Here is a 72,089-nt window from a genome sequence, read left to right as displayed (position 1 = left end):
TGCGCTCCCTGGGCCTCCAATATCGGCTTCAATTCCCTGCCCGCCTGCGCGTGGTTTTCCAGGGCAAGACTCTGTTTTTCGACACTCCCAGATTGGCTTGGACTTGGCTCACCGAGGAGAGACCTCTGCGTCAGCCCGGAGGGGTATCGCCCACCAATGTGCCCCGGGTCCGGGGCGCAGCTGAGCCCCGAAAACAACGGCGTAAGAAGCGCACACACTCCCGGCAGAGACGGGGCGCGGCGATGGCTCGGACCCAGTCTGCGAGCCTCTCGGGCAGGACAGTGAGAGAGTCCTCCGCCTCCTCTGGAACATCAACTCAGGCGGCTGGGGGGTCCCGGCGTCGTCTGTCGCCTCGGCCAAGCGGGCCTCTTACCCCCCGCAACTTGCAGATTGACTAGTCCGATCTATCCCGCAGCCCTGCCATATGACTTCATATTTGTTTCCCGTATCTGCCGGGGAGGCGACGATCCTGCCCGATGGCGGGGGTGGGGGGGCTCAGCAGTCTCTCATGTTTCCCGTAATGACCTAGGATGCTTCATTGGAATCCGTGCCTCAGGAGGGGTCCACCACGCTCTTCATACCCGAGCGTTCACGTTTGGGGATCTGTGACTATTGGTTTTTAGTTAGGGCGACAGATGCTTCCGTTCTCGAAGTGTAGGGTGGGGGGTGGGGGTTGAGCATTTGTTGGTTGTTCCTCCATGGGGGATTGTTTTGTTTGGTTTGGGTTTGTTCTCCACTGAGCCGCTTAGGTAACACTGTGCATCGCATGTCAACACACTGCTCCATGCAGCCGCCCAGGCGCGCTACACCGCCGCTCGCACTGCGCCTCTTGTGCACCTCGCGCAGCCACCCATGCGCGCTCCACCGGCGCTTGCTTCCCCGCGCTGTCTGCTGGCTTCCCCTAGAGCGAGGGCCGTAACCCCGACGTCCCATGGCCGCTTCCCTCCCGGAGCGCTCCCCTCCCGTCGTTACCATGGATGACATAGCTCCCAAGGCTCAAATCTGCGTCTTGTCTTGGAACGTGAATGGCCTTCTGGATCGGCTCAAACGCACCGCCATCCTTAAATATGCCCAGCGCGCGGAGGCCGATGTGCTCCTGATTCAGGAAACTCACTTGCTTGGCGAGAATTGCCCCTTTCTGGCGCGCTATGGGTTTGATCGGGTGTGGCACTCCGGGTTCGCGCGCGGATCACGGGGGGTCGCAGTCATGCTGCGCCGCTCCCTCCCTTTTGTGTTTACCCGGGTGATCCATGACCCCCTTGGAGTGGGGATTGCCGTTTGCGGCACGCTTGAGGGTTGGCCGCTCAGTCTCATCTCCCTCTATGCGCCGGCTTCTGGGCTGACTCAGGCTTTATTGCGGGCCTCATCTCTGCTGGCGACTCTCCCGCCGGGTACCGTCGTTCTTGGGGGAGACTTCAATGCCGTCTTGGCCCCACACCTCGACTCGTCGGGCCCGGTTTCGGCGCCCCGTGCCGCGTGGGCGAAGCGGCTGGCGGGCTGGGCGGAGGCTCAGGGCTTATGCGATGCCTGGCGGACCTGGCACCCGCACACACGGCAGTACACTCATACCTCGGCCGCCCACCACACCCAGGCACGCATCGATGCGATTTTTGTCCCCTCCACTGATTGTGTGAGCATTCAGGACATCCGCATCCTTCCTAGGGGAATATACGATCAATCTACGGTCCTCCTCGGCCTGGGACACCCGCCTCGTGTGGCTCGACAGATGTGGCGCCTCAACGCTTGGTTCCTCCAGGACAAGACGCTCCGCAGGGAGGTGGGGTCCGCGTTGGCGCATTACTTCAGTGATAACGATGGTTCGGTCTCCTCAACGGGCACCCTTTGGGAGGCCTGCAAAGCCACCGTCAGGGGGGCGGCCAGAGCCCATGTGGTGAGATACCGTCAGAAGCAACTCCAGAGCCTCACTGCCTGTGAGGCCCGCGCACTGCGACTGGAGCGCTCTCTCTCTGAGTCCGGTGACCCGGTTGGGACCCGGCAACTGCGACTTCTGCGAGAAGAGATTAGGCAGCGGTCGCTTGACGCGGCTAAGCTCCTCTGGCAATCCTCGCTGGTGAGGGTATATGGGTGGGGCGACAAGAATGGGGCATTGCTGCATCGGCTGGCTACCTACCCCAGGGCATCGCGCATTATCCCGGCGGTGGCCGACTCGACCGGAGTGCTCCAGTCCTCCTCCGTGGCAATAGCGGAGGCTTTCGCGCAGTATTACTCACAGCTCTATCGGGCTAGGGGGTCGGACCTTTCCCTGGCCTCTTTACTTGCCACTCATGACCTGCGGCTCCCCCAGCTTAGGTCGGACGACTGGGAGAGTCTGGAGGTGCCCATTTCTCCCGAGGAGATTGGGGAAGCGATAGGGCGCACGGCCGCCGGGAAGACCCCGGGATCAGACGGCTTCCCCCAGGAGTTTTATGCCGCTTACAAAGAGCACCTGGTCCCGCGGTTGTGTGCCCTCTATGCTGAAGCAGTCACCAGGGGCTCCTTCCCTCCGGAGGCTGACATAGCCAGGATTGTGGTCCTGCCCAAGTCTACGCCGCCTCCTTGTGATCGGTCGGCCTATCGGCCGATCTCTCTTATCAACACTGACATCAAGCTTTATGCAGCGGTCCTGGCCCAGAGGCTCCGGCCCTTTTTGTCGTCCTTGGTGCATCCGGACCAGTGCGGCTTTATGCCGGACCGGGGCACTCGTCACTGCCTTCGTCGCCTTCACGTGGCCCTGGCCCATCGCCAGCGCATATCTCCCTACCTTGCCCTCCTGCTCGCCGACTTCGAGAAAGCGTTCGATTCGGTTGGGTGGTCCTACTTGTTCGACGTCCTGGCCCATATGGGGTTCGGTCCCAAGTTTGTTGGAATGGTACGGGTCCTTTACGCGCACCCCCGCACCAGAGTGCTGGTCAATGGGGCACTGTTGAGACCATTTCGGATCGGCCGAGGAACGTGGCAGGGATGTCCGCTTTCGCCTCTCCTTTTTGCACTTGCAATGGAGCCCCTCGCTGCCTTGATCCGAGCGGACCCTCTCCTTCGGGGCTGGGAATGGCCGGGTCTCGAGCCGGACAGAATAGCCCTCTACGCGGATGATGTCCTGCTGTACCTTAGTGACCCGGCGCGCTCGGGGCCGCGCGCACTCCAAATCTTGGGCCGCTTTGGCCGCGCGTCTGGCCTCTACCTAAACCCGCGTAAATCGGTCCTTGTGCCCCTGCACCCCTCCCGGGAGTGCTTTGATTGGCAGGGGACTATTCCCCTTCGCCGGTTGTCTTTCAGGTACCTGGGCATCTGGGTTTCTCTTCTCCCGGAATTGAGCTGGGCTCTTAATGTGACCCCCCTGGTCAAGAAAGCCAAGACGGACCTGGCGCGATGGCAAGCGCTCCCGCTCAATCCCCTGGGGCGGGTGGCGCTATACAAAATGATGATCCTCCCCCGGTTCCTTTATGTATTGCAGAATGTCCCTGTTTCCTTCCCGCGGCCTTGGTTTCGCGAGCTAGATGGGTTGGTGACCAGATTTCTTTGGGGTGGCCGGAGACCGCGGCTGGCCTTGTCGGTCTGTCGCCTGCCTACCTTTGATGGAGGGCTAGGCATGACCAATCTCTACCTCTACTACCTGGCCGCCCGCCTTCTGGTCGTTCATGATTGGTTCGGGGGGGGGATGGTCTGACCCGGCCTATAGAGTGTAGTTAGATGCCCTGGGTTTCTCCCGTCTACAAGACCGCCTGTATGGTGCCCCCATCCCCACCTCCTGTCCCGACATCACCAAGGCGGTCTTCCTGGCTTGGAGAGCGGCACTCCGCCATACCCGGTGGACCGGGTGGCTGACCCGCGCCACCCCCCTATGGCATGGGACATGGATGCGGGAGGTTGCGGACCTGGAGGCGGGAGGTTGCGGACCTGGAGGGTTTTAAGTCCTGGGAATCTACTCGGCATCTCCCAACTGGGGGACGTCTGGCGGGGGGGGTCGCATGTGCTCATTTTTGGAATTACAGGCACGCTTCTCCCTCCACTCGTCTCAATTTTACAGATACCTCCAGCTGCGACATGCCATACGCACCTACACCCCACTAGATATTAGACTGCCAGATCACAGTCCACCGGAGGCTCAGGTCCTGTTGGGTAACCTGGGAGGGGGGGGGGGATCTCCAGGATACACCGTTCCCTTGTCAATAATACCCCCACGCCCCGGGAGGGCTTGAGGGAGACCTGGGAGGAGTGGGTGGGTCCCCTGGACGAAGTCGACTGGCGAGATGCCCTTATGGCCCCCAGGCTGGTGACGGCCTCTGCTAAACTGAGGATTATTCAAATTTATTACCTCCACACTGCCTATCTTACACCGGCCCGCGTGTACCGAGCGGGCCTATCGGTCGACGCAGCTTGCCCCCGTTGCAGCTCTGCCCCGGCGGACTTTATGCATATGGTATGGTCTTGCCCGGACTTGGGAGGCTACTGGAGTGGAATAGAAGCGGACCTCACGGAAGTTTTGGGATGGGCGGTGCCACATAACCCTCGACACAGCCTACTGGGTATCACAGATGGCCTAGACGGCACACGCGCAGAGAAGTTATTTCTTATGACGGCACTCATGGTGGCGAAGCGAGACATTGAAGCGGCCTGGAAGAACCCACAGCCGCCTAGCTTGGCCAAATGGAGTGCTGGGGTGGACTGGTGCGCGGCACAGGAGCGGGCTCTCTACCAGGCGAGGGGCTGTCTTAAGAAGTATCGTAGGGTTTGGGGGAAATGGCTGGGTAATGTATTGTGAATATGCTGTTGGGGGGGGCGGGGGGAGAGTTTGGGGGGTGGGTGGGGAGGTGGAGTAGTCCTGAGCTGTGTGGATGTATGCCGGTGGTTCGACAGGCTCATTGTTTTCTGTTGTGTCATTTAAAGCAATACAAATTTGTTTATCAAAAAAAAAAAAAGAATTATTTACATGTGACACCTGTTCGACATACTATGAATATTTATTTAAAGGTTTTATATGGCTCATGAGCTGATACCATTCTCACCAGAAGTAATACTAAAGTCATCCATTTGGATGCCAAATAAACCCCTATACATAATAAACTTGCAGACAAACAGCCATTAGGAATATGTGAACTCAAAAGTGTACAGCCATCACTGCAATAATACCTTTCATGAAATCAGTGGCGATCATTAGAGCGATTTATATATATTGCTCCCCCAGTGGATGATATAAAAAAGGGATCAATTGTTGAAGCAGTTTTCCTTTTCCTTAACATCTCAGGTCTGATCATGGTGAAATATTGCTCAAACCACTGCATTTAAAGAGAAACTAATATGAATTCATTTTGAAAATGCATCTGTATTCACAATCTGTTATATTGTAAAGGTCAGTACAAACTATACTGTGTATACACTAAATGAATGCCACTCAAATAAGCAGTTTTAAAGCAAACATGTACAGGGATGTGAAGATTGTATCTAACATAGAAGTGCTGGCTATGTGACTATCTTGTTATAAACAGTTTCCTCTTCACTGAATACCTGTTCTTCACAACTTAAAAAATATTATGCTATCTGCTGAGGTGCAGTCTTGTGTTCTTTGACTGCAACAATTGCAAAGTAGATTCCCTCCTCATCGTGGTATGATCTTCGCTCTTCCCATTCCTTAACCTGCAAAACTGTGAGATAATAATTATAATTACATAGGGGCTGATTACGATGGCGGAGAAACCGGCTGCTGGTTTCCCCGCCATCGTGAAGCACTTCTCTGCCTGCCATATTACGATGGCGGGCAGTGTGCTGGCTGACCCAAAGTCTTATTAAGGGTCTTATTTAGAATTTGGCAGAAAAAAAGACATCAAAACACAGGTACCTAACCATCATCTGCATCCCAAGTCCCATAGGCCATAAGGACCTTATTGTAAATGGGATAGAACATCCATCACATTTGTGATTGAGTGAGCATTCCTCCAAACTCTGAAAAAGGCCTAAATCTTTTTTGAGAATTTGTTTAAGCAATCCAGGGGGGGCACCTGTCCTCTCTGGTCTCTGGTTGACAGAGAGTAGTCATACTTAAGTTCACATTTGTTCATAATCGTTTCTAATGCCACAAACAAAATAACATATCTATACATGTCACCTGCAAGAACTGTCTCTAGCACTGGCTTAACATTGTGTTTCTTTTTTGAAGTGCGTAGCAATCTACCAGGGGTTTCGATTGTAGAGTGGCATAAACGTGGACTAATGGTGGCATCCATGCAGTATGGATCCTTATTATTTGTAAAAAATAATAAGTGATTCATCTCATTCTTATGGAGTTCTTTTATCTTGTTTAGTACTTCATCCACAGAAATTATATGGCTGTGAAAATCGCACACCACCTCTCCTTTATGAAAAATACGGTTCGTTTTGACCGTCATTGTACCTTCTACATCAATGACAGAGACTCCACTCCACCGCTGGTGATGCACACACTACTGATTGTGCTTATCAACACACTACTGATTGTGCTTATCAACCATTTGTGATTTGGCTTCCAGCTGTGAATAACATCTTATACTTCTGGGGCATTCTTCATCCATGTCATTTTTGAGAAAAACTTCAGCACCAGCTTTTCTGTTGGTTACCTTCATGGAAAATGTTCTGTGATTTAAACAAACAAAACAAATTGAATAATGCTCTTTAAAATGTATATTTGTCAATACATTTCAGCAAAACTGAATGTTCACTTAATCATGGTTTTCTCCTTTCTCATAAGTTGCTGCCTAATATGCCACTTATCATACACCTGCCGTTCATGAATTCCAGCGAGTGCAGTTTGATCTTTTTTGTTTGGTGGATTCCCATTCTGTGTTCCTGGGAATTTGTTTTCAATGTGCATAAGCATGTCATGCCCATTTTCTGCAGAACCTTTGGGAATAGACTTCTTGTTCTGACGTGCCCTTTAAATATAAAACAAAATATTGAAATTATGGAACTAACAGATCACAGTAGTGCTGTGTGATAAAAAGGGAATTATTTTGATAGAGATCATCCACAGGTTTGGTTATTTTAGATTTGCAAAATGCAGGAAACCCTTTAAATGTTGGTAGCTGAATTCTGAAACAACATCTTACAGAATATATGTGTAAATTAAAGACAAAAAAGTAAAACATGATCGACAGAGTTTTCATACATGTTTGACATAGAAAATTATATATGAAAAACAAAAGAGAACATATTACATTGCATACCTTTGATGTTGCTCAAAAACAATGATTGTTTTCTCACCGTGGTATTTTCCCGGCAAGCTTATTTAGCAGTTTTGCTGCAGCACAGACGTTGTCCATTCTCATCATGCAGTAATGCTTTTTTGCAGTTGTTGTGGAATGTGCCATATAATCAGCAACAAGGCTCTTTTCTGCATCAGAGCAGTCTCTTTTCTTGCTGTCTCATGTACACGTCTCGCTTGCTGGCTTGTGATTGATGGGACATTGTATCTGTAAGAATTATTTACATGTGACACCTGTTCGACATACTATGAATATTTATTTAAAGGTTTATATGGCTCATGAGCTGATACCATTCTCACCAGAAGTAATACTAAAGTCATCCATTTGGATGCCAAATAAACCCCTGTACATAATAAACTTGTAGACAAACAGCCATTAGGAATATGTGAACTCAAGTGTACAGTCATCACTGCAATAATACCTTTCATGAAATCGGTGGAGATCAGTAGAGCGATTTATATATTGCTCCCCCAGTGGATGATATAAAAAATGGATCAATTGTTGAAGCAGTCTTACTTTTCCTTAACATCTCAGGTCTGATCATGGTGAAATATTGCTCAAACCACTGCAGGTAAAGAGAAACTAATATGAATTCATATTGAAAATGCATCTGTATTCACAATCGGTTATATGTTAAAGGTCAATACAAACTATACTGTCTATACACTAAATGAATTCCACTCAAATAAGCAGTTTTAAAGCAAACATGTACAGGGATGTGAAGATTGTATCTAACATAGTAGTGCTGGCTATGTGACTATCTTGTTATAAATAGTTTCCTCTTCACTGAATACCTGTTCTTCACAACTTATAAAATATTATGCTATCTGCTGAGCTGCAGTCTTGTGTTCTTTGACTGCAACAATTGCAAAGTAGATTCCCTCCTCATCGTGGTATGATCTTCGCTCTTCCCATTCTTTAACCTGCAAAACTGTGAGATATTCATTATAATTACATAGGGGCTGATTACTATGGCGGAGAAACCGGCTGCTGGTTTCCCCGCCATCTTGAAGCACTTCTCTGCCTGCCATATTACGATGGCGGGCAGTGTGCTGGCTGACCCACAGTCTTATTAAGGGTCTTATTTAGAATTTGGCGGAAAAAAGGACATCAAAACACGGTTGCCTAACCATCACCTGTATCCTAAGTCCCATAGGCCATAAGGACCTTGTTGTAAATGGGATCGAACATCCATCACATTTGTGATTGAGTGAGCATTCCTCCAAACTCTGAAAAAGGCCTAAATTTTTTTTGAGAATTTGTTTAAGCAATCCAGGGGGGCACCTGTCCTCTCTGGGCTCTGGTTGACAGAGAGTAGTCATACTTAAGTTCACATGTGTTCATAATCATTTCCAATGCCACAAACAAAATAACATATCTACACATGTCACCTGCAAGAACTGTCTCTAGCACTGGCTTAACATTGTGTTTCTTTTTTGAAGTGCGTAGCAATCTACCAGGAGGTCCGATTGTAGAGTGGCATAAACGTGGACTAATAGTGGCATCCATGCAGTATGGATCCTTATTATTTGTAAAAAATAATAAATGATTCATCTCATTCTTATGGAGTTCTTTTATCTTGTTTAATGCTTCATCCACAGAAATTCTATGACCGTGAAAATCGCACACCACCTCTCCTTTATGAAAAATACGGTTCGTTATGACCGTCATTGTACCTTCTACATCAATGTAGGAGACTCCGCTCCACCGCTGGTGATGCACACACTACTGATTGTGCTTATCAACCATTTGTGATATGGCTTCTGCCATTGTCTTCCAGCTGTGAATAACATCTTATACTTCTGGGGCATTCTTCACCCATGTAATTTTTAAGAAAAACTTCAGCACCAGCTGTTCTGTTGGTTACCTTCATGGAAAATGTTCTGTGATTTAAAAAAACAAAACAAATTGAATAATGTTCTCTCAAATGTATATTTGTCAATGCATTTCAGCAAATCTGAATGTTCACTTAATCATGGTTTTCTCCTTTCTCATAAGCTGCTGCCTAATATGCCACTTATCATACACCTGCCGTTCATGAATTCCAGCGAGTGCAGTTTGATCTTTTTTGTTTGGTGGATTCCCATTCTGTGTTACTGGGAATTTGTTTTCAATGTGCATAAGCATGTCATGCCCATTTTCTGCAGAACCTTTGGGAATAGACTTCTTGTTCTGATGTGCCCTTTAAATATAAAACAAAATATTGAAATTATGGAACTAACAGATCACAGTAGTGCTGTGTGATAAAAAGGGAATTATTTTGATAGAGATCATCCACAGGTTTGGTTATTTTAGATTTGCAAAATGCAGGAAACCCTTTAAATGTTGGTAGCTGAACATAGAAAATTGTATATGAAAAACAAAAGAGAACATATTACATTGCATACCTTTGATGTTGCTCATTAGGGAGGGCTGTAAAATGCACTGCAGGCTTTTGTTTCAAATCTCTGTAAATGAAAACAAACAATATTAATGACTTATGATTGTTTGAAATAAAGGTCTAAATATAAGAATTATTGTTAATTAAAGTATAATGATGTGTATTGCAACTAGGTTTTCTAGAAGTCAGAGAGCAAAAACAATGATTTGTTTTCTCACCGTGGTATTTTTCCTGTAAGCTTATTTAGCAGTTTTGCTGCAGCACAGATGTTGTCCATTCTCATCATGCAGTAACGCTTTTTAGCAGTTGTTGTGGAATGTGCCATATGAATGAATGAATTAATGAATGTGGGTTTTATAGAGCGCGTAGTAACCCGGAAGCATCCCAGCGCTAAAAAAACAAGACAGCCGATTCAGAGGTGGTAACCATGGAGAAAGGGGATCAGGGGAAGAGGTGGATTTTCAAGAGTTTTCTGAAGCAGAGATGACAGGATTCGCTCCTGAGTTTGGGAGGTAGGGCGTTCCACAGTCTAGCAGTGTTCACCGAGAATCGCCGACCTCCTGTGCGTGCCTTTTTTACTCTGTGCACTGTGATAAGATGCTCATGATCCGAGCGGAGAGGCCTATTGGCTTTGTAGGGCGTGACTAGGTTTTTGAGGATGGGGGGGCCCTTGTCCTGCAGAAGTTTGTGTGCCAGACAGAGGGATTTGAATTTTATCCTTTCTCTTATTGGGAGCCAGTGCAGGAGTTTCAAAGCTGGTTTGGCAGATGTTCTAGCCGGGGTGTTCGTGAGAAGCCGGGCTGCGGCGTTCTGAATTTGTTGTAGTTTGTTAAGGGTGGATTCGGGTGCTCCCAGGAAGATGGCGTTGTTATGATCCAGTCTGGAGAGGATCAGTCCTTGGATGAGCAACTTCCGGGAGGCTTGCGGGAGAAGGGGCAGAATTTTACGGATTGATCTGAGAAGGCCGAAGCAAATACCCGCATTTTTTTTAGCTTGAGTTTTAAAGGACAGGTCCTTTTCCATCCAGATCCCTAGACTCTTGATCTCCTCTTTGGGAGAGGGGGGCTCTCCCAGGCATGTGGGCCAGATGTTCAGGGGAAGGGTGGACCCTTTATGCCCAAGGAGCATGACCTCCGTCTTGGACCCATTGAGTTTTAGGGCTGATTCACTCATCCAGATGAAGATTTCAGAAAGGCAGGTGTGAAGATTGGACGGTCCTTGGTCAGGTTGGGATAGTGAGACGACCAATTGGGTGTCGTCGGCCTAGCTAATGATTTTTACTCCAAACGGGGCGACCACCTCCTCCAGTGGGGACATGTAGACATTAAATAAAGTTGGGCTAAGGGAGGAGCCCTGCGGTACTCCGCACTGGAGGGGAATCGCCGTGGAGCGGATGTTACTCTCCCAGACCTGGAAGGTACGGTTGTTTAGGAATGACGTGAGCTATGACAAAGCAGTTCCTACCACCCCAATGTCATTAAGTCGCTGGATGAGGACCTGGTGGTTAACAGTGTCGAAGGCCGCACTGAGGTCCAGGAGGATCACTGCCACTGATCCTCCTGCATCCAGAATGCATCTGGCCTCCTCCACCACAGCTAGGAGGGCGGTGTCCGTGCCCTGTCCAGGGCGAAATCCAGTCTGAGATTTCCGGAGAAGGTTGTTAGTCTCCAAGAAATGGGAGAGTTTTTTGTTAACTAATTTTTCCGTAATCTTGCTGATTCCGGGGAGAAGGGAGATTGGCCTGTAGTTGGCCAGGTCCGAAGGATCTAGGAGCAGTTTTTTGAGAAGGGGTTTAACGACGGCAGCCTTCCAGCCGGGAGGGACCGTTCCCTGACACATAGAGGAATTAATGAGGTCAGTTAGGGGAGTGGCGATTGTGGATGCCACCGTTTTTAGGATGCGAATGGGAACCGGATCGCTGGGAGAACCACTTTTTACCGTGGCCAGCGTTTTGAGAACTTCTTCTACTGTTACCGGACCAAATGTGTCCAGGAGAGTGTCTAGTTTGGCCGGCTGAGGATTTGAGTCTGTTCCAGACTTGTGTAGACCGTTAGCGTCTGTTCTTGGGATGACTTGAGGCAGTGTAGCGAGGATGTTGTGAATTTTTTCATCAAAATATTTTGCCAGTTTATGGCATTTGTCCACAGAGGTGTCAAGAACTGGGGGAGGGTCAGGCACTTTGAGCAGCTCTTTCATAATGATGAAGGTTTCTCTAGCGGAGCTGGAGGACTTTTTGATTCTCTCATCAAAGAATTGGCTTTTGGTGTTACGCAAGGCAGTTTTATAAGTTCTCATGGAGGAGCGAAATGCGTCTTTTCTGGATTTAGTTCCGTCTTCCCTCCAGGAGCGCTCCAGTTTTTTGCATTCTTTCCGTAGTAGTTTTAGTTCTGGGGTGTACCAAGAGGCAGGGTTGGCTCTTTTGGCTAGTTTCAGGGTGCTTTTTTTAGGAAGAAGAGAATCGAGTGAGTGGGTGAGCCAGATTTTGAATTGCGTATCAGCGGTTGCTGGATCTAGTGCCGGGGGGGAAAAGACTGCGTAAGCCTGGCGGACCAGTCTTCAGTCGAGAGTTTAGACCAGGGTCTATCCGTGACCCGAGTTTTGAGGGGTTGAGGTGGCGGGGCGCTGGATTGCCAAGAGATGGGGACCAGGAAGTGGTCTGTCCACGGGAGTGGGAGGGGGGGTGTGGTTTTAAGGTCGTTGATGTTGGTGAAAATAGGATCAAGAAGGTGACCTTTGTCATGCGTAGCCTCTGAGTTCACTAGTCTTAAATCGTATGAAGTGAGGTCAAGTAGGAGATCAGACACTGTCAAATCCTGGGGGTCTCGAAAGTTGAGATTGAGATCTCCCAAGATTATGAAGTTGGGGGATCAAGTTGCCATTGAAGTGACGGTTTCTATAAGGGCGCTGGAGAACTTGGTCGGGACCCCAGGTGGGCGGTATATGAGTAAGCCGGATAGGGAGACTGTGGGTGAGATTTGTAAAGCGAAATGGCAGCTCTCGCAGTCTTCGATGGTCCCATTTTTTGCTCTGCAAACGAACTGCTCCCTATATATTATTGCAAGGCCACCTCCTCTGCCGTGGGGTCTGTTCTGAGAATAGATTAGGTAGCCTTGGGGAAGGGTGCTGACTATGTCGGATTCTGAGTTGGGGGTTAGCCATGTTTCCGTAAGGAACAGAATGTCAATCGTATGGTCCTGTATAAGGAGGTTTATCTCTAGGGAATGTTTCGGGAGAGACCTGCAGTTCAGGAGGGCCAGTTGCAGGGCATGACGTCCCACCGTGGTGTGGGCTGGGTTACATAGATCGCAGTTGATAAAGGTTTTCTCCCCTTTATAAGTGTAGATACAGTTTGCGTTTTTCATGGGATTGAGTGAGAGGAGGTTTCCTTGGGTGTAGCTATAGCGATCGCTGGTGGGTTTGGGCATAGAGTCTGGGCCTAGGGCCGGCTGGGCCCGGACGGGCACAGACGGGCCTACCTTTGGCACGCCATCGGCGTGCTGCCGGCGCGCCCACTGCGCGCGTCCGCTGCGCGTCCGGTTGAGGCACATTTTGTATAGGTTGGAGGGGGCGTGGCCTCTGAAGGTGGGAGTGGCCTCACTTCCCTCTAATGGCAGGCACAAGATTTCCCAATGCGCCGCGGCAGCGTTCAAGTCGGCTGCGCGGTGCGAGTTTGGTGATGAAGGAGGGGGGGGGGGGAGTGCTCAAGATCAGGTGAGTTCACACAATTAAAACAGTTTAAAATTTCTGTGCTAAGGTTATTTTCAGCGAGTGTCTCCCGGCTTCCGCCTCAGGAGCTGTCAAGGCTAATGCATGCAGAGGAGCGGCGCGACTTATATAGCGAGGGAGGGAGGGGGCGTGGCCTCTGAAGGTGGGCGTGGCCTCACTTCCCTCTAATGGCGGCTACAAGATTTCCCAAACCGCCGCGGCAGCGTTCAATATAATCAGCAACAAGGCTCTTTTCTGCATCAGAGCAGTCTCTTTTTCTTGCTGTCTCATGTACACGTCTCGCTTGCTGGCTTGCGATCGATGGGACATTGTATCTGTAAGGGTTATTTACATGTGACACCTGTTCGACATACTATGAATATTTATTTAAAGGTTTTATATGGCTCATGAGCTGATACCATTCTCACCAGAAGTAATACTAAAGTCATCCATTTGGATGCCAAATAAACCCTTGTACATAATAAACTTGTAGACAAACAGCCATTAGGAATATGTGAACTCAAAAGTGTACAGCAATCACTGCAATAATAGCTTTCATGAAATCGGTGGAGATCATTAGAGCGATTTATATATTGCTCCCCCAGTGGATGATATAAAAAATGGATCAATTGTTGAAGCAGTCTTCCTTTTCCTTAACATCTCAGGTCTGAGCATGGTGAAATATTGCTCAAACCACTGCAGGTAAAGAGAAACTAATATGAATTCATATTGAAAATGCATCTGTATTCACACTCTGATATATTTTAAAGGTCAATACAAACTATACTGTCTATACACTAAATGAATGCCACTCACATAAGCAGTTTTAAAGCAAACATGTACAGGGATGTGAAGATTGTATCTAACATAGTAGTGCTGACTATGTGACTATCTTGTTGTAAACAGTTTCCTCTTCACTGAATACCTGTTCTTCACAACTTAAAAAAAATTATGCAATCTGCTGAGCTGCAGTCTTGTGTTCTTTGACTGCAACAATTGCAAAGGAGATTCCCTCCTCATCGTGGTATGATCTTCGCTCTTCCAATTCTTTAACCTGCAAAACTGTGAGATATTCATTATAATTACAGGGGCTGATTACGATGGCGGGGAAACCGGCTGCTGGTTTCCCCGCCATCGTGAAGCACTTCTCTGCCTGCCATATTATGATGGCGGGCAGTGTGCTGGCTGACCCAAAGTCTTATTAAGGGTCATATTTAGAATTTGGCGGAAAAAAGGACATCGAAACACGGTTGCCTAACCATCATCTGTATCCTAAGTCCCATAGGCCATAAGGACCTTGTTGTAAATGGGATAGAACATCCATCACATTTGTGATTGAGTGAGCATTCCTCCAAACTCTGAAAAAGGCCTAAATCTATTTCGAGAATTTGTTTAAGCAATCCAGGGGGGCACCTGTCCTCTCTGGGCTCTGGTTGACAGAGAGTAGTCATACTTAAGTTCAGATTTCTTCATAATCATTTCCAATGCCACAAACAAAATAACATATCTACACATGTCACCTGCAAGAACTGTCTCTAGCACTGGCTTAACATTGTGTTTCTTTTTTGAAGTAAGTAGCAATCTACCAGGAGTTTCGATTGTAGAGTGGCATAAACGTGGACTAATGGAGGCATCCATGCAGTATGGATCCTTATTATTTGTAAAAAATAATAAGTGATTCATCTCATTCTTATGGAGTTCTTTTATCTTGTTTAGTACTTACCCAACAGAAATTATATGGTCGTGAAAATCGCACACCACCTCTCCTTTATGAAAAATACGGTTCGTTATGACCGTCATTGTACCTTCTACATCAATGACAGAGACTCCACTCCACCGCTGGTGATGCACACACTACTGATTGTGCTTATCAACCATTTGTGATATGGCTTCTGCCATTGGCTTCCAGCTGTGAATAACATCTTATACTTCTGGGGCATTCTTCATCCATGTCATTTTTGAGAAAAACTTCAGCACCAGGTTTTCTGTTGGTTACCTTCATGGAAAATGTTCTGTTATTTAAACAAACAAAACAAATTGAATAATGCTCTCTCAAATGTATACTTGTCAATACATTTCAGCAAATCTGAATGTTCACTTAATCATGCTTTTCTCCTTTCTCATAAGCTGCTGCCTAATATGCCACTTATCATACACCTGCCGTTCATGAATTCCAGCGAGTGCAGTTTGATCTTTTTTGTTTGGTGGATTCCCATTCTGTGTTACTGGGAATTTGTTTTCAATGTGCATAAGCATGTCATGCCCATTTTCTGCAGAACCTTTGGGAATAGACTTCCTGTTCTGATGTGCCCTTTAAATATAAAACAAAATATTGAAATTATGGCACTAACAGATCACAGTAGAGCTGTGTGATAAAAAGGGAATGATTTTGATAGAGATCATTCACAGGTTTGGTTATTTTAGATTTGCAAAATGCAGGAAACCCTTTTAAATGTTGGTAGCTGAATTCTGAAACAACATCTTACAAATGATATGTGTAAATTAAAGAAAAAAAGGTAAAACATGATCTACAGAGTTTTCATACATTTTTGACATAGAGAATTATATATGAAAAACAAAAGAGAACATATTAGATTGCATACCTTTGATGTTGCTCATTAGGGAGGGCTGCAAAATGCACAGCAGGCTTTTGTTTCAAGTCTCTGTAAATGAAAACAAACAATATTAATGACTTATGATTGTTTGAAATAAAGGTCTAAACATAACAATTATTGTTAATTAAAGTATAATGATATGTGTATTGCAACTAGGTTTTCTAGAAGTCGGAGAGAGCAAAAACAATGATTGTTTTCTCACCGTGGTATTTTCCCGGTAAGCTTATTTAGCAGTTTTGCTGCAGCACAGATGTTGTCCATTCTCATCATGCAGTAATGCTCTTTAGCAGTTGTTGTGGAATGTGCCATATAATCAGCAACAAGGCTCTTTTCTGCATCAGAGCAGTCTCTTTTTCTTGCTGTCTCATGTGCACGTCTCGCTTGCTGGCTTGTGATCGAAGGGACATTGTATCTGTAAGAAATATTTACATGTGACACCTGTTCGACATACTATGAATATTTATTTAAAGGTTTTATATGGCTCATGAGCTGATACCATTCTCACCAGAAGTAATACTAAAGTCATCCATTTGGATGCCAAATAAACCCCTATACATAATAAACTTGTAGACAAACAGCCATTAGGAATATGTGAACTCAAAAGTGTACAGCCATCACTGCAATAATACATTTCATGAAATCAGTGGAGATCATTAGAGCGATTTATATATTGCTCCCCCAGTGGATGATATAAAAAATGGATCAATTGTTGAAGCAGTTTTCCTTTTCCTTAACATCTCAGGTCTAATCATGGTGAAATATTGCTCAAACCACTACATTTAAAGAGAAACTAATATGAATTCATATTGAAAATGCATCTGTATTCACAAGCGGTTATATTTTAAAGGTCAATACAAACTATACTGTCTATACACTAAATAAATGCCACTCACATAAGCAGTTTTAAAGCAAACCTGTACAGGGATGTGAAGATTGTATCTAACATAGTAGTGCTGGCTATGTGACTATCTTGTTATAAACAGTTTCCTCTTCACTGAATACCTGTTCTTCACAACTTAAAAAATATTATGCAATCTGCTGAGCTGCAGTCTTGTGTTCTTTGACTGCAACAATTGCAAAGGAGATTCCCTCCTCATCGTGGTATGATCTTCGCTCTTCCAATTCTTTAACCTGCAAAACTGTGAGATATTCATTAGAATTACATAGGGGCTGATTACGATGGCGGAGAAACCGGCTGCTGGTTTCCCCGCCATCGTGAAGCACTTCTCTGCCTGCCATATAACGATGGCGGGCAGTGTGCTGGCTGACCCAAAGTCTTATTAAGGGTCTTATTTAGAATTTGGCGGAAAAAAGGACATCAAAACACGGTTGCCTAACCATCATCTGTATCCTAAGTCCCATAGGCCATAAGGACCTTGTTGTAAATGGGATAGAACATCCATCACATTTGTGATTGAGTGAGCATTCCTCCAAACTCTGAAAAAGGCCTAAATCTATTTTGAGAATTTGTTTAAGCAATCCAGGGGGGCACCTGTCCTCTCTGGGCTCTGGTTGACAGAGAGTAGTCATACTTAAGTTCACATTTGTTCATAATTGTTTCCAATGCCACAAATAAAATAACATATCTACACATGTCACCTGCAAGAACTGTCTCTAGCACTGGCTTAACATTGTGTTTCTTTTTTGAAGTGCGTAGCAATCTACCAGGAGTTTTGATTTAGAGTGGCATAAACGTGGACTAATGGTGGCATCCATGCAGTATGGATCCTTATTATTTGTAAAAAATAATAAGTGATTTATCTCATTCTTATGGAGTTCTTTTATCCTGTTTAGTACTTCATCCACAGAAATTATATGGCCGTGAAAATCGCAAACCACCTCTCCTTTATGAAAAATACGGTTCGTTATGACCGTCATTGTACCTTCTACATCAATGACAGAGACTCCACTCCACCGCTGGTGATGCACACACTACTGATTGTGCTTATCAACACACTACTGATTGTGCTTATCAACCATTTGTGATATGGCTTCTGCCATTGGCTTCCAGCTGTGAATAACATCTTATACTTCTGGGGCATTCTTCATCCTTGTCCTTTTTGAGAAAAACTTCAGGACCAGCTTTTCTGTTGGGTACCTTCATGGAAAATGTTCTGTGATTTAAACAAACAAAACAATTTGAATATGCTCTCTAAAATGAATATTTGTCAATACATTTCAGCAAATCTGAATATTCACTTAATCATGGTTTTCTCCTTTCTCATAACCTGCTGCCTAATATGCCACTTATCATACACCTGCCGTTCATGAATTCCAGCGAGTGCAGTTTGATCTTTTTTGTTTGGTGGATTCCCATTCTGTGTTACTGGGAATTTGTTTTCAATGTGCATAAGCATGTCATGCCCATTTTCTGCAGAACCTTTGGGAATAGACTTCTTGTTCTGATGTGCCCTTTAAATATAAAACAAAATATTGAAATTATGGCACTAACAGATCACAGTAGTGCTGTGTGATAAAAAGGGAATTATTTTGATGTGAAGATTGTATCTAACATAGTAGTGCTGGCTATGTGACTATCTTGTTATAACCAGTTTCCTCTTCACTGAATACCTGTTCTTCATGACTTAAAAAAAATTATGCAATCTGCTGAGCTGCAGTCTTGTGTTCTTTGACTGCAACAATTGCAAAGTAGATTCCCTCCTCATCGTGGTATGATCTTCGCTCTTCCCATTCTTTAACCTGCAAAATTGTGAGATATTTATTATAATTACATAGGGGCTGATTAGGATGGCGGAGAAACCGGCTGACGGTTTCTCCACCATCCTGAAGCACTTCTCAGCCTGCCATATTACGATGGCGGGCAGCGTGCTGGCGGACCCAAAGTCTGCCCTCCATGGGTCCACCACAGGCAATCGTTACGATTGCCTGGCAGACCCACCAAGCATGTCTAAAATGGTGGCGGTGCCTAGCAGGCACCGTCCGCCAGATTAGGATGCTGCATCCCCGCCAGCATGTGTATGGTGGTTCAACCGCCATTCACAGGCTGCCAACGATGTACTTTGTGGGCACGTAGCCGGCCTCTCTTTGGCAGGGGCACTCAAGTTTTGTACTGGGGTGCCTGCCACATAGTGCAGGGAAATGCAAAACTTGCATTTTTACCATTGCGGCCTGTGCTACAGCCAGCAGCACCCTCCGCAATAGCAAAAATGCACAATGTGACCGCCACAGTGGCGGTCACATTGTAATTCCATGTGCGGGACCTCCGCCATATAGTCGGGCCGTCCCAAGCACCGGGACGATAGCGGACGGACTTTAGCCATCGTAATCAGCCCCATAGTAAGTGTCAGAGAGGAATTGTGATTCTGCATTTAAAGGAAATGTTATTGTTTATTTTTATCTGACGGCTATTGTACTTAACAAATCATAAACTGTTACCTTCTGTGTGTCACTTCTTTAGAAATGCCTCTACTTATTTTTTCTGCATATCCTTCATTACGCAGAGAAAATGTTGAATGGCTGTATATAGGTCATTTTCACGCTCTCGAATCTGTAGCAACAATAAGATAATGGACGAAACGCTTTTGATTTTTCATATAGTTTACAAATGTCTGCTGGGCCAAGCCTGTTGATTTTAGGAGATTGGAAAACTCACGTGTCCGAGGGTTGTCCTTAATGAAATTCGTCGTTGGTGCTTCAGGATTGTAGAAAAATAAGAATTTTGCTACATTTTCCAGCTTCAATGAAAACAAATACAGATAACTGTTATTAAATAATTTGCTGAAAATTTTGATTAGCAGTAGTGGCAGTAAAAACTGCTTTAGTAGTAAAAGCCTTTTTGCTTTACCTCTTGCTTGAAGTTGCAGGTGGAGGGATCCTCTTTCAAATGGTTGCGGAAGCCAACGATGAGTTTACAATCCAAAGAATGCTTCCTTGTAGAGTCCAATGTCATTAACCTTCTTGCGTATGGATGTCTGCCATGATTTTCCCCTTGGATTGTTGAATTGAATGGTGAAATGTTTTAGAAGACAAACAGTTTGACAATAAATAGTTAACCGAGATGCATGTGATGAAACGGATTGTGGTTATTTAAACTTACGGTTGATATAATTCAGATTCTTTATAATCTCCTTCTTCTTCTTCCTCTTCTCTTTGAAGTTCAGTATCCATTTCTTCTTCTGATGTCACAGGAAGTCTGAAAAGGAAGGGTTATTTGAGCCTTAAAAATGGAGTGGACAAATACAAGAGGTAATAAAAACATAGGTTTCCTTACGAGGTTGCAACAATATGCATGGATAGAAAAGAGACCCTCCCAAGAATTCAAATCATCTGTTAGGGAAATAGAGGAAATATAACAATTGATAATGTTTAAAGAGTTAACAATTATAGCAAACTAACAATAATGACCAAAACATTGTTTACTTACACAACAACTGGATCAACAGGCTTTCCAAAAATGTAACAACCATTTGTTTTCAACATTTTGATAACCGTTTTCAGGACCTCTTCAATGATAAGAAGCTTGAGATTATCATAATTGTAGATCCTTCCCTTCGCAAGATGGTCAATCATGGATGATATCGCTTTTTTGACTGTTATAATCTCTTCAGGAGTGCTTCCCTTCATGCAGACTCTGGACAAGTGGAGTGGCAACGGTACACTGCTTTTGAAACATTTCATGCAAACAAGAGGAATGCGATTAACTTTGCTAGGAAGAAAAAATAAAGTTGCACATATAGGATTATTGAAATCCATATGTCTGTCAAACATTTAATTGTTGACAGGCAGGTTGAACTTTGGATGTGATCTGGCTCTCTGATGGCTATGTTAATGTAAGCATCAAGTATGACCTTATCCTAATCCTTCAGCTCAGGGTGTTCAGGGTGTAACATGACAGGCAGTTTGCACCTAGCTGAAGGAAAAGTAGGCCCATTTAGATCAAGCAGCAACCTGCAAACACACTGCTTGTACATGTAAAGCAAATATTGCCTTAAACAGCTAAAAGTTGTATCAAGTCCAGAAAATATGACATAGGCATGGAAGCTGACTATCTTAGCTATATGCCAAATGTATGAAAATTGGTGGACTGGTCCTGTGAAGCCATACATATATAAGTTCAAGTATTGATTTAACCCACTTAAAAATCAGCCAAAAGGCATGACAATTGGCACAGGTGGTATAGTTATTTTGTGATTTATCCTCTGGTCAGAGTGTCAGCTCCTCCTACCAGCTGCGAGCTCCCAGCTCAGGTTGTGCATATGGGAGCAATGTCAATCCTCATTAGGGTCAGCTCTTCCCACTAGCTGCCATCTCCCATCTCAGTCTGGGCAAATGGGAGGCATTTCACACCTCCCTAGTATCAACTCCTCTCACTAGCTGCCAGCTCCCAGCTCTGGTTGTGTGCCTGGGAGCAAAGTTTCGATTGTAGAGTGGCATAAACGTGGACTTAATGGCGGCATCCATGCAGTATGGATCCTTATTATTTGTAAAAAATAAGTGATTCATCTCATTCTTATGGAGTTCTTTTATCTTGTTTAGTACTTACCCAACAGAAATTATATGGCCGTGAAAATCGCACACCAACTCTCCTTTATGAAAAATACGGTTTGTTATGACCGTCATTGTACCTTCTACATCAATGACAGAGACTCCACTCCACCGCTGGTGATGCACACACTACTGATTGTGCTTATCAACCATTTGTGATATGGCTTCTGCCATTGGCTTCCAGCTGTGAATAACATCTTATACTTCTGGGGCATTCTTCATCCATGTCATTTTTGAGAAAAACTTCAGCACCAGCTTTTCTGTTGGTTACCTTCATGGAAAATGTTCTGTGATTTAAACAAACAAAACAAATTGAATAATGCTCTCTAAAATGTATATTTGTCAATACATTTCAGCAAATCTGAATGTTCACTTAATCATGGTTTTCTCCTTTCTCATAAGTTGCTGCCTAATATGCCACTTATCATACACCTGCCGTTCATGAATTCCACCGAGTGCAGTTTGATCTTTTTTGTTTGGTGGATTCCCATTCTGTGTTCCTGGGAATTTGTTTTCAATGTGCATAAGCATGTCATGCCTATTTTCTGCAGAACCTTTGGGAATAGACTTCTTGTTCAGATATGCCCTTTAAATATAAAACAAAATATTGAAATGACGCCACTAACAGATCACAGTAGAGCTGTGTGATAAAAAGGGAATGATTTTGATAGAGATCATTCACAGGTTTGGTTATTTTAGATTTGCAAAATGCAGGAAACCCTTTTAAATGTTGGTAGCTGAATTCTGAAACAACATCTTACAAATGATGTGTAAATTAAAGAAAAAAAGGTAAAACATGATCTACAGAGTTTTCATACATTTTTGACATAGAGAATTATATATGAAAAACAAAAGAGAACATATTAGATTGCATACCTTTGATGTTGCTCATTAGGGAGGGCTGCAAAATGCACAGCAGGCTTTTGTTTCAAGTCTCTGTAAATGAAAACAAACAATATTAATGACTTATGATTGTTTGAAATAAAGGTCTAAACATAACAATTATTGTTAATTAAAGTATAATGATATGTGTATTGCAACTAGGTTTTCTAGAAGTCGGAGAGAGCAAAAACAATGATTGTTTTCTCACCGTGGTATTTTCCCGGTAAGCTTATTTAGCAGTTTTGCTGCAGCACAGATGTTGTCCATTCTCATCATGCAGTAATGCTCTTTAGCAGCTGTTGTGGAATGTGCTATATAATCAGCAACAAGGCTCTTTTCTGCATCAGAGCAGTCTCTTTTTCTTGCTGTCTCATGTGCACGTCTCGCTTGCTGGCTTGTGATCGAAGGGACATTGTATCTGTAAGAAATATTTACATGTGACACCTGTTCGACATACTATGAATATTTATTTAAAGGTTTTATATGGCTCATGAGCTGATACCATTCTCACCAGAAGTAATACTAAAGTCATCCATTTGGATGCCAAATAAACCCCTATACATAATAAACTTGTAGACAAACAGCCATTAGGAATATGTGAACTCAAAAGTGTACAGCCATCACTGCAATAATACATTTCATGAAATCAGTGGAGATCATTAGAGCGATTTATATATTGCTCCCCCAGTGGATGATATAAAAAATGGATCAATTGTTGAAGCAGTTTTCCTTTCCCTTAACATCTCAGGTCTAATCATGGTGAAATATTGCTCAAACCACTACATTTAAAGAGAAACTAATATGAATTCATATTGAAAATGCATCTGTATTCACAAGCGGTTATATTTTAAAGGTCAATACAAACTATACTGTCTATACACTAAATAAATGCCACTCACATAAGCAGTTTTAAAGCAAACCTGTACAGGGATGTGAAGATTGTATCTAACATAGTAGTGCTGGCTATGTGACTATCTTGTTATAAACAGTTTCCTCTTCACTGAATACCTGTTCTTCACAACTTAAAAAATATTATGCAATCTGCTGAGCTGCAGTCTTGTGTTCTTTGACTGCAACAATTGCAAAGGAGATTCCCTCCTCATCGTGGTATGATCTTCGCTCTTCCAATTCTTTAACCTGCAAAACTGTGAGATATTCATTAGAATTACATAGGGGCTGATTACGATGGCGGAGAAACTGGCTGCTGGTTTCCCCGCCATCGTGAAGCACTTCTCTGCCTGCCATATAACGATGGCGGGCAGTGTGCTGGCTGACCCAAAGTCTTATTAAGGGTCTTATTTAGAATTTGGCGGAAAAAAGGACATCAAAACACGGTTGCCTAACCATCATCTGTATCCTAAGTCCCATAGGCCATAAGGACCTTGTTGTAAATGGGATAGAACATCCATCACATTTGTGATTGAGTGAGCATTCCTCCAAACTCTGAAAAAGGCCTAAATCTATTTTGAGAATTTGTTTAAGCAATCCAGGGGGGCACCTGTCCTCTCTGGGCTCTGGTTGACAGAGAGTAGTCATACTTAAGTTCACATTTGTTCATAATTGTTTCCAATGCCACAAATAAAATAACATATCTACACATGTCACCTGCAAGAACTGTCTCTAGCACTGGCTTAACATTGTGTTTCTTTTTTGAAGTGCGTAGCAATCTACCAGGAGTTTTGATTTAGAGTGGCATAAACGTGGACTAATGGTGGCATCCATGCAGTATGGATCCTTATTATTTGTAAAAAATAATAAGTGATTTATCTCATTCTTATGGAGTTCTTTTATCCTGTTTAGTACTTCATCCACAGAAATTATATGGCCGTGAAAATCGCAAACCACCTCTCCTTTATGAAAAATACGGTTCGTTATGACCGTCATTGTACCTTCTACATCAATGACAGAGACTCCACTCCACCGCTGGTGATGCACACACTACTGATTGTGCTTATCAACACACTACTGATTGTGCTTATCAACCATTTGTGATATGGCTTCTGCCATTGGCTTCCAGCTGTGAATAACATCTTATACTTCTGGGGCATTCTTCATCCTTGTCCTTTTTGAGAAAAACTTCAGGACCAGCTTTTCTGTTGGGTACCTTCATGGAAAATGTTCTGTGATTTAAACAAACAAAACAATTTGAATATGCTCTCTAAAATGAATATTTGTCAATACATTTCAGCAAATCTGAATATTCACTTAATCATGGTTTTCTCCTTTCTCATAACCTGCTGCCTAATATGCCACTTATCATACACCTGCCGTTCATGAATTCCAGCGAGTGCAGTTTGATCTTTTTTGTTTGGTGGATTCCCATTCTGTGTTACTGGGAATTTGTTTTCAATGTGCATAAGCATGTCATGCCCATTTTCTGCAGAACCTTTGGGAATAGACTTCTTGTTCTGATGTGCCCTTTAAATATAAAACAAAATATTGAAATTATGGCACTAACAGATCACAGTAGTGCTGTGTGATAAAAAGGGAATTATTTTGATGTGAAGATTGTATCTAACATAGTAGTGCTGGCTATGTGACTATCTTGTTATAACCAGTTTCCTCTTCACTGAATACCTGTTCTTCATGACTTAAAAAAAATTATGCAATCTGCTGAGCTGCAGTCTTGTGTTCTTTGACTGCAACAATTGCAAAGTAGATTCCCTCCTCATCGTGGTATGATCTTCGCTCTTCCCATTCTTTAACCTGCAAAATTGTGAGATATTTATTATAATTACATAGGGGCTGATTAGGATGGCGGAGAAACCGGCTGACGGTTTCTCCACCATCCTGAAGCACTTCTCAGCCTGCCATATTACGATGGCGGGCAGCGTGCTGGCGGACCCAAAGTCTGCCCTCCATGGGTCCACCACAGGCAATCGTTACGATTGCCTGGCAGACCCACCAAGCATGTCTAAAATGGTGGCGGTGCCTAGCAGGCACCGTCCGCCAGATTAGGATGCTGCATCCCCGCCAGCATGTGTATGGTGGTTCAACCGCCATTCACAGGCTGCCAACGATGTACTTTGTGGGCACGTAGCCGGCCTCTCTTTGGCAGGGGCACTCAAGTTTTGTACTGGGGTGCCTGCCACATAGTGCAGGGAAATGCAAAACTTGCATTTTTACCATTGCGGCCTGTGCTACAGCCAGCAGCACCCTCCGCAATAGCAAAAATGCACAATGTGACCGCCACAGTGGCGGTCACATTGTAATTCCATGTGCGGGACCTCCGCCATATAGTCGGGCCGTCCCAAGCACCGGGACGATAGCGGACGGACTTTAGCCATCGTAATCAGCCCCATAGTAAGTGTCAGAGAGGAATTGTGATTCTGCATTTAAAGGAAATGTTATTGTTTATTTTTATCTGACGGCTATTGTACTTAACAAATCATAAACTGTTACCTTCTGTGTGTCACTTCTTTAGAAATGCCTCTACTTATTTTTTCTGCATATCCTTCATTACGCAGAGAAAATGTTGAATGGCTGTATATAGGTCATTTTCACGCTCTCGAATCTGTAGCAACAATAAGATAATGGACGAAACGCTTTTGATTTTTCATATAGTTTACAAATGTCTGCTGGGCCAAGCCTGTTGATTTTAGGAGATTGGAAAACTCACGTGTCCGAGGGTTGTCCTTAATGAAATTCGTCGTTGGTGCTTCAGGATTGTAGAAAAATAAGAATTTTGCTACATTTTCCAGCTTCAATGAAAACAAATACAGATAACTGTTATTAAATAATTTGCTGAAAATTTTGATTAGCAGTAGTGGCAGTAAAAACTGCTTTAGTAGTAAAAGCCTTTTTGCTTTACCTCTTGCTTGAAGTTGCAGGTGGAGGGATCCTCTTTCAAATGGTTGCGGAAGCCAACGATGAGTTTACAATCCAAAGAATGCTTCCTTGTAGAGTCCAATGTCATTAACCTTCTTGCGTATGGATGTCTGCCATGATTTTCCCCTTGGATTGTTGAATTGAATGGTGAAATGTTTTAGAAGACAAACAGTTTGACAATAAATAGTTAACCGAGATGCATTTGATGAAACGGATTGTGGTTATTTAAACTTACGGTTGATATAATTCAGATTCTTTATAATCTCCTTCTTCTTCTTCCTCTTCTCTTTGAAGTTCAGTATCCATTTCTTCTTCTGATGTCACAGGAAGTCTGAAAAGGAAGGGTTATTTGAGCCTTAAAAATGGAGTGGACAAATACAAGAGGTAATAAAAACATAGGTTTCCTTACGAGGTTGCAACAATATGCATGGATAGAAAAGAGACCCTCCCAAGAATTAAAATCATCTGTTAGGGAAATAGAGGAAATATAACAATTGATAATGTTTAAAGAGTTAACAATTATAGCAAACTAACAATAATGACCAAAACATTGTTTACTTACACAACAACTGGATCAACAGGCTTTCCAAAAATGTAACAACCATTTGTTTTCAACATTTTGATAACCGTTTTCAGGACCTCTTCAATGATAAGAAGCTTGAGATTATCATAATTGTAGATCCTTCCCTTCGCAAGATGGTCAATCATGGATGATATCGCTTTTTTGACTGTTATAATCTCTTCAGGAGTGCTTCCCTTCATGCAGACTCTGGACAAGTGGAGTGGCAACGGTACACTGCTTTTGAAACATTTCATGCAAACAAGAGGAATGCGATTAACTTTGCTAGGAAGAAAAAATAAAGTTGCACATATAGGATTATTGAAATCCATATGTCTGTCAAACATTTAATTGTTGACAGGCAGGTTGAACTTTGGATGTGATCTGGCTCTCTGATGGCTATGTTAATGTAAGCATCAAGTATGACCTTATCCTAATCCTTCAGCTCAGGGTGTTCAGGGTGTAACATGACAGGCAGTTTGCACCTAGCTGAAGGAAAAGTAGGCCCATTTAGATCAAGCAGCAACCTGCAAACACACTGCTTGTACATGTAAAGCAAATATTGCCTTAAACAGCTAAAAGTTGTATCAAGTCCAGAAAATATGACATAGGCATGGAAGCTGACTATCTTAGCTATATGCCAAATGTATGAAAATTGGTGGACTGGTCCTGTGAAGCCATACATATATAAGTTCAAGTATTGATTTAACCCACTTAAAAATCAGCCAAAAGGCATGACAATTGGCACAGGTGGTATAGTTATTTTGTGATTTATCCTCTGGTCAGAGTGTCAGCTCCTCCTACCAGCTGCGAGCTCCCAGCTCAGGTTGTGCATATGGGAGCAATGTCAATCCTCATTAGGGTCAGCTCTTCCCACTAGCTGCCATCTCCCATCTCAGTCTGGGCAAATGGGAGGCATTTCACACCTCCCTAGTATCAACTCCTCTCACTAGCTGCCAGCTCCCAGCTCTGGTTGTGTGCCTGGGAGCAAAGTTTCGATTGTAGAGTGGCATAAACGTGGACTTAATGGCGGCATCCATGCAGTATGGATCCTTATTATTTGTAAAAAATAAGTGATTCATCTCATTCTTATGGAGTTCTTTTATCTTGTTCAGTACTTACCCAACAGAAATTATATGGCCGTGAAAATCGCACACCACCTCTCCTTTATGAAAAATACGGTTTGTTATGACCGTCATTGTACCTTCTACATCAATGACAGAGACTCCACTCCACCGCTGGTGATGCACACACTACTGATTGTGCTTATCAACCATTTGTGATATGGCTTCTGCCATTGGCTTCCAGCTGTGAATAACATCTTATACTTCTGGGGCATTCTTCATCCATGTCATTTTTGAGAAAAACTTCAGCACCAGCTTTTCTGTTGGTTACCTTCATGGAAAATGTTCTGTGATTTAAACAAACAAAACAAATTGAATAATGCTCTCTAAAATGTATATTTGTCAATACATTTCAGCAAATCTGAATGTTCACTTAATCATGGTTTTCTCCTTTCTCATAAGTTGCTGCCTAATATGCCACTTATCATACACCTGCCGTTCATGAATTCCACCGAGTGCAGTTTGATCTTTTTTGTTTGGTGGATTCCCATTCTGTGTTCCTGGGAATTTGTTTTCAATGTGCATAAGCATGTCATGCCTATTTTCTGCAGAACCTTTGGGAATAGACTTCTTGTTCAGATATGCCCTTTAAATATAAAACAAAATATTGAAATGACGCCACTAACAGATCACAGTAGAGCTGTGTGATAAAAAGGGAATGATTTTGATAGAGATCATTCACAGGTTTGGTTATTTTAGATTTGCAAAATGCAGGAAACCCTTTTAAATGTTGGTAGCTGAATTCTGAAACAACATCTTACAAATGATATGTGTAAATTAAAGAAAAAAAGGTAAAACATGATCTACAGAGTTTTCATACATTTTTGACATAGAGAATTATATATGAAAAACAAAAGAGAACATATTAGATTGCATACCTTTGATGTTGCTCATTAGGGAGGGCTGCAAAATGCACAGCAGGCTTTTGTTTCAAGTCTCTGTAAATGAAAACAAACAATATTAATGACTTATGATTGTTTGAAATAAAGGTCTAAACATAACAATTATTGTTAATTAAAGTATAATGATATGTGTATTGCAACTAGGTTTTCTAGAAGTCGGAGAGAGCAAAAACAATGATTGTTTTCTCACCGTGGTATTTTCCCGGTAAGCTTATTTAGCAGTTTTGCTGCAGCACAGATGTTGTCCATTCTCATCATGCAGTAATGCTCTTTAGCAGCTGTTGTGGAATGTGCTATATAATCAGCAACAAGGCTCTTTTCTGCATCAGAGCAGTCTCTTTTTCTTCCTGTCTCATGTGCACGTCTCGCTTGCTGGCTTGTGATCGAAGGGACATTGTATCTGTAAGAAATATTTACATGTGACACCTGTTCGACATACTATGAATATTTATTTAAAGGTTTTATATGGCTCATGAGCTGATACCATTCTCACCAGAAGTAATACTAAAGTCATCCATTTGGATGCCAAATAAACCCCTATACATAATAAACTTGTAGACAAACAGCCATTAGGAATATGTGAACTCAAAAGTGTACAGCCATCACTGCAATAATACATTTCATGAAATCAGTGGAGATCATTAGAGCGATTTATATATTGCTCCCCCAGTGGATGATATAAAAAATGGATCAATTGTTGAAGCAGTTTTCCTTTTCCTTAACATCTCAGGTCTAATCATGGTGAAATATTGCTCAAACCACTACATTTAAAGAGAAACTAATATGAATTCATATTGAAAATGCATCTGTATTCACAAGCGGTTATATTTTAAAGGTCAATACAAACTATACTGTCTATACACTAAATAAATGCCACTCACATAAGCAGTTTTAAAGCAAACCTGTACAGGGATGTGAAGATTGTATCTAACATAGTAGTGCTGGCTATGTGACTATCTTGTTATAAACAGTTTCCTCTTCACTGAATACCTGTTCTTCACAACTTAAAAAATATTATGCAATCTGCTGAGCTGCAGTCTTGTGTTCTTTGACTGCAACAATTGCAAAGGAGATTCCCTCCTCATCGTGGTATGATCTTCGCTCTTCCAATTCTTTAACCTGCAAAACTGTGAGATATTCATTAGAATTACATAGGGGCTGATTACGATGGCGGAGAAACCGGCTGCTGGTTTCCCCGCCATCGTGAAGCACTTCTCTGCCTGCCATATAACGATGGCGGGCAGTGTGCTGGCTGACCCAAAGTCTTATTAAGGGTCTTATTTAGAATTTGGCGGAAAAAAGGACATCAAAACACGGTTGCCTAACCATCATCTGTATCCTAAGTCCCATAGGCCATAAGGACCTTGTTGTAAATGGGATAGAACATCCATCACATTTGTGATTGAGTGAGCATTCCTCCAAACTCTGAAAAAGGCCTAAATCTATTTTGAGAATTTGTTTAAGCAATCCAGGGGGGCACCTGTCCTCTCTGGGCTCTGGTTGACAGAGAGTAGTCATACTTAAGTTCACATTTGTTCATAATTGTTTCCAATGCCACAAATAAAATAACATATCTACACATGTCACCTGCAAGAACTGTCTCTAGCACTGGCTTAACATTGTGTTTCTTTTTTGAAGTGCGTAGCAATCTACCAGGAGTTTTGATTTAGAGTGGCATAAACGTGGACTAATGGTGGCATCCATGCAGTATGGATCCTTATTATTTGTAAAAAATAAGTGATTTATCTCATTCTTATGGAGTTCTTTTATCTTGTTTAGTACTTCATCCACAGAAATTATATGGCCGTGAAAATCGCAAACCACCTCTCCTTTATGAAAAATACGGTTCGTTATGACCGTCATTGTACCTTCTACATCAATGACAGAGACTCCACTCCACCGCTGGTGATGCAGACACTACTGATTGTGCTTATCAACACACTATTGATTGTGCTTATCAACCATTTGTGATGTGGCTTCTGCCATTGGCTTCCAGCTGTGAATAACATATTATACTTCTGGGGCATTCTTCATCCATGTCATTTTTGAGAAAAACTTCAGCACCAGCTTTTCTGTTGGTTACCTTCATGGAAAATGTTCTGTGATTTAAAAAAAAACAAATTGAATAATGCTCTCTAAAATGTATATTTGTCAATACATTTCAGGAAAACTGAATGTTCACTTAATCATGGTTTTCTCCTTTCTCATAAGTTGCTGCCTAATATGCCACTTATCATACACCTGCCGTTCATGAATTCCAGCGAGTGCAGTTTGATCTTTTTTGTTTGGTGGATTCCCATTCTGTGTTCCTGGGAATTTGTTTTCAATGGGCATAAGCATGTCATGCCCATTTTCTGCAGAACCTTTGGGAATAGACTTCTTGTTCTGATATGCCCTTTAAATATAAAACAAAATATTGAAATTATGGCACTAACAGATCACAGTATTGCTGTGTGATAAAAAGGTAATGATTTTGATAGAGATCATTCACAGGTTTGGTTATTTTAAATTTGCAAAATGCAGGAAACCCTTTAAATATTGGTAGCTGAATTCTGAAACAACATCTTACACATTATATGTGTAAATTAAAGAAAAAAAAGAAAAACATGATCTACAGGGTTTTCGTACACTTTTGACATAGAGAATTACATATGAAAAACAAAAGAGAACATATTACATTGCAAACCTTTGATGTTGCTCATTAGGGAGGGCTACAAAATGCACAGCAGGCTTTTGTTTCAAGTTTCTGTAAATGAAAACAAACAATATTAATGACTTATGATTGTTTGAAATAAAGGTCTAAATATAACAATTATTGTTAATTAAAGTATAATGATATGTGTATTGCAACTAGGTTTTCTAGAAGTCAGAGAGAGCAAAAACAATGTTTATTTTCTCACCGTGGTATTTTCCCGGTAAGCTTATTTAGCAGTTTTGCTGCAGCACAGATGTTGTCCATTCTCATCATGCAGTAATGCTTTTTAGCAGTTGTTGTGGAATGTGCCATATAATCAGCAACAAGGCTCTTTTCTACATCAGAGCAGTCTCTTTTTCTTGCTGTTTCATGTACACGTCTCGCTTGCTGGCTTGTGATCGAAGGGACATTGTATCTGTAAGAATTATTTACATGTGACACCTGTTCGACATACTATGAATATTTATTTAAAGGTTTTATATGGCTCATGAGCTGACACCATTCTCACCAGAAGTAATACTAAAGTCATCCATTTGGATGCCAAATAAACCCCTATACATAATAAACTTGTAGACAAACAGCCATTAGGAATATGTGAACTGAGGGCTGCAAAATGCACAGTAGGCTTTTGTTTCAAGTCTCTGTAAATGAAAACAAACAATATTAATGACTTATGATTGTTTCAAATAAAGGTCTAAATATAACAATTATTGTTAATTAAATTATAATGATATGTGTATTGCAACTAGGTTTTCTAGAAGTCAGAGAGAGCAACAACAATGATTGTTTTCCCACCGTGGTATTTTGCCGCTAAGGTTATTTAGCAGTTTTGCTGCAGCACGGATGTTGTCCATTCTCATCATGCAGTAATGCTTTTTAGCAGTTGTTGTGGAATGTGCCATATAATCAGCAACAAGTCTCTTTTCTGCATCAGAGCAGTCTCTTTTTCAATCGTTACGCTTGCCTGGCAGACCCACTAAGCGGTACAAAAGGGGGTGGTGATGGACGGAGCATCAGAACCAATCAAACACTCACACCCAGTCAACAGATCTGGGTTTGATTCATCACCGTTCTTTAGCCCACTCTGCCACCCCAGTTCAGACATGGCCATATGCAAATCAGTCTGACCCTGTGCCTCATGGGAACAGTCCAGTCCGAACTGCCAAGCCATGCCTTCCCTGGACCGGAAACAAGCTTCCTAGGACCATTTTCTGGCATTTCAGCCGTCTTCAGCCAGGCTTGCTTGAATCGAGTGACAAAGTGAGCAAGGTACTCATGTCTGAGCATACCCTGCCAACTTATGGCGAACAAAGCGGTACAAAAGGGGGTGGTGATGGACGGAGCATCAGAACCAATCAAGCACTCACACCCAGTCAACAGATCTGGGTTGGATCCATCACCGTTCTTTAGCCTACTCTGCCACCCCAGTTCAGACATGGCCATATGCAAATCAGTCTGACCCTGTGCCTCATGGGAACAGTCCAGCCCGAACTGCCAAGCCATGCCTTCCCTGGACCGGAAACAAGCTTCCTAGGACCGGTTTCTGGCATTTCAGCCGTCTTCAGCCAGGCTTGCTTGAATCCAGTGGCAAAGTGAGCAAGGGACTCACGTCTGAGCATACCCTGCCAACTTATGTCGAACAAAGCGGTACAAGCATGTCTAAAATGGTGGCGGTGCCTAGCAGGCACCGTCAGCCAGATTAGGATGCTGCATCCCCACCAGCCTGTGTTTGGTGGTTCAACCTGCATTCACAGGCTGGTGGGGATATACTTTGGGGGAACGTAGCGGCCCCCCTTTGGCAGGGGCACTCAAGTTTTGTACTGGGGTGCCTGCCGTGTAGTGCACGGAAATGCAAAACTTGCATTTTTACCATTGCGGCGGGTGCTACAGCCAGCAGAACTTTCCGCAATGGTAAAAATGCACAATGTGACCGCCACAGTGGCGTCGCATTGTAATTCCATGTGCGGGACCACCGCCATATAGTCGGGCGGTCCCAAGCCCAGGGATGATAGCGGACGGACTAAAGTCCACCGCCATCATAATCAGCCCCATAGTAAGTGTCAGAGAGGAATTGTGATTCTGCAATTAAAGGAAATGTTAGTGTTTATTTTTATCTGACGGCTATTGTACTTAACAAATCATAAACTGTTACCTTCTGTGTGTCACTTCTTTAGAAATGCCTCTACTTATTTTTTCTGCATATCCTTCATTACGCAGAGAAAATGTTGAGTGGCTGTATATAGGTCATTTTCAGGCTCTCGAGTCTGTAGCAACAATAAGATAATGGAAAAAATGGTTTCGATTTTTCATATAGTTTACAACTGTCTGCTGGGCCAAGCCTGTTGATTTTAGGGGATTGGAAAACTCACGTGTCCGAGGGATGTCCTTGATGAATTTCGTCTTTGGTGCTTCAGGATTGTAGAAAAATAAGAATCTTGCTACTTTTTCCAGCTTCAATGAAAACAAATACTGATAACTGTTATTAAATAATTTGCTGAAAATTTTGACTAACAGTAGTAGCATTAAAAACAGCTATAGTAGTAAGAGCCTTTTTGCATTACCTCTTGCATGAAGTTGCAGGCGGAGAGATCCTCTTTCAAATAGTTGCGGAAGCCAACTATGAGTTTACAATCCAAAGAATGCTTCCTTGTAGAGTCCAATGTCATTAACCTTCTTGCGTATGGATGTCTGCCATGATTTTCCTCTTGGTTTGTTGAATTGAATGGTGAAATGTTTTAGAAAACAAACAGTTTAACAATAAATAGTTAACCGAGATGAATGTAATGCAAACAGATTGTGGCTATTTAAACTTACGGTTGATATAATTCAGATTCTTTATAATCTCCTTCTTCTTCTTCCTCTTCTCTTTGAAGTTCAGTATCCATTTCTTCTTCTGATGTCACAGGAAGTCTGAAAAGGAAGGGTTATTTGAGCCATAAAAATGAAGTGGACAAATACAAGAGGTAATAAAACATAGGTTTCCTTATAAGGTTGCAACAATATGCATGGATAGAATAGAGACCCTCCCAAGAATTAAAATCATCTGTTAGGGAAATAGAGGAAATATAACAATTGATAATGTTTAAAGAGTTAACAATTATAGTAAACTAACAATAATGACCAAAACATTGTTTACTTACACAACAACTGGATCAACAGGCTTTCCAACATTTTGATAATAGTTTTCAGGGCCTCTTCAATGATAAGAAGCTTGAGATTCTCATAATTATAGATCCTTCCCTTCCCAAGATGGTCAGTCATGGAAATTATATCTTTTTTGACTGTTATAATCTCTTCAGGAGTGCTTCCCTTCATGCAGACTCTGGACAAGTGGAGTGGCAACGGTACACTGCTTTTGAAACATTTCATGCAAACAAGAGGAATGCGATTAACTTTGCTAGGAAGAAAAAATAAAGTTGCACATATAGGATTATTGAAATCCATATGTCTGTCAAACATTTAATTGTTGACAGGCAGGTTGAAATTTGGATGTGATCTGGCTCTCTGATGGCTATGTTAATGTAAGCATCAAGTATGACCTTATCCTAATCCTTCAGCTCAGGGTGTTCAGGGTGTAACATGACAAGCAGTTTGCACCTAGCTGAAGGAAAAGTAGGCCCATTTAGATCAAGCAGCAACCTGCAAACACACTGCTTGTACATGTAAAGCAAATATTGCCTTAAACAGCTAAAAGTTGTATCAAGTCCAGAAAATATGACATAGGCATGGAAGCTGACTTATGGAGTTCTTTTATCTTGTTTAGTACTTCATCCACAGAAATTATATGGCCGTGAAAATCACACACCACCTCTCCTTTATGAAAAATACGGTTCGTTATGACCGTCATGGTACCTTCTACATCAATGACAGAGACTCCACTCCACCGCTGGTGATGCACACACTACTGATTGTGCTTATCAACCATTTGTGATATGGCTTCTGCCATTGGCTTGCAGCTGTGAATAACATCTTGTACTTCTTGTGCATTCTTCATCCATGTAATTTTTGAGAAAAACTTCAGCACCAGCTTTTCTGTTGGTTACCTTCATGGAAAATGTTCTGTGATTTAAACAAACAAAACAAATTGAATAATGCTCTCTAAAATGTATATTTGTCAATACATTTCTGCAAAACGGAATGTTCACTTAATCATGGTTTTCTCCTTTCTCATAAGTTGCTGCCTAATATGCCACTTATCATACACCTGCCGTTCATGAATTCCAGCGAGTGCAGTTTGATCTTTTTTGTTTGGTGGATTCCCATTCTGTGTTACTGGGAATTTGTTTTCAATGTGCATAAGCATGTCATGCCCATTTTCTGCAGAACCTTTGGGAATAGACTTCTTGTTCTGATGTGCCCTTTAAATATAAAACAAAATATTGAAATTATGGCACTAACAGATCACAGTAGTGCTGTGTGATAAAAAGGTAATGATTTTGATAGAGATCATTCACAGGTTTGGTTATTTTAAATTTGCAAAATGCAGGTAACCCTTTAAATCTTGGTAGCTGAATTCTGAAACAACAACTTACAGATTATATGTGTAAATTAATGAAAAAAAAAGAAAAACATGATCTACAGGGTTTTCGTACATTTTTGACATAGAGAATTACATATGAAAAACAAAAGAGAACATATTACATTGCATACCTTTGATGTTGTTCATTAGGGAGGGCTACATAATGCACAACAGGCTTTTGTTTCAAGTTTCTGTAAATGAAAACAAACAATATTAATGCCATGATTGTTTGAAATAAAGGTCTAAATATAACAATTATTGTTAATTAAAGTATAATGATGTGTGTATTGCAACTAGGTTTTCTAGAAGTCAGAGAGAGCAAAAACAATGATTGTTTTCTCACCGTGGTATTTTCCCGGTAAGCTTATTTAGCAGTTTTGCTGCAGCACAGATGTTGTCCATTCTCATCATGCAGTAATGCTTTTTAGCAGTTGTTGTGGAATGTGCCATATAATCAGCAACAAGGCTCTTTTCTACATCAGAGCAGTCTCTTTTTCTTGCTGTTTCATGTACACGTCTCGCTTGCTGGCTTGTGATCGAAGGGACATTGTATCTGTAAGAATTATTTACATGTGACACCTGTTCGACATACTATGAATATTTATTTAAAGGTTTTATATGGCTCATGAGCTGATACCATTCTCACCAGAAGTAATACTAAAGTCATCCATTTGAAAGCCAAATAAACCCCTATACATAATAAACTTGTAGACAAACAGCCATTAGGAATATGTGAACTGAGGGCTGCAAAATGCACAGTAGGCTTTTGTTTCAAGTCTCTGTAAATGAAAACAAACAATATTAATGACTTATGATTGTTTCAAATAAAGGTCTAAATATAACAATTATTGTTAATTAAATTATAATGATGTGTATTGCAACTAGGTTTTCTAGAAGTCAGAGAGAGCAACAACAATGATTGTTTTCCCACCGTGGTATTTTCCCGGTAAGGTTATTTAGCAGTTTTGCTGCAGCACGGATGTTGTCCATTCTCATCATGCAGTAATGCTTTTTAGCAGTTGTTGTGGAATGTGCCATATAATCAGCAACAAGGCTCTTTTCTGTATCAGAGCAGTCTCTTTTTCAATCGTTACGCTTGCCTGGCAGACCCACTAAGCGGTACAAAAGGGGGTGGTGATGGACGGAGCATCAGAACCAATCAAACACTCACACCCAGTCAACAGATCTGGGTTTGATCCATCACCGTTCTTTAGCCCACTCTGCCACCCCAGTTCAGACATGGCCATATGCAAATCAGTCTGACCCTGTGCCTCATGGGAACAGTCCAGCCCGAACTGCCAAGCCATGCCTTCCCTGGACGGGAAACAAGCTTCCTAGGACCATTTTCTGGCATTTCAGCCGTCTTCAGCCAGGCTTGCTTGAATCGAGTGACAAAGTGAGCAAGGTACTCACGTCTGAGCATACCCTGCCAACTTATGGCGAACAAAGCGGTACAAAAGGGGGTGGTGATGGACGGAGCATCAGAACCAATCAAGCACTCACACCCAGTCAACAGATCTGGGTTGGATCCATCACCGTTCTTTAGCCTACTCTGCCACCCCAGTTTAGACATGGCCATATGCAAATCAGTCTGACCCTGTGCCTCATGGGAACAGTCCAGCCCGAACTGCCAAGCCATGCCTTCCCTGGACCGGAAACAAGCTTCCTAGGACCGGTTTCTGGCATTTCAGCCAGGCTTGCTTGAATCCAGTGACAAAGTGAGCAAGGGACAAACGTCTGAGCATACCCTGCCAACTTATGGCGAACAAATCGGTACAAAAGGGGGTGGTGATGGACGGAGCATCAGAACCAATCAAACACTCACACCCAGTCAACAGATCTGGGTTTGATCCATCACCGTTCTTTAGCCCACTCTGCAACCCCAGTTCAGACATGGCCATATGCAAATAGGTCTGACCCTGTGGCTCATGGGAACAGTCCAGCCCGAACTGCCAAGCCATGCCTTCCCTGGACGGTAAACAAGCTTCCTAGGACCGGTTTCTGGCATTTCAGCCGTCTTCAGCCAGGCTTGCTTGAATCCAGTGGCAAAGTGAGCAAGGGACTCACGTCTGAGAATACCCTGCCAACTTAAGCGGTACAAATGGAGGTGGTGACGGACGGAGCATCAGAACCAATCAAACACTCACACCCAGTCAAACGATCTGGGTGTGATCCATCACGGTTCTTTAGCCCACTCTGCCACCCCAGTTGAGACATGGCCATATGCAAATCAGTCTGACCCTGTGCCTCATGAGAGCAATAAAGCCCTAACTGCCAAGCCATGCCTTCCCTGGACCGGAAACAAACTTCCTAGGACCGGTTTCTGGCATTTCAGCCGTCTTCAGCCAGGCTTGCTTGAATCTAGTGGCAAAGTGAGCAAGGGACTCACGTCTGAGCATACCCTGCCAACTTATGGCGAACAAAGCGGTACAAAAGGGGGTGGTGATGGACGGAGCATCAGAACCAATCAAACACTCACACCCAGTAAACAGATCTGGGTTTGATCCATCACCGTTCTTTAGCCCACTTTGCCACCCCAGTTCAGACATGGCCATATGCAAATCAGTCTGACCCTGTGCCTCATGGGAACAGTCCAGCCCGAACTCCCAAGCCATGCCTTCCCTGGACCGGAAACAAGCTTCCTAGGACCGGTTTCTGGCATTTCAGCCGTCTTCAGCCAGGCTTGCTTGAATCCATTGGCAAAGTGAGCAAGGGACTCACGTCTGAGCATACCCTGCCAACTTATGTCGAGCAAAGCGGTACAAGCATGTCTAAAATGGTGGCGGTGCCTAGCAGGCACCGTCAGCCAGATTAGGATGCTGCATCCCCACCAGCCTGTGTTTGGTGGTTCAACCTGCATTCACAGGCTGGTGGGGATGTACTTTGGGGGAACGTAGCGGCCCCCCTTTGGCAGGGGCACTCAAGTTTTGTACTGGGGTGCCTGCCGTGTAGTGCACGGAAATGCAAAACTTGCATTTTTACCATTGCGGCGGGTGCTACAGCCAGCAGCACTTTCCGCAATGGTAAAAATGCACAATGTGACCGCCACAGTGGCGTCGCATTGTAATTCCATGTGCGGGACCACCGCCATATAGTCGGGCGGTCCCAAGCCCCGGGATGATAGCGGACGGACTAAAGTCCACCGCCATCATAATCAGCCCCATAGTAAGTGTCAGAGAGGAATTGTGATTCTGCAATTAAAGGAAATGTTAGTGTTTATTTTTATCTGACGGCTATTGTACTTAACAAATCATAAACTGTTACCTTCTGTGTGCCACTTCTGTAGAAATGCCTCTACTTATTTTTTCTGCATATCCTTCATTACGCAGAGAAAATGTTGAGTGGCTGTATATAGGTCATTTTCAGGCTCTCGAGTCTGTAGCAACAATCAGATAATGGAAAAAATGCTTTCGATTTTTCATATAGTTTACAACTGTCTGCTGGGCCAAGCCTATTGATTTTAGGGGATTCGAAAACTCACGTGTCCGAGGGATGTCCTTGATGAATTTCGTCTTTGGTGCTTCAGGATTGTAGAAAAATAAGAATCTTGCTACATTTTCCAGCTTCAATGAAAACAAATACAGATAACTGTTATTAAATAATTTGCTGAAAATTTTCACTAACAGTAGTAGCATTAAAAACAGCTATAGTAGTAAGAGCCTTTTTGCATTACCTCTTGCTTGAAGTTGCAGGCGGAGAAATCCTCTTTCAAATAGTTGCGGAAGCCAACTATGAGTTTACAATCCAAAGAATGCTTCCTTGTAGAGTCCAATGTCATTAACCTTCTTGCGTATGGATGTCTGCCATGATTTTCCTCTTGGTTTGTTGAATTGAATGGTGAAATGTTTTAGAAAACAAACAGTTTAACAATAAATAGTTAACCGAGATGAATGTAATGCAAACAGATTGTGGCTATTTAAACTTACGGTTGATATAATTCAGATTCTTCATAATCTCCTTCTTCTTCTTCCTCTTCTCTTTGAAGTTCAGTATCCATTTCTTCTTCTGGTGTCACAGGAAGTCTGAAAAGGAAGGGTTATTTGAGCCATAAAAATGAAGTGGACAAATACAAGAGGTAATAAAACATAGGTTTCCTTATAAGGTTGCAACAATATGCATGGATAGAATAGAGACCCTCCCAAGAATTAAAATCATCTGTTAGGGAAATAGAGGAAATATAACAATTGATAATGTTTAAAGAGTTAACAATTATAGTAAACTAACAATAATGACCAAAACATTGTTTACTTACACAACAACTGGATCAACAGGCTTTCCAACATTTTGATAATAGTTTTCAGGGCCTCTTCAATGATAAGAAGCTTGAGATTCTCATAATTATAGATCCTTCCCTTCCCAAGATGGTCAGTCATGGAAATCATATCTTTTTTGACTGTTATAATCTCTTCAGGAGTGCTTCCCTTCCTGCAGACTCTGGACAAGTGGAGTGGCAGCGGTACACTGCTTTTGAAACATTTCATGCAAACAAGAGGAATGCGATTAACTTTACTAGGAAGAAAAAATAAAGTTGCACATTTAGGATTATTGAAATCCATATGTCTGTCAAACATTTAATTGTTGACAGGCAGGTTGAAATTTGGATGTGATCTGGCTCTCTGATGGCTATGTTAATGTAAGCATCAAGTATGACCTTATCCTAATCCTTCAGCTCAGGGTGTTCAGGGTGTAACATGACAGGCAGTTTGCACCTAGCTGAAGGAAAAGTAGGCCCATTTAGATCAAGCAGCAACCTGCAAACACACTGCTTGTACATGTAAAGCAAATATTGCCTTAAACAGCTAAAAGTTGTATCAAGTCCAGAAAATATGACATAGGCATGGAAGCTGACTTATGGAGTTCTTTTATCTTGTTTAGTACTTCATCCACAGAAATTATATGGCCGTGAAAATCACACACCACCTCTCCTTTATGAAAAATACGGTTCGTTATAACCGTAATTGTACCTTCTACATCAATGACAGACTCCACTCCACCGCTGGTGATGCACACACTACTGATTGTGCTTATCAACACACTACTGATTGTGCTTAGCAACCATTTGTGATATGGCTTCTGCCATTGGCTTCCAGCTGTGAATAACATCTTATACTTCTGGGGCATTCTTCATCCATGTCATTTTTGAGAAAAACTTCAGCACCAGCTTTTCTGTTGGTTACCTTCATGGAAAATGTTCTGTGATTTAAACAAACAAAACAAATTGAATAATGCTCTCTAAAATGTATATTTGTCAATACATTTCTGCAAAACGTAATGTTCACTTAATCATGGTTTTCTCCTTTCTCATAAGTTGCTGCCTAATATGCCACTTATCATACACCTGCCGTTCATGAATTCCAGCGAGTGCAGTTTGATCTTTTTTGTTTGGTGGATTCCCATTCTGTGTTACTGGGAATTTGTTTTCAATGTGCATAAGCATGTCATGCCCATTTTCTGCAGAACCTTTGGGAATAGACTTCTTGTTCTGATGTGCCCTTTAAATATAAAACAAAATATTGAAATTATGGCACTAACAGATCACAGTAGTGCTGTGTGATAAAAAGGTAATGATTTTGATAGAGATCATTCACAGGTTTGGTTATTTTAAATTTGCAAAATGCAGGAAACCCTTTAAATCTTGGTAGCTGAATTCTGAAACAACATCTTACAGATTATATGTGTAAATTAAAGAAAAAAAAGAAACATGATTTACAGGGTTTTCGTACATTTTTGACATAGAGAATTACATATGAAAAACAAAAGAGAACATATTACATTGCATACCTTTGATGTTGCTCATTAGGGAGGGCTACAAAATGCACAGCAGGCTTTTGTTTCAAGTTTCTGTAAATGAAAACAAACAATATTAATGACTTATGATTGTTTCAAATAAAGGTCTAAATATAACAATTATTGTTAATTAAATTATAATGATATGTGTATTGCAACTAGGTTTTCTAGAAGTCAGAGAGAGCAACAACAATGATTGTTTTCCCACCGTGGTATTTTCCCGGTAAGGTTATTTAGCAGTTTTGCTGCAGCACAGATGTTGTCCATTCTCATCATGCAGTAATGCTTTTTAGCAGTTGTTGTGGAATGTGCCATATAATCAGCAACAAGGCTCTTTTCTGCATCAGAGCAGTCTCGTTTTCAATCGTTACGCTTGCCTGGCAGACCCACTAAGCGGTACAAAAGGGGGTGGTGATGGACGGAGCATCAGAACCAATCAAGCACTCACACCCAGTAAACAGATCTGGGTTTGATCCATCACCGTTCTTTAGCCCACTCTGCCACCCCAGTTCAGACATGGCCATATGCAAATCAGTCTGACCCTGTGCCTCATGGGAACAGTCCAGCCCAAACTGCCAAGCCATGCCTTCCCTGGACCGGAAACAAGCTTCCTAGGACCATTTTCTGGCATTTCAGCCGTCTTCGGCCAGGCTTGCTTGAATCGAGTGACAAAGTGAGCAAGGGACAAACGTCTGAGCATACCCTGCCAACTTATGGCGAACAAAGCGGTACAAAAGGGGGTGGTGATGGACGGAGCATCAGCACCAATCAAACACTCACACCCAGTCAACAGATCTGGGTTTGATCCATCACCGTTCTTTAGCCCACTCTGCAACCCCAGTTCAGACATGGCCATATGCAAATAGGTCTGACCCTGTGGCTCATGGGAACAGTCCAGCCCGAACTGCCAAGCCATGCCTTCCCTGGACGGGAAACAAGCTTCCTAGGACCGGTTTCTGGCATTTCAGCCAGGCTTGCTTGAATCCAGTGGCAAAGTGAGCAAGGGACTCACGTCTGAGCATACCCTGCCAACTTATGGCGAACAAAGCGGTACAAAAGGTGGTGGTGATGGACGGAGCATCAGAACCAATCAAACACTCACACCCAGTCAACAGATCTGGGTTTGATCCATCACCGTTCTTTAGCCCACTCTGCCACCCCAGTTCAGACCTGGCCATATGCAAATCAGTCTGACCCTGTGCCTCATGGGAACAGTCCAGCCCGAACTGCCAAGCCATGCCTTCCCTGGACCGGAAACAAGCTTCCTAGGACCGGTTTCTGGCATTTCAGCCGTCTTCAGCCAGGCTTGCTTGAATCCAGTGGCAAAGTGAGCAAGGGACTCACGTCTGAGCATACCCTGCCAACTTAAGCGGTACAAATGGGGGTGGTGACGGACGGAGCATCAGAACCAATCAAACACTCACACCCAGTCAAACGATCTGGGTGTGATCCATCACCGTTCTTTAGCCCACTCTGCCACCCCAGTTCAGACATGGCCATATGCAAATCAGTCTGACCCTGTGCCTCATGGGAGCAATCAAGCCCTAACTGCCAAGCCATGCCTTCCCTGGACCGGAAACAAGCTTCCTAGGACCGGTTTCTGGCATTTCAGCCGTATTCAGCCAGGCTTGCTTGAGTCCAGTGGCAAAGTGAGCAAGGGACTCACGTCTGAGCATACCCTGCCAACTTATGGCGAACAAAGCGGTACAAAAGGGGGTGGTGATGGACGGAGCATCAGAACCAATCAAACACTCACACCCAGTAAACCGATCTGGGTTTGATCCATCACCGTTCTTTAGCCCACTCTGCCACCCCAGTTCAGACATGGCCATATGCAAATCAGTCTGACCCTGTGCCTCATGGGAACAGTCCAGCCCGAACTGCCAAGCCATGCCTTCCCTGGACCGGAAACAAGCTTCCTAGGACCATTTTCTGGCATTTCAGCCGTCTTCAGCCAGGCTTGCTTGAATCGAGTGACAAAGTGAGCAAGGTACTCACGTCTGAGTATACCCTGCCAACTTATGGCGAACAAAGCGGTACAAAAGTGGGTAGTGAGGGACGGAGCATCAGAACCAATCAAGCACTCACACCCAGTCAACAGATCTGGGTTGGATCCATCACCGTTCTTTAGCCTACTCTGCCACCCCAGTTCAGACTTGGCCATATGCAAATCAGTCTGACCCTGTGCCTCATGGGAACAGTCCAGCCCGAACTGCCAAGCCATGCCTTCCCTGGACCGGAAACAAGCTTCCTAGGACCGGTTTCTGGCATTTCAGCCATCTTCAGCCAGGCTTGCTTGAATCCATTGGCAAAGTGAGCAAGGGACTCACGTCTGAGCATACCCTGCCAACTTATGTCGAACAAAGCGGTACAAGCATGTCTAAAATGGTGGCGGTGCCTAGCAGGCACCGTCAGCCAGATTAGGATGCTGCATCCCCACCAGCCTGTGTTTGGTGGTTCAACCTGCATTCACAGGCTGGCGGGGATATACTTTGGGGGAACGTAGCGGCCCCCCTTTGGCAGGGGCGCTCAAGTTTTGTACTGGGGTGCCTGCCGTGTAGTGCACGGAAATGCAAAACTTGCATTTTTACCATTGCGGCGGGTGCTACAGCCAGCAGCACTTTCCGCAATGGTAAAAATGCACAATGTGACCGCCACAGTGGCATCGCATTGTAATTCCATGTGCGGGACCACCGCCATATAGTCGGGCGGTCCCAAGCCCCGGGATGATAGCGGACGGACTAAAGTCCACCGCCATCATAATCAGCCCCATAGTAAGTGTCAGAGATGAATTGTGATTCTGCAATTAAAGGAAATGTTAGTGTTTATTTTTATCTGACGGCTATTGTACTTAACAAATCATAAACTGTTACCTTCTGTGTGTCACTTCTTTAGAAATGCCTCTACTTATTTTTTCTGCATATCCTTCATTACGCAGAGAAAATGTTGAGTGGCTGTATATAGGTCATTTTCAGGCTCTCGAGTCTGTAGCAACAATAAGATAATGGAAAAAATGCTTTCGATTTTTCATATAGTTTACAACTGTCTGCTGGGCCAAGCCTGTTGATTTTAGGGGATTGGAAAACTCACGTGTCCGAGGGATGTCCTTGATGAATTTCGTCTTTGGTGCTTCAGGATTGTAGAAAAATAAGAATCTTGCTACTTTTTCCAGCTTCAATGAAAACAAATACAGATAACTGTTATTAAATAATTTGCTGAAAATTTTCACTAACAGTAGTAGCATTAAAAACAGCTATAGTAGTAAGAGCCTTTTTGCATTACCTCTTGCTTGAAGTTGCAGGCGGAGAGATCCTCTTTCAAATAGTTGCGGAAGCCAACTATGAGTTTACAATCCAAAGAATGCTTCCTTGTAGAGTCCAATGTCATTAACCTTCTTGCGTATGGATGTCTGCCATGATTTTCCTCTTGGTTTGTTGAATTGAATGGTGAAATGTTTTAGAAAACAAACAGTTTAACAATATATAGTTAACCGAGATGAATGTAATGCAAACAGATTGTGGCTATTTAAATTTACGGTTGATATAATTCAGATTCTTTATAATCTCCTTCTTCTTCTTCCTCTTCTCTTTGAAGTTCAGTATCCATTTCTTCTTCTGGTGTCACAGGAAGTCTGAAAAGGAAGGGTTATTTGAGCCATAAAAATGAAGTGGACAAATACAAGAGGTAATAAAACATAGGTTTCCTTATAAGGTTGCAACAATATGCATGGATAGAATAGAGACCCTCCCAAGAATTAAAATCATCTGTTAGGGAAATAGGGGAAATATAACAATTGATAATGTTTAAAGAGTTAACAATTATAGTAAACTAACAATAATGACCAAAACATGGTTTACTTACACAACAACTGAATCAACAGGCTTTCCAACATTTTGATAATAGTTTTCAGGGCCTCTTCAATGATAAGAAGCTTGAGATTCTCATAATTATAGATCCTTCCCTTCCCAAGATGGTCAGTCATGGAAATTATATCTTTTTTGACTGTTATAATCTCTTCAGGAGTGCTTCCCTTCATGCAGACTCTGGACAAGTGGAGTGGCAACGGTACACTGCTTTTGAAACATTTCATGCAAACAAGAGGAATGCGATTAACTTTGCTAGGAAGAAAAAATAAAGTTGCACATATAGGATTATTGAAATCCATATGTCTGTCAAACATTTAATTGTTGACAGGCAGGTTGAACTTTGGATGTGATCTGGCTCTCTGATGGCTATGTTAATGTAAGCATCAAGTATGACCTTATCCTAATCCTTCAGCTCAGGGTGTTCAGGGTGTAACATGACAGGCAGTTTGCACCTAGCTGAAGGAAAAGTAGGCCCATTTAGATCAAGCAGCAACCTGCAAACACACTGCTTGAACATGTAAAGCAAATATTGCCTTAAACAGCTAAAAGTTGTATCAAATCCAGAAAATATGACATAGGCATGGAAGCTGACTATCTTAGCTATATGCCAAATGTATGAAAATTGGCGGACTGGTCCTGTGAAGCCATACATATATAAGTTCAAGTATTGATTTAACCCACTTAAAAATCAGCCAAAAGGCATGACAATTGGCACAGGTGGTATAGTTATTTTGTGATTTATCCTCTGGTCAGAGTGTCAGCTCCTCCTACCAGCTGCGAGCTCCCAGCTCAGGTTGTGCATCTGGGAGCAATGTCAATCCTCATTAGGGTCAGCTCTTCCCACTAGCTGCCATCTCCCATCTCAGTCTGGGCAAATGGGAAGCATTTCACACCTCCCTAGTATCAACTCCTCTCACTAGCTGCCAGCTCCCAGCTCTGGTTGTGTGCCTGGGAGCAAAGTTTCGATTGTAGAGTGGCATAAACGTGGACTTAATGGCGGCATCCATGCAGTATGGATCCTTACTATTTGTAAAAAATAATAAGTGATTCATCTCATTCTTATGGAGTTCTTTTATCTTGTTTAGTACTTACCCAACAGAAATTATATGGCCGTGAAAATCGCACACCACCTCTCCTTTATGAAAAATACGGTTTGTTATGACCGTCATTGTACCTTCTACATCAATGACAGAGACTCCACTCCACCGCTGGTGATGCACACACTACTGATTGTGCTTAGCAACCATTTGTGATATGGCTTCTGCCATTGGCTTCCAGCTGTGAATAACATCTTATACTTCTGGGGCATTCTTCATCCATGTTATTTTTGAGAAAAACTTCAGCACCAGCTTTTCTGTTGGTTACCTTCATGGAAAATGTTCTGTGATTTAAACAAACAAAACAAATTGAATAATGCTCTCTAAAATGTATATTTGTCAATACATTTCAGCAAATCTGAATGTTCACTTAATCATGGTTTTCTCCTTTCTCATAAGTTGCTGCCTAATATGCCACTTATCATACACCTGCCGTTCATGAATTCCAGCGAGTGCAGTTTGATCTTTTTTGTTTGGTGGATTCCCATTCTGTGTTACTGGGAATTTGTTTTCAATGTGCATAAGCATGTCATGCCTATTTTCTGCAGAACCTTTGGGAATAGACTTCTTGTTCAGATATGCCCTTTAAATATAAAACAAAATATTGAAATGACGCCACTAACAGATCACAGTAGTGCTGTGTGATAAAAAGGGAATGATTTTGATAGAGATCATTCACAGGTTTGGTTATTTTAGATTTGCAAAATGCAGGAAACCCTTTAAATGTTGGTAGCTGAATTCTGAAACAACATCTTACAGATTATATGTGTAAATTAAAGAAAAATAAGTAAAACATGATCTACAGAGTTTTCATACATTTTTGACATAGAGAATTATATATGAAAAACAAAAGAGAACATATTAGATTGCATACCTTTGATGTTGCTCATTAGGGAGGGCTGCAAAATGCACAGCAGGCTTTTGTTTCAAGTCTCTGTAAATGAAAACAAACAATATTAATGACTTATGATTGTTTGAAATAAAGGTCTAAACATAACAATTATTGTTAATTAAATTATAATGATATGTGTATTGCAACTAGGTTTTCTAGAAGTCGGAGAGAGCAAAAACAATGATTGTTTTCTCACCGTGGTATTTTCCCGGTAAGCTTATTTAGCAGTTTTGCTGCAGCACAGATGTTGTCCATTCTCATCATGCAGTAATGCTCTTTAGCAGTTGTTGTGGAATGTGCTATATAATCAGCAACAAGGCTCTTTTCTGCATCAGAGCAGTCTCTTTTTCTTGCTGTCTCATGTGCACGTCTCGCTTGCTGGCTTGTGATCGAAGGGACATTGTATCTGTAAGAAATATTTACATGTGACACCTGTTCGACATACTATGAATATTTATTTAAAGGTTTTATATGGCTCATGAGCTGATACCATTCTCACCAGAAGTAATACTAAAGTCATCCATTTGGATGCCAAATAAACCCCTATACATAATAAACTTGTAGACAAACAGCCATTAGGAATATGTGAACTCAAAAGTGTACAGCCATCACTGCAATAATACATTTCATGAAATCAGTGGAGATCATTAGAGCGATTTATATATTGCTCCCCCAGTGGATGATATAAAAAATGGATCAATTGTTGAAGCAGTTTTCCTTTTCCTTAACATCTCAGGTCTGATCTTGGTGAAATATTGCTCAAACCACTACATTTAAAGAGATACTAATATGAATTCATATTGAAAATGCATCTGTATTCACAATCTGTTATATTGTAAAGGTCAATACAAACTATACTGTCTATACACTAAGTGAATGCCACTCAAATAAGCAGTTTTAAAGCAAACATGTACAGGGATGTGAAGATTGTATCTAACATAGAAGTGCTGGCTATGTGACTATCTTGTTATAAAGAGTATCCTCTTCACTGAATACCTGTTCTTCACAACTTAAAAAATATTATGCTATCTGCTGAGCTGCAGTCTTGTGTTCTTTGACTGCAACAATTGCAAAGTAGATTCCCTCCTCATCGTGGTATGATCTTCGCTCTTCCCATTCCTTAACCTGCAAAACTGTGAGATATTCATTATAATTACATAGGGGCTGATTACGATGGCGGAGAAACCGGCTGCTGGTTTCCCCGCCATCGTGAAGCACTTCTCTACCTGCCATATTACGATGGCGGGCAGTGTGCTGGCTGACCCAAAGTCTTATTAAGGGTCTTATTTAGAATTTGGCAGAAAAAAGGACATCAAAACACAGGTACCTAACCATCATCTGCATCCTAAGTCCCATAGGCCATAAGGACCTTATTGTAAATGGGATAGAACATCCATCACATTTGTGATTGAGTGAGCATTCCTCCAAACTCTGAAAAAGGCCTAAATCTTTTTTGAGAATTTGTTTAAGCAATCCAGGGGGGCACCTGTCCTCTCTGGTCTCTGGTTGACAGAGAGTAGTCATACTTAAGTTCACATTTGTTCATAATCGTTTCTAATGCCACAAACAAAATAACATATCTATACATGTCACCTGCAAGAACTGTCTCTAGCACTGGCTTAACATTGTGTTTCTTTTTTGAAGTGCGTAGCAATCTACCAGGGGTTTCGATTGTAGAGTGGCATAAACGTGGACTAATGGTGGCATCCATGCAGTATGGATCCTTATTATTTGTAAAAAATAATAAGTGATTCATCTCATTCTTATGGAGTTCTTTTATCTTGTTTAGTACTTCATCCACAGAAATTATATGGCCGTGAAAATCGCACACCACCTCTCCTTTATGAAAAATACGGTTCGTTATGACCGTCATTGTACCTTCTACATCAATGACAGAGACTCCACTCCACCGCTGGTGATGCACACACTACTGATTGTGCTTATCAACACACTATTGATTGTGCTTATCAACCATTTGTGATATGGCTTCTGCCATTGGCTTCCAGCTGTGAATAACATCTTATACTTCTGGGGCATTCTTCATCCATGTCATTTTTGAGAAAAACTTCAGCACCAGCTTTTCTGTTGGTTACCTTCATGGAAAATGTTCTGTGATTTAAAAAAAAAAACAAATTGAATAATGCTCTCTAAAATGTATATTTGTCAATACATTTCAGGAAAACGTAATGTTCACTTAATCATGGTTTTCTCCTTTCTCATAAGTTGCTGCCTAATATGCCACTTATCATACACCTGCCGTTCATGAATTCCAGCGAGTGCAGTTTGATCTTTTTTGTTTGGTGGATTCCCATTCTGTATTCCTGGGAATTTGTTTTCAATGTGCATAAGCATGTCATGCCCATGTTCTACAGAACCTTTGGGAATAGACTTCTTGTTCTGATGTGTCCTTTAAATATAAAACAAAATATTGAAATTATGGCACTAACAGATCACAGTAGTGCTGTGTGATAAAAAGGTAATGATTTTGATAGAGATCATTCACAGGTTTGGTTATTTTAAATTTGCAAAATGCAGGAAACCCTTTAAATCTTGGTAGCTGAATTCTGAAACAACATCTTACAGATTATATGTGTAAATTAAAGAAAAAAAAGAAAAACATGATCTACAGGGTTTTCGTACATTTTTGACATAGAGAATTATATATGAAAAACAAAAGAGAACATATTACATTGCATACCTTTGATGTTGCTCATTAGGGAGGGCTACAAAATGCACAGCAGGCTTTTGTTTCAAGTCTCTGTAAATGAAAACAAACAATATTAATGACTTATGATTGTTTGAAATAAAGGTCTAAATATAACAATTATTGTTAATTAAAGTATAATGATATGTGTATTGCAACTAGGTTTTCTAGAAGTCAGAGAGAGCAAAAACAATGATTGTTTTCTCACCGTGGTATTTTCCCGGTAAGCTTATTTAGCAGTTTTGCTGCAGCACAGATGTTGTCCATTCTCATCATGCAGTAATGCTTTTTAGCAGTTGTTGTGGAATGTGCCATATGATCAGCAACAAGGCTCTTTTCTGCATCAGAGCAGTCTCGTTTTCTTGCTGTTTCATGTACACGTCTCGCTTGCTGGCTTGTGATCGAAGGGACATTGTATCTGTAAGAATTATTTACATGTGACACCTGTTCGACATACTATGAATATTTATTTAAAGGTTTTATATGGCTCATGAGCTGATACCATTCTCACCAGAAGTAATACTAAAGTCATCCATTTGGATGCCAAATAAACCCCTATACATAATAAACTTGTAGACAAACAGCCATTAGGAATATGTGAACTGAGGGCTGCAAAATGCACAGTAGGCTTTTGTTTCAAGTCTCTGTAAATGAAAACAAACAATATTAATGACTTATGATTGTTTCAAATAAAGGTCTAAATATAACAATTATTGTTAATTAAATTATAATGATATGTGTATTGCAACTAGGTTTTCTAGAAGTCAGAGAGAGCAACAACAATGATTGTTTTCCCACCGTGGTATTTTCCCGGTAAGGTTATTTAGCAGTTTTGCTGCAGCACAGATGTTGTCCATTCTCATCATGCAGTAATGCTTTTTAGCAGTTGTTGTGGAATGTGCCATATAATCAGCAACAAGGCTCTTTTCTGCATCAGAGCAGTCTCTTTTTCAATCGTTACGCTTGCCTGGCAGACCCACTAAGCGGTACAAAAGGGGGTGGTGATGGACGGAGCATCAGAACCAATCAAACACTCACACCCAGTCAACAGATCTGGGTTTGATCCATCACCGTTCTTTAGCCCACTCTGCCACCCCAGTTCAGACATGGCCATATGCAAATCAGTCTGACCCTGTGCCTCATGGGAACAGTCCAGCCCGAACTGCCAAGCCATGCCTTCCCTGGACCGGAAACAAGCTTCCTAGGACCATTTTCTGGCATTTCAGCCGTCTTCAGCCAGGCTTGCTTGAATCGAGTGACAAAGTGAGCAAGGTACTCACGTCTGAGCATACCCTGCCAACTTATGGCGAACAAAGCGGTACAAAAGGGGGTGGTGATGGACGGAGCATCAGAACCAATCAAGCACTCACACCCAGTCAACAGATCTGGGTTGGATCCATCACCGTTCTTTAGCCTACTCTGCCACCCCAGTTCAGACATGGCCATATGCAAATCAGTCTGACCCTGTGCCTCATGGGAACAGTCCAGCCCGAACTGCCAAGCCATGCCTTCCCTGGACCGGAAACAAGCTTCCTAGGACCGGTTTCTGGCATTTCAGCCAGGCTTGCTTGAATCCAGTGACAAAGTGAGCAAGGGACAAACGTCTGAGCATACCCTGCCAACTTATGGCGAACAAAGCGGTTCAAAAGGTGGTGGTGATGGACGGAGCATCAGAACCAATCAAACACTCACACCCAGTAAACAGATCTGGGTTTGATCCATCACCGTTCTTTAGCCCACTTTGCCACCCCAGTTCAGACATGGCCATATGCAAATCAGTCTGACCCTGTGCCTCATGGGAACAGTCTAGCCCGAACTGCCAAGCCATGCCTTCCCTGGACCGGAAACAAGCTTCCTAGGACCGGTTTCTGGCATTTCAGCCGTCTTCAGCCAGGCTTGCTTGAATCCATTGGCAAAGTGAGCAAGGGACTCACGTCTGAGCATACCCTGCCAACTTATGTCGAACAAAGCGGTACAAGCATGTCTAAAATGGTGGCGGTGCCTAGCAGGCACCGTCAGCCAGATTAGGATGCTGCATCCCCACCAGCCTGTGTTTGGTGGTTCAACCTGCATTCACAGGCTGGTGGGGATATACTTTGGGGGAACGTAGCGGCCCCCCTTTGGCAGGGGCACTCAAGTTTTGTACTGGGGTGCCTGCCGTGTAGTGCACGGAAATGCAAAACTTGCATTTTTACCATTGCGGCGGGTGCTACAGCCAGCAGAACTTTCCGCAATGGTAAAAATGCACAATGTGACCGCCACAGTGGCATCGCATTGTAATTCCATGTGCGGGACCACCGCCATATAGTCGGGCGGTCCCAAGCCCCGGGATGATAGCGGACGGACTAAAGTCCACCGCCATCATAATCAGCCCCATAGTAAGTGTCAGAGAGGAATTGTGATTCTGCAATTAAAGGAAATGTTAGTGTTTATTTTTATCTGACGGCTATTGTACTTAACAAATCATAAACTGTTACCTTCTGTGTGTCACTTCTTTAGAAATGCCTCTACTTATTTTTTCTGCATATCCTTCATTACGCAGAGAAAATGTTGAGTGGCTGTATATAGGTCATTTTCAGGCTCTCGAGTCTGTAGCAACAATAAGATAATGGAAAAAATGCTTTCGATTTTTCATATAGTTTACAACTGTCTGCTGGGCCAAGCCTGTTGATTTTAGGGGATTGGAAAACTCACGTGTCCGAGGGATGTCCTTGATGAATTTCGTCTTTGGTGCTTCAGGATTGTAGAAAAATAAGAATCTTGCTACTTTTTCCAGCTTCAATGAAAACAAATACTGATAACTGTTATTAAATAATTTGCTGAAAATTTTGACTAACAGTAGTAGCATTAAAAACAGCTATAGTAGTAAGAGCCTTTTTGCATTACCTCTTGCATGAAGTTGCAGGCGGAGAGATCCTCTTTCAAATAGTTGCGGAAGCCAACTATGAGTTTACAATCCAAAGAATGCTTCCTTGTAGAGTCCAATGTCATTAACCTTCTTGCGTATGGATGTCTGCCATGATTTTCCTCTTGGTTTGTTGAATTGAATGGTGAAATGTTTTAGAAAACAAACAGTTTAACAATAAATAGTTAACCGAGATGAATGTAATGCAAACAGATTGTGGCTATTTAAACTTACGGTTGATATAATTCAGATTCTTTATAATCTCCTTCTTCTTCTTCCTCTTCTCTTTGAAGTTCAGTATCCATTTCTTCTTCTGATGTCACAGGAAGTCTGAAAAGGAAGGGTTATTTGAGCCATAAAAATGAAGTGGACAAATACAAGAGGTAATAAAACATAGGTTTCCTTATAAGGTTGCAACAATATGCATGGATAGAATAGAGACCCTCCCAAGAATTAAAATCATCTGTTAGGGAAATAGAGGAAATATAACAATTGATAATGTTTAAAGAGTTAACAATTATAGTAAACTAACAATAATGACCAAAACATTGTTTACTTACACAACAACTGGATCAACAGGCTTTCCAACATTTTGATAATAGTTTTCAGGGCCTCTTCAATGATAAGAAGCTTGAGATTCTCATAATTATAGATCCTTCCCTTCCCAAGATGGTCAGTCATGGAAATTATATCTTTTTTGACTGTTATAATCTCTTCAGGAGTGCTTCCCTTCATGCAGACTCTGGACAAGTGGAGTGGCAACGGTACACTGCTTTTGAAACATTTCATGCAAACAAGAGGAATGCGATTAACTTTGCTAGGAAGAAAAAATAAAGTTGCACATTTAGGATTATTGAAATCCATATGTCTGTCAAACATTTAATTGTTGACAGGCAGGTTGAAATTTGGATGTGATCTGGCTCTCTGATGGCTATGTTAATGTAAGCATCAAGTATGACCTTATCCTAATCCTTCAGCTCAGGGTGTAACATGACAGACAGTTTGCACCTAGCTGAAGGAAAAGTAGGCCCATTTAGATCAAGCAGCAACCTGCAAACACACTGCTTGTACATGTAAAGCAAATATTTCCTTAAACAGCTAAAAGTTGTATCAAGTCCAGAAAATATGACATAGGCATGGAAGCTGACTATCTTAGCTATATGCCAAATGTATGAAAATTGGTGGACTGGTCCTGTGAAGCCATACATATATAAGTTCAAGTATTGATTTAACCCACTTAAAAATCAGCCAAAAGGCATGACAATTGGCACAGGTGGTATAGTTATTTTGTGATTTATCCTCTGGTCAGAGTGTCAGCTCCTCCCACCAGCTGCGAGCTCCCAGCTCAGGTTGTGCATCTGGGAGCAATGTCAATCCTCATTAGGGTCAGCTCTTCCCACTAGCTGCCATCTCCCATCTCAGTCTGGGCAAATGGGAGGCATTTCACACCTCCCTAGTATCAACTCCTCTCACTAGCTGCCAGCTCCCAGCTCTGGTTGTGTGCCTGGGAGCAAAGTTTCGATTGTAGAGTGGCATAAACGTGGACTTAATGGCGGCATCCATGCAGTATGGATCCTTATTATTTGTAAAAAATAATAAGTGATTCATCTCATTCTTATGGAGTTCTTTTATCTTGTTTAGTACTTACCCAACAGAAATTATATGGCCGTGAAAATCGCACACCACCTCTCCTTTATGAAAAATACGGTTTGTTATGACCGTCATTGTACCTTCTACATCAATGACAGAGACTCCACTCCACCGCTGGTGATGCACACACTACTGATTGTGCTTATCAACCATTTGTGATATGGCTTCTGCCATTGGCTTCCAGCTGTGAATAGCATCTTATACTTCTGGGGCATTCTTCATCCATGTCATTTTTGAGAAAAACTTCAGCACCAGCTTTTCTGTTGGTTACCTTCATGGAAAATGTTCTGTGATTTAAACAAACAAAACAAATTGAATAATGCTCTCTAAAATGTATATTTGTCAATACATTTCAGCAAATCTGAATGTTCACTTAATCATGGTTTTCTCCTTTCTCATAAGTTGCTGCCTAATATGCCACTTATCATACACCTGCCGTTCATGAATTCCACCGAGTGCAGTTTGATCTTTTTTGTTTGGTGGATTCCCATTCTGTGTTACTGGGAATTTGTTTTCAATGTGCATAAGCATGTCATGCCCATTTTCTGCAGAACCTTTGGAATAGACTTCTTGTTCTGATATGCCCTTTAAAAATAAAACAAAATATTGAAATGATGCCACTAACAGATCACAGTAGTGCTGTGTGATAAAAAGGGAATGATTTTGATAGAGATCATTCACAGGTTTGGTTATTTTAGATTTGCAAAATGCAGGAAACCCTTTAAATGTTGGTAGCTGAATTCTGAAACAACATCTTTCAGATTATATGTGTAAACTAAAGAAAAAAAAGTAAAACATGATCTACAGAGTTTTCATACATTTTTGACATAGAGAATTATATATGAAAAACAAAAGAGAACATATTAGATTGCATACCTTTGATGTTGCTCATTAGGGAGGGCTGCAAAATGCACTGCAGGCTTTTGTTTCAAGTCTCTGTAAATGAAAACAAACAATATTAATGACTTATGATTGTTTGAAATAAAGGTCTAAATATAACAATTATTGTTAATTAAAATATAATGATATGTGTATTGCAACTATGTTTTCTAGAAGTCAGAGAGCAAAAACAATGATTGGTTTCTCACCGTGGTATTTTCCCGGTAAGCTTATTTAGCAGTTTTGCTGCAGCACAGATGTTGTCTATTCTCATCATGCAGTAATGCTTTTTAGCAGTTGTTGTGGAATGTGCCATATAATCAGCAACAAGGCTCTTTTCTGCATCAGAGCAGTCTCTTTTTCTTGCAGTCTCATGTACACGTCTCGCTTGCTGGCTTGTGATCGAAGGGACATTGTATCTGTAAGAATTATTTACATGTGGGAGCGCTAGGTGGCGCCCGTCAAGATGGCCGCACCGAGGTGAGGCTCCAGGACGCCCGACCCCTCGCGTCCATCCTACATCCTTGGGAGCCGTCCTAGGTCCGCCCTAATGCTCGCCGAGGGCTGAGGACCTGCTGCCCCACCTCCGTTGATGTTTTCTGCAGCCTCCAAGTCACCGGAGCAGAGATAGACGGCCCGTTAGACGCGCCGGTGGCAGGGACGCACTCGGCCGGTTCCTCGGCCGGCGGCGCCCCTCTGGAAAGCCCGCGGTGTGCCACGAGGGGTGGAGGCCGCGAAATCGCCAGCGGCTGACTGGGAGGCGGAGGAGCCTCTGGAACGCGACCGGAGCGGGCACGAACCTGCAAGTAAGCTCGGGGGGAGACGGCGGATGGTGCACACCCCCGGAGCTGCTGCACGGTGGAGGCTCGCGACCGGCCCTGCCCGGCGGGCAGATCGGCCCGCGCTGTGTGGTGCTGTGCTGTGTTAGGTGGGCCTGACGAGAGGACTGAGTCCGGATCTTGCTGGTGCTGCAGCCTGCTTCCCCCCTTGGATGCCGGACATGGGCTGTTGCCGCCTGAGGGGGGTGATTCCTCCCGGCCCCTCATTTACCTGCCTGGGCTGCCCACGTGGGGGACTCGGACCCCTGCCATAGTCCCCACGTGCGGCGCCGTGGAGTTCACCTGGTGCCTGTAGCGCCAGGGTGGGGGTCAGTTGTGCTGGACCTTCAGAGTTGCGCCACTGCCTGGGCGCCATCACCGTCGGCGGGGAGGCCCCCACCCCCCTTCACGCCTCGTCACCCCTGCTCAGTGCCGCGCTTGGATTGGCGGCCGCGGGACTCCTGGCTGTGTGGGGCGTGCCCGTGACCCGGAGCGGGGGACGGCGCTTCGGAAGCCCGTGGGCTGCGTGCTGTGGGACGACCTTCGCGGGCGAAGACTGAGGTGAGGCCGGTGGTGCGGTGGGGGCAGCTCGGCCCGGATCTGGCTGGTGGGGGAGTGTGCCGAACGGACTTGGGGCGCTCTCTTGCTGGGGCTGGGGGGCCCCATCCCCCTCTTCCTTATCCTCTGCATCCCTGTTCTTGACCCGGACTGTGGTGCTGTTTCGCTTGGCGGGCGGGAGCAGCCTGCTGGTCTGCCGCGGGGGCCATCGCGCCCGGCGCCCGCTCCTTCGGCCCACCATGGGCAAAGAGAGAGGCCCCAGACCGCCGGCGGCGTCCCACCAGATGAAGATTGATCAGTTTGCGAGCCCGGAACCCCCGGGCGCGGGCGGAGGGGAGGCGCCGGCCCCGAACAAGGACTTGGCGACTATCCTGCAGGCGATTGACGCCTCTTGCACATCCTTGGAGGGGATGGTTGGGGAGGTGAAGGTGGACGTCACGCTCTTGCGGCAGGACCTCCGCAACGCCACAGCCCGCATTACCAAAACGGAGTCCCGGATCTCCAGCGCGGAGGACGACATTCGCCAGCTGCAGGACCAGGTCCGGGAGCTCACCACCCACTCCAAGGAGCTGCACCGACGGGCAGAGGACGCCGAAAATCGCGCCCGCCGCAACAACCTCCACCTGGTGGGCTTTCCGGAGGGGGTCAGGTCTGGCCGAGCCGACGACTTCCTGGAAACCTGGTTTAGGTCTTGGATGCCGGCGGCCAATTTGTCAACCTGGTTCGTGGTGGAGAGGGTGCACCGGTCGCTTGCGGCCAAGCCTCCTGTGGGAGCCACCCCGCGCCCTTTTATTCTTAAAATCCTCAATTTCAGGGACAGAGACACTATCCTGCGGGAAGCGTGGGTGAGCGGCCCTTTGACTTTCAACAACCATACCATACCATACCATCATGATCTTCCCATGATCTTCCCGGACTACACCCGGGAGGTCCAGGAGCAACGCCGCTCCTACACAGAGGTGAAGCAGAAACTGCGCTCCCTGGGCCTCCAATATCGGCTTCAATTCCCTGCCCGCCTGCGCGTGGTTTTCCAGGGCAAGACTCTGTTTTTCGACACTCCCAGATTGGCTTGGACTTGGCTCACCGAGGAGAGACCTCTGCGTCAGCCCGGAGGGGTATTGCCCACCAATGTGCCCCGGGTCCGGGGCGCAGCTGAGCCCCGAAAACAACGGCGTAAGAAGCGCACACACTCCCGGCAGAGACGGGGCGCGGCGATGGCTCGGACCCAGTCTGCGAGCCTCTCGGGCAGGACAGTGAGAGAGTCCTCCGCCTCCTCTGGAACATCAACTCAGGCGGCTGGGGGGTCCCGGCGTCGTCTGTCGCCTCGGCCAAGCGGGCCTCTTACCCTCGCAACTTGCAGATTGACTAGTCCGATCTATCCCGCAGCCCTGCCATATGACTTCATATTTGTTTCCCGTATCTGCCGGGGAGGCGACGATCCTGCCCGATGGCGGGGGTGGGGGGGCTCAGCAGTCTCTCATGTTTCCCGTAATGACCTAGGACGCTTCATTGGAATCCGTGCCTCAGGAGGGGTCCACCACGCTCTTCATACCCGAGCGTTCACGTTTGGGGATCTGTGACTATTGGTTTTTAGTTAGGGCGACAGATGCTTCCGTTCTCGAAGTGTAGGGTGGGGGGTGGGGGTTGAGCATTTGTTGGTTGTTCCTCCATGGGGGATTGTTTTGTTTGGTTTGGGTTTGTTCTCCACTGAGCCGCTTAGGTAACACTGTGCATCGCATGTCAACACACTGCTCCATGCAGCCGCCCAGGCGCGCTACACCGCCGCTCGCACTGCGCCTCTTGTGCACCTCGCGCAGCCACCCATGCGCGCTCCACCGGCGCTTGCTTCCCCGCGCTGTCTGCTGGCTTCCCCTAGAGCGAGGGCCGTAACCCCGACGTCCCATGGCCGCTTCCCTCCCGGAGCGCTCCCCTCCCGTCGTTACCATGGATGACATAGCTCCCAAGGCTCAAATCTGCGTCTTGTCTTGGAACGTGAATGGCCTTCTGGATCGGCTCAAACGCACCGCCATCCTTAAATATGCCCAGCGCGCGGAGGCCGATGTGCTCCTGATTCAGGAAACTCACTTGCTTGGCGAGAATTGCCCCTTTCTGGCGCGCTATGGGTTTGATCGGGTGTGGCACTCTGGGTTCGCGCGCGGATCACGGGGGGTCGCAGTCATGCTGCGCCGCTCCCTCCCTTTTGTGTTTACCCGGGTGATCCATGACCCCCTTGGAGTGGGGATTGCCGTTTGCGGCACGCTTGAGGGTTGGCCGCTCAGTCTCATCTCCCTCTATGAGGCCGCCGCCTTCTGGGCTGACTCAGGCTTTATTGCGGGCCTCATCTCTGCTGGCGACTCTCCCGCCGGGTACCGTCGTTCTTGGGGGAGACTTCAATGCCGTCTTGGCCCCACACCTCGACTCGTCGGGCCCGGTTTCGGCGCCCCGTGCCGCGCGGGCGAAGCGGCTGGCGGGCTGGGCGGAGGCTCAGGGCTTATGCGATGCCTGGCGGACCTGGCACCCGCACACACGGCAGTACACTCATACCTCGGCCGCCCACCACACCCAGGCACGCATCGATGCGATTTTTGTCCCCTCCACTGATTGTGTGAGCATTCAGGACATCCGCATCCTTCCTAGGGGAATATACGATCAATCTCCAGTCCTCCTCGGCCTGGGACACCCGCCTCGTGTGGCTCGACAGATGTGGCGCCTCAACGCTTGGTTCCTCCAGGACAAGACGCTCCGCAGGGAGGTGGGGTCCGCGTTGGCGCATTACTTCAGTGATAACGATGGTTCGGTCTCCTCAACGGGCACCCTTTGGGAGGCCTGCAAAGCCACCGTCAGGGGGGCGGCCAGAGCCCATGTGGTGAGATACCGTCAGAAGCAACTCCAGAGCCTCACTGCCTGTGAGGCCCGCGCACTGCGACTGGAGCGCTCTCTCTCTGAGTCCGGTGACCCGGTTGGGACCCGGCAACTGCGACTTCTGCGAGAAGAGATTAGGCAGCGGTCGCTTGACGCGGCTAAGCTCCTCTGGCAATCCTCGCTGGTGAGGGTATATGGGTGGGGCGACAAGAATGGGGCGTTGCTGCATCGGCTGGCTACCTACCCCAGGGCATCGCGCATTATCCCGGCGGTGGCCGACTCGACCGGAGTGCTCCAGTCCTCCTCCGTGGCAATAGCGGAGGCTTTCGCGCAGTATTACTCACAGCTCTATCGGGCTAGGGGGTCGGACCTTTCCCTGGCCTCTTTACTTGCCACTCATGACCTGCGGCTCCCCCAGCTTAGGTCGGACGACTGGGAGAGTCTGGAGGTGCCCATTTCTCCCGAGGAGATTGGGGAAGCGATAGGGCGCACGGCCGCCGGGAAGACCCCGGGATCAGACGGCTTCCCCCAGGAGTTTTATGCCGCTTACAAAGAGCACCTGGTCCCGCGGTTGGGTGCCCTCTATGCTGAAGCAGTCACCAGGGGCTCCTTCCCTCCGGAGGCTGACATAGCCAGGATTGTGGTCCTGCCCAAGTCTACGCCGCCTCCTTGTGATCGGTCGGCCTATCGGCCGATCTCTCTTATCAACACTGACATCAAGCTTTATGCAGCGGTCCTGGCCCAGAGGCTCCGGCCCTTTTTGTCGTCCTTGGTGCATCCGGACCAGTGTGGCTTTATGCCGGACCGGGGCACTCGTCACTGCCTTCGTCTCCTTCACGTGGCCCTGGCCCATCGCCAGCGCATATCTCCCTACCTTGCCCTCCTGCTCGCCGACTTCGAGAAAGCGTTCGATTCGGTTGGGTGGTCCTACTTGTTCGACGTCCTGGCCCATATGGGGTTCGGTCCCAAGTTTGTTGGAATGGTACGGGTCCTTTACGCGCACCCCCGCACCAGAGTGTTGGTCAATGGGGCACTGTTGAGACCATTTCGGATCGGCCGAGGAACGTGGCAGGGATGTCCGCTTTCGCCTCTCCTTTTTGCACTTGCAATGGAGCCCCTCGCTGCCTTGATACGAGCGGACCCTCTCCTTCGGGGCTGGGAATGGCCGGGTCTCGAGCCGGACAGAATAGCCCTCTACGCGGATGATGTCCTGCTGTACCTTAGTGACCCGGCGCGCTCGGGGCCGCGCGCACTCCAAATCTTGGGCCGCTTTGGCCGCGCGTCTGGCCTCTACCTAAACCCGCGTAAATCGGTCCTTGTGCCCCTGCACCCCTCCCGGGAGTGCTTTGATTGGCAGGGGACTATTCCCCTTCGCCGGTTGTCTTTCAGGTACCTGGGCATCTGGGTTTCTCTTCTCCCGGAATTGAGCTGGGCTCTTAATGTGACCCCCCTGGTCAAGAAAGCCAAGACGGACCTGGCGCGATGGCAAGCGCTCCCGCTCAATCCCCTGGGGCGGGTGGCGCTATACAAAATGATGATCCTCCCTCGGTTCCTTTATGTATTGCAGAATGTCCCTGTTTCCTTCCCGCGGCCTTGGTTTCGCGAGCTAGATGGGTTGGTGACCAGATTTCTTTGGGGTGGCCGGAGACCGCGGCTGGCCTTGTCGGTCTGTCGCCTGCCTACCTTTGATGGAGGGCTAGGCATGACCAATCTCTACCTCTACTACCTGGCCGCCCGCCTTCTGGTCGTTCATGATTGGTTCGGGGGGGGGATGGTCTGACCCGGCCTATAGAGTGTAGTTAGATGCCCTGGGTTTCTCCCGTCTACAAGACCGCCTGTATGGTGCCCCCATCCCCACCTCCTGTCCCGACATCACCAAGGCGGTCTTCCTGGCTTGGAGAGCGGCGCTCCGCCATACCCGGTGGACCGGGTGGCTGACCCGCGCCACCCCCCTATGGCATGGGACATGGATGCGGGAGGTTGCGGACCTGGAGGCGGGAGGTTGCGGACCTGGAGGGTTTTAAGTCCTGGGAATCTACTCGGCATCTCCCAACTGGGGGACGTCTGGCGGGGGGGTCGCATGTGCTCATTTTTGGAATTACAGGCACGCTTCTCCCTCCACTCGTCTCAATTTTACAGATACCTCCAGCTGCGACATGCCATACGCACCTACACCCCACTAGATATTAGACTGCCAGATCACAGTCCACCGGAGGCTCAGGTCCTGTTGGGTAACCTGGGAGGGGGGGGGATCTCCAGGATACACCGTTCCCTTGTCAATAATACCCCCACGCCCCGGGAGGGCTTGAGGGAGACCTGGGAGGAGTGGGTGGGTCCCCTGGACGAAGTCGACTGGCGAGATGCCCTTATGGCCCCCAGGCTGGTGACGGCCTCTGCTAAACTGAGGATTATTCAAATTTATTACCTCCACACTGCCTATCTTACACCGGCCCGCGTGTACCGAGCGGGCCTATCGGTCGACGCAGCTTGCCCCCGTTGCAGCTCTGCCCCGGCGGACTTTATCCATATGGTATGGTCTTGCCTGGACTTGGGAGGCTACTGGAGTGGAATAGAAGCGGACCTCACGGAAGTTTTGGGATGGGCGGTGCCACATAACCCTCGACGCAGCCTACTGGGTATCACAGATGGCCTAGACGGCACACGCGCAGAGAAGTTATTTCTTATGACGGCACTCATGGTGGCGAAGCGAGACATTGAAGCGGCCTGGAAGAACCCACAGCCGCCTAGCTTGGCCAAATGGAGTGCTGGGGTGGACTGGTGCGCGGCACAGGAGCGGGCTCTCTACCAGGCGAGGGGCTGTCTTAAGAAGTATCGTAGGGTTTGGGGGAAATGGCTGGGTAATGTATTGTGAATATGCTGTTGGGGGGGCGGGGGGAGAGTTTGGGGGGTGGGTGGGGAGGTGGAGTAGTCCTGAGCTGTGTGGATGTATGCCGGTGGTTCGACAGGCTCATTGTTTTCTGTTGTGTCATTTAAAGCAATACAAATTTGTTTATCAAAAAAAAAAAAAGAATTATTTACATGTGACACCTGTTCGACATACTATGAATATTTATTTAAAGGTTTTATATGGCTCATGAGCTGATACCATTCTCACCAGAAGTAATACTAAAGTCATCCATTTGGATGCCAAATAAACTCCTATACATAATAAACTTGCAGACAAACAGCCATTAGGAATATGTGAACTCAAAAGTGTACAGCCATCACTGCAATAATACCTTTCATGAAATCAGTGGAGATCATTAGAGCGATTTATATATATTGCTCCCCCAGTGGATGATATAAAAAAGGATCAATTGTTGAAGCAGTTTTCCTTTTCCTTAACATCTCAGGTCTGATCATGGTGAAATATTGCTCAAACCACTGCATTTAAAGAGAAACTAATATGAATTCATTTTGAAAATGCATCTGTATTCACAATCTGTTATATTGTAAAGGTCAGTACAAACTATACTGTGTATACACTAAATGAATGCCACTCAAATAAGCAGTTTTAAAGCAAACATGTACAGGGATGTGAAGATTTTATCTAACATAGAAGTGCTGGCTATGTGACTATCTTGTTATAAACAGTTTCCTCTTCACTGAATACCTGTTCTTCACAACTTAAAAAATATTATGCTATCTGCTGAGGTGCAGTCTTGTGTTCTTTGACTGCAACAATTGCAAAGTAGATTCCCTCCTCATCGTGGTATGATCTTCGCTCTTCCCATTCCTTAACCTGCAAAACTGTGAGATATTAATTATAATTACATAGGGGCTGATTACGATGGCGGAGAAACCGGCTGCTGGTTTCCCTGCCATCGTGAAGCACTTCTCTGACTGCCATATTACGATGGCGGGCAGTGTGCTGGCTGACCCAAAGTCTTATTAAGGGTCTTATTTAGAATTTGGCAGAAAAAAAGACATCAAAACACAGGTACCTAACCATCATCTGCATCCCAAGTCCCATAGGCCATAAGGACCTTATTGTAAATGGGATAGAACATCCATCACATTTGTGATTGAGTGAGCATTCCTCCAAACTCTGAAAAAGGCCTAAATCTTTTTTGAGAATTTGTTTAAGCAATCCAGGGGGGGCACCTGTCCTCTCTGGTCTCTGGTTGACAGAGAGTAGTCATACTTAAGTTCACATTTGTTCATAATCGTTTCTAATGCCACAAACAAAATAACATATCTATACATGTCACCTGCAAGAACTGTCTCTAGCACTGGCTTAACATTGTGTTTCTTTTTTGAAGTGCGTAGCAATCTACCAGGGGTTTCGATTGTAGAGTGGCATAAACGTGGACTAATGGTGGCATCCATGCAGTATGGATCCTTATTATTTGTAAAAAATAATAAGTGATTCATCTCATTCTTATGGAGTTCTTTTATCTTGTTTAGTACTTCATCCACAGAAATTATATGGCTGTGAAAATCGCACACCACCTCTCCTTTATGAAAAATACGGTTCGTTTTGACCGTCATTGTACCTTCTACATCAATGACAGAGACTCCACTCCACCGCTGGTGATGCACACACTACTGATTGTGCTTATCAACACACTACTGATTGTGCTTATCAACCATTTGTGATTTGGCTTCCAGCTGTGAATAACATCTTATACTTCTGGGGCATTCTTCATCCATGTCATTTTTGAGAAAAACTTCAGCACCAGCTTTTCTGTTGGTTACCTTCATGGAAAATGTTCTGTGATTTAAACAAACAAAACAAATTGAATAATGCTCTTTAAAATGTATATTTGTCAATACATTTCAGCAAAACTGAATGTTCACTTAATCATGGTTTTCTCCTTTCTCATAAGTTGCTGCCTAATATGCCACTTATCATACACCTGCCGTTCATGAATTCCAGCGAGTGCAGTTTGATCTTTTTTGTTTGGTGGATTCCCATTCTGTGTTCCTGGGAATTTGTTTTCAATGTGCATAAGCATGTCATGCCCATTTTCTGCAGAACCTTTGGGAATAGACTTCTTGTTCTGACGTGCCCTTTAAATATAAAACAAAATATTGAAATTATGGAACTAACAGATCACAGTAGTGCTGTGTGATAAAAAGGGAATTATTTTGATAGAGATCATCCACAGGTTTGGTTATTTTAGATTTGCAAAATGCAGGAAACCCTTTAAATGTTGGTAGCTGAATTCTGAAACAACATCTTACAGAATATATGTGTAAATTAAAGACAAAAAAGTAAAACATGATCGACAGAGTTTTCATACATGTTTGACATAGAAAATTATATATGAAAAACAAAAGAGAACATATTACATTGCATACCTTTGATGTTGCTCAAAAACAATGATTGTTTTCTCACCGTGGTATTTTCCCGGCAAGCTTATTTAGCAGTTTTGCTGCAGCACAGACGTTGTCCATTCTCATCATGCAGTAATGCTTTTTTGCAGTTGTTGTGGAATGTGCCATATAATCAGCAACAAGGCTCTTTTCTGCATCAGAGCAGTCTCTTTTCTTGCTGTCTCATGTACACGTCTCGCTTGCTGGCTTGTGATTGATGGGACATTGTATCTGTAAGAATTATTTACATGTGACACCTGTTCGACATACTATGAATATTTATTTAAAGGTTTATATGGCTCATGAGCTGATACCATTCTCACCAGAAGTAATACTAAAGTCATCCATTTGGATGCCAAATAAACCCCTGTACATAATAAACTTGTAGACAAACAGCCATTAGGAATATGTGAACTCAAGTGTACAGTCATCACTGCAATAATACCTTTCATGAAATCGGTGGAGATCAGTAGAGCGATTTATATATTGCTCCCCCAGTGGATGATATAAAAAATGGATCAATTGTTGAAGCAGTCTTACTTTTCCTTAACATCTCAGGTCTGATCATGGTGAAATATTGCTCAAACCACTGCAGGTAAAGAGAAACTAATATGAATTCATATTGAAAGTGCATCTGTATTCACAATCGGTTATATTTTAAAGGTCAATACAAACTATACTGTCTATACACTAAATGAATTCCACTCAAATAAGCAGTTTTAAAGCAAACATGTACAGGGATGTGAAGATTGTATCTAACATAGTAGTGCTGGCTATGTGACTATCTTGTTATAAATAGTTTCCTCTTCACTGAATACCTGTTCTTCACAACTTATAAAATATTATGCTATCTGCTGAGCTGCAGTCTTGTGTTCTTTGACTGCAACAATTGCAAAGTAGATTCCCTCCTCATCGTGGTATGATCTTCGCTCTTCCCATTCTTTAACCTGCAAAACTGTGAGATATTCATTATAATTACATACGGGCTGATTACTATGGCGGAGAAACCGGCTGCTGGTTTCCCCGCCATCTTGAAGCACTTCTCTGCCTGCCATATTACGATGGCGGGCAGTGTGCTGGCTGGCCACAGTCTTATTAAGGGTCTTATTTAGAATTTGGCGGAAAAAAGGACATCAAAACACGGTTGCCTAACCATCACCTGTATCCTAAGTCCCATAGGCCATAAGGACCTTGTTGTAAATGGGATCGAACATCCATCACATTTGTGATTGAGTGAGCATTCCTCCAAACTCTGAAAAAGGCCTAAATTTTTTTTGAGAATTTGTTTAAGCAATCCAGGGGGGCACCTGTCCTCTCTGGGCTCTGGTTGACAGAGAGTAGTCATACTTAAGTTCACATGTGTTCATAATCATTTCCAATGCCACAAACAAAATAACATATCTACACATGTCACCTGCAAGAACTGTCTCTAGCACTGGCTTAACATTGTGTTTCTTTTTTGAAGTGCGTAGCAATCTACCAGGAGTTTCGATTGTAGAGTGACATAAACGTGGACTAATAGTGGCATCCATGCAGTATGGATCCTTATTATTTGTAAAAAATAATAAATGATTCATCTCATTCTTATGGAGTTCTTTTATCTTGTTTAATGCTTCATCCACAGAAATTCTATGACCGTGAAAATCGCACACCACCTCTCCTTTATGAAAAATACGGTTCGTTATGACCGTCATTGTACCTTCTACATCAATGTAGGAGACTCCGCTCCACCGCTGGTGATGCACACACTACTGATTGTGCTTATCAACCATTTGTGATATGGCTTCTGCCATTGTCTTCCAGCTGTGAATAACATCTTATACTTCTGGGGCATTCTTCATCCATGTAATTTTTAAGAAAAACTTCAGCACCAGCTGTTCTGTTGGTTACCTTCATGGAAAATGTTCTGTGATTTAAAAAAACAAAACAAATTGAATAATGTTCTCTCAAATGTATATTTGTCAATGCATTTCAGCAAATCTGAATGTTCACTTAATCATGGTTTTCTCCTTTCTCATAAGCTGCTGCCTAATATGCCACTTATCATACACCTGCCGTTCATGAATTCCAGCGAGTGCAGTTTGATCTTTTTTGTTTGGTGGATTCCCATTCTGTGTTACTGGGAATTTGTTTTCAATGTGCATAAGCATGTCATGCCCATTTTCTGCAGAACCTTTGGGAATAGACTTCTTGTTCTGATGTGCCCTTTAAATATAAAACAAAATATTGAAATTATGGAACTAACAGATCACAGTAGTGCTGTGTGATAAAAAGGGAATTATTTTGATAGAGATCATCCACAGGTTTGGTTATTTTAGATTTGCAAAATGCAGGAAACCCTTTAAATGTTGGTAGCTGAATTCTGAAACAGCATCTTACAGAATATATGTGTAAATTAAAGAAAAAAAAGTAAAACATGATCTACAGAGTTTTCATACATTTTTGACATAGAAAATTGTATATGAAAAACAAAAGAGAACATATTACATTGCATACCTTTGATGTTGCTCATTAGGGAGGGCTGTAAAATGCACTGCAGGCTTTTGTTTCAAGTCTCTGTAAATGAAAACAAACAATATTAATGACTTATGATTGTTTGAAATAAAGGTCTAAATATAAGAATTATTGTTAATTAAAGTATAATGATGTGTATTGCAACTAGGTTTTCTAGAAGTCAGAGAGCAAAAACAATGATTTGTTTTCTCACCGTGGTATTTTTCCTGTAAGCTTATTTAGCAGTTTTGCTGCAGCACAGATGTTGTCCATTCTCATCATGCAGTAACGCTTTTTAGCAGTTGTTGTGGAATGTGCCATATGAATGAATGAATTAATGAATGTGGGTTTTATAGAGCGCGTAGTAACCCGGAAGCATCCCAGCGCTAAAAAAACAAGACAGCCGATTCAGAGGTGGTAACCATGGAGAAAGGGGATCAGGGGAAGAGGTGGGTTTTCAAGAGTTTTCTGAAGCAGAGATGACAGGATTCGCTCCTGAGTTTGGGAGGTAGGGCGTTCCACAGTCTAGCAGTGTTCACCGAGAATCGCCGACCTCCTGTGCGTGCCTTTTTTACTCTGTGATAAGATGCTCATGATCCGAGCGGAGAGGCCTATTGGCTTTGTAGGGCGTGACTAGGTTTTTGAGGATGGGGGGGCCCTTGTCCTGCAGAAGTTTGTGTGCCAGACAGAGGGATTTGAATTTTATCCTTTCTCTTATTGGGAGCCAGTGCAGGAGTTTCAAAGCTGGTTTGGCAGATGTTCTAGCCGGGGTGTTCGTGAGAAGCCGGGCTGCGGCGTTCTGAATTTGTTGTAGTTTGTTAAGGGTGGATTCGGGTGCTCCCAGGAAGATGGCGTTGTTATGATCCAGTCTGGAGAGGATCAGTCCTTGGATGAGCAACTTCCGGGAGGCTTGCGGGAGAAGGGGCAGAATTTTACGGATTGATCTGAGAAGGCCGAAGCAAATACCCGCATTTTTTTTAGCTTGAGTTTTAAAGGACAGGTCCTTTTCCATCCAGATCCCTAGACTCTTGATCTCCTCTTTGGGAGAGGGGGGCTCTCCCAGGCATGTGGGCCAGATGTTCAGGGGAAGGGTGGACCCTTTATGCCCAAGGAGCATGACCTCCGTCTTGGACCCATTGAGTTTTAGGGCTGATTCACTCATCCAGATGAAGATTTCAGAAAGGCAGGTGTGAAGATTGGACGGTCCTTGGTCAGGTTGGGATAGTGAGACGACCAATTGGGTGTCGTCGGCCTAGCTAATGATTTTTACTCCAAACGGGGCGACCACCTCCTCCAGTGGGGACATGTAGACATTAAATAAAGTTGGGCTAAGGGAGGAGCCCTGCGGTACTCCGCACTGGAGGGGAATCGCCGTGGAGCGGATGTTACTCTCCCAGACCTGGAAGGTACGGTTGTTTAGGAATGACGTGAGCTATGACAAAGCAGTTCCTACCACCCCAATGTCATTAAGTCGCTGGATGAGGACCTGGTGGTTAACAGTGTCGAAGGCCGCACTGAGGTCCAGGAGGATCACTGCCACTGATCCTCCTGCATCCAGAATGCATCTGGCCTCCTCCACCACAGCTAGGAGGGCGGTGTCCGTGCCCTGTCCAGGGCGAAATCCAGTCTGAGATTTCCGGAGAAGGTTGTTAGTCTCCAAGAAATGGGAGAGTTTTTTGTTAACTAATTTTTCCGTAATCTTGCTGATTCCGGGGAGAAGGGAGATTGGCCTGTAGTTGGCCAGGTCCGAAGGATCTAGGAGCGGTTTTTTGAGAAGGGGTTTAACGACGGCAGCCTTCCAGCCGGGAGGGACCGTTCCCTGACACATAGAGGAATTAATGAGGTCAGTTAGGGGAGTGGCGATTGTGGATGCCACCGTTTTTAGGATGCGAATGGGAACCGGATCGCTGGGAGAACCACTTTTTACCGTGGCCAGCGTTTTGAGAACTTCTTCTACTGTTACCGGACCAAATGTGTCCAGGAGAGTGTCTAGTTTGGCTGGCTGAGGATTTGAGTCTGTTCCAGACTTGTGTAGACCGTTAGCGTCTGTTCTTGGGATGACTTGAGGCAGTGTAGCGAGGATGTAGTGAATTTTTTCGTCAAAATATTTTGCCAGTTTATGGCATTTGTCCACAGAGGTGTCAAGAACTGGGGGAGGGTCAGGCACTTTGAGCAGCTCTTTCATAATGATGAAGGTTTCTCTAGCGGAGCTGGAGGACTTTTTGATTCTCTCATCAAAGAATTGGCTTTTGGTGTTACGCAAGGCAGTTTTATAAGTTCTCATGGAGGAGCGAAATGCGTCTTTTCTGGATTTAGTTCCGTCTTTCCTCCAGGAGCGCTCCAGTTTTTTGCATTCTTTCCGTAGTAGTTTTAGTTCTGAGGTGTACCAAGAGGCAGGGTTGGCTCTTTTGGCTAGTTTCAGGGTGCTTTTTTTAGGAAGAAGAGAATCGAGTGAGTGGGTGAGCCAGATTTTGAATTGCGTATCAGCGGTTGCTGGATCTAGTGCCGGGGGGGAAAAGACTGCGTAAGCCTGGCGGACCAGTCTTCAGTCGAGAGTTTAGACCAGGGTCTATCCGTGACCCGAGTTTTGAGGGGTTGAGGTGGCGGGGCGCTGGATTGCCAAGAGATGGGGACCAGGAAGTGGTCTGTCCACGGGAGTGGGAGGGGGGGTGTGGTTTTAAGGTCGTTGATGTTGGTGAAAATAGGATCAAGAAGGTGACCTTTGTCATGCGTAGCCTCTGAGTTCACTAGTCTTAAATCGTATGAAGTGAGGTCAAGTAGGAGATCAGACACTGTCAAATCCTGGGGGTCTCGAAAGTTGAGATTGAGATCTCCCAAGATTATGAAGTTGGGGGATCAAGTTGCCATTGAAGTGACGGTTTCTATAAGGGCGCTGGAGAACTTGGTCGGGACCCCAGGTGGGCGGTATATGAGTAAGCCGGATAGGGAGACTGTGGGTGAGATTTGTAAAGCGAAATGGCAGCTCTCGCAGTCTTCGATGGTCCCATTTTTTGCTCTGCAAACGAACTGCTCCCTATATATTATTGCAAGGCCACCTCCTCTGCCGTGGGGTCTGTTCTGAGAATAGATTAGGTAGCCTTGGGGAAGGGTGCTGACTATGTCGGATTCTGAGTTGGGGGTTAGCCATGTTTCCGTAAGGAACAGAATGTCAATCGTATGGTCCTGTATAAGGAGGTTTATCTCTAGGGAATGTTTCGGGAGAGACCTGCAGTTCAGGAGGGCCAGTTGCAGGGCATGACGTCCCACCGTGGTGTGGGCTGGGTTACATAGATCGCAGTTGATAAAGGTTTTCTCCCCTTTATAGGTGTAGATACAGTTTGCGTTTTTCATGGGATTGAGTGAGAGGAGGTTTCCTTGGGTGTAGCTATAGCGATCGCTGGTGGGTTTGGGCATAGAGTCTGGGCCTAGGGCCGGCTGGGCCCGGACGGGCACAGACGGGCCTACCTTTGGCACGCCATCGGTGTGCTGCCGGCGCGCCCACTGCGCGCGTCCGCTGCGCTTCCGGTTGAGGCACATTTTGTATAGGTTGGAGGGGGCGTGGCCTCTGAAGGTGGGAGTGGCCTCACTTCCCTCTAATGGCAGGCACAAGATTTCCCAATGCGCCGCGGCAGCATTCAAGTCGGCTGCGCGGTGCGAGTTTGGTGATGAAGGAGGGGGGGGGGGGGAGTGCTCAAGATCAGGTGAGTTCACACAATTAAAACAGTTTAAAATTTCTGTGCTAAGGTTATTTTCAGCGAGTGTCTCCCGGCTTCCGCCTCAGGAGCTGTCAAGGCTAATGCATGCAGAGGAGCGGCGCGACTTATATAGCGAGGGAGGGAGGGGGCGTGGCCTCTGAAGGTGGGCGTGGCCTCACTTCCCTCTAATGGCGGCTACAAGATTTCCCAAACCGCCGCGGCAGCGTTCAATATAATCAGCAACAAGGCTCTTTTCTGCATCAGAGCAGTCTCTTTTTCTTGCTGTCTCATGTACACGTCTCGCTTGCTGGCTTGCGATCGATGGGACATTGTATCTGTAAGGGTTATTTACATGTGACACCTGTTCGACATACTATGAATATTTATTTAAAGGTTTTATATGGCTCATGAGCTGATACCATTCTCACCAGAAGTAATACTAAAGTCATCCATTTGGATGCCAAATAAACCCTTGTACATAATAAACTTGTAGACAAACAGCCATTAGGAATATGTGAACTCAAAAGTGTACAGCAATCACTGCAATAATAGCTTTCATGAAATCGGTGGAGATCATTAGAGCGATTTATATATTGCTCCCCCAGTGGATGATAT

This window comes from Triturus cristatus, chromosome 6 (genome assembly GCF_964204655.1).
Source record: "Triturus cristatus chromosome 6, aTriCri1.1, whole genome shotgun sequence".
Taxonomy (NCBI): Eukaryota; Metazoa; Chordata; class Amphibia; order Caudata; family Salamandridae; genus Triturus; species Triturus cristatus.
The sequence above is the reverse complement of the archived record's forward strand: the minus strand, read 5'-3'. Positions refer to the sequence as shown.